General features: G+C 46.2%; 1 long non-coding RNA gene across 1 annotated transcript; it reads right to left on the bottom strand.

Moving 5' to 3' along the window:
• Positions 1-45,577: 45,577 nt before the first annotated feature.
• Positions 45,578-52,103, bottom strand: LOC146072605 (uncharacterized). Its single transcript, XR_014473212.1, has 3 exons — positions 51,984-52,103; positions 51,260-51,369; positions 45,578-45,842 (listed from the first exon to the last, which is right to left on the bottom strand). It is a non-coding gene; the product is annotated as an uncharacterized LOC146072605 (long non-coding RNA).
• Positions 52,104-72,089: the final 19,986 nt, after the last annotated feature.

Here is a 72,089-nt window from a genome sequence, read left to right as displayed (position 1 = left end):
GGAGCAGGAGCCGCACTTTACAAGGGGGAGAGCCGCATGAGGCTCAAGAGCCACAGGTTGGCCACCACTGCCCTATTCAATGACCAGATGGCGAATACATTTCAAGGTTTTTATCGCCATGATTCACTGAGTAGCAATCGCTATATCTTTTTATGGTGAAGTGGAATGTGAACTTTTTTTTACATTTGGTGTAAAAAAATCAGGAATTTTATTCTGAGGAGGGGCATGCTATTTTTATTTATGTGCTTTAAGCACATTAATATATATTTAATTTAAAAAAAATATATTATTATTTTTTTAAACAAGAGCAGCCAGCAGGGGGTCGGGAGCCGAGCCGCTCATTAGATATTCATATATTCACTGCACCCGATCATTACATATGCACGATCGGGTGCAGTGAATAACTGCTCCCCTGCTGGCTATCCCGGGGGGCAGCCTGTGCTGCCTGGCTCCCGGGGAGCCCACCTCCCCCCCACATACGTTCTGGGGCAGGCAGGGAGACTTCCATCTCTCTGCCTGCCACCGTCCTCAGGCTCCCTGCGGCATCGCCGCAGGAGCTCAAATTCGCCAGTCAGGGGCAGTGAGCCCCTGATTCTTTGAATACTGGAGCCAGCGAGGCTCCAGAACGCGGCGGGCAGTGGCGAATGTGCAGCAAATCCTAAACAGGATTCGCTTCACATCGTCAAAAGTCGTCTCCTGTGCTCATCCCAACCTTATCTAAAATCTGTTCTCTCTCTCTCTCTCTCTCTCGTATCTTTCCTTCATTGTTCATGATGCAGTGTGTACGCTCCCAGTCGTTAATAATGCGCACTCCCGCATATCGTTAATGACCCCTATCTGGTCTGGATCAGACATTGGCTAGTGTGTATGTGCCTTTACTGTTTTGACTTTCTGTAAATGCAAGTTTGTTTTATCATTGTTTCTAATTGTTAAAGCATAACAGAATTTGCTGTGCTACATAAGAAACTGTACATAAATACATACAGGGTTTGTATAAAATGTAATGAGACCTATTTTTTTCTGACGTGACTGTACATCGTAGCGCGCATGCTCCAGATGGGTTTGATGGAGGGGGAAGTCAGCTTCAACACACACAGAGTGTCAGTCGTCTACAAGCTTCCGTGTGGTTCGTATTGTGGTTTTAATGGACCCCTGTCCCTAGGCTCAGTTGAAGCTTAAAAATGCAACGTTCTATCAAACAGCGCTACGCCATTAAATTCTGTGTGGGACTCGGAAAATCGGCTATGGAGACATTGGCCATGATCCAGTAAGTGCATTGCCGCCAGGGCTGGCTCTACCATTAGGCAGCTTTAGGCAGCTGCCTAAGGCGCCGGGAACTGGGGGGGCGCCACCAAGTCTGCAAATCAAAAAATCAAGGATGTCTATGAGGATCCTTGTTCTACTTAATGCATACTTTCTCTTGATACATACTTCCCTACATTGCTGCCCCCTACTCCTTGTACTCTGATGTGGGAGGAAATGGAGAGGGTGCACAGGACCTCCAGGGAAAGCAGGGAACCTGCCCACTTTTTTTTTGGGGGGGGGGGGGGGGTAGCTTAAATTTTTGCCTAGGGTGCTGAGAGGCCTTACACAGGCCCTGATTCCCGCCAATTGGAAACTGCATATTGACAATGCACCAAGCTACACCTGCTTCGTAGTCAACGACTACCTGGCCCTGAGCGGCATCGCAACACTTCCTCTGCCCTCCTACAGTCCCGATCTGGCCTGGGCTGGCTTTTTCCTGTTCCCCCGAGTGAAGACAGCCCTCAAAGGACACCGCCATGTGACCGTAGCAGAGGTCAAAGCGGCTTTGACGTGCTGCTTGAAGAATGTTCCGGAAAAGGAGTTCCAGGGTGCCTTCCAAGCGTGGACAACTTATTGGCAGAAGTGTGTTGACGCACAAGGGTCTTCTTTTGAAGAATTTTAATTGTTTGTAGCGATATCTTCAATAAAAAAAAAATCCCGAATTTGGTCTCATTACTTTTTATACGAAACCTGTAAAAAAGTGTCCACTAGTGTTGTGATCCTGATCCCCTGCCTGGGATACGAAGCACTGAATGAAGGAGTGAAGTTGAATTGTCCGATCTGTGTTATTTTTGCTATAGATGTCCCTTTTTTGGTGTTGGGGTTTAGTAGTACCACCAAGGTATTATTCTGTTTAGAACCTTTTGGTTTGTTGCATTTGGGTTTCTTTTGACCCAAAACATAATGTTGTTCTAAACTTTATTTTATTAACTAATTAGAAACAAAATTTTTTAAACTCACCACTGAAGGAGAGGAGGTCCCAGGATTAAAATTTTCCGGGGAGCCCTGAATTCTTGTGGGAGTTTCGCAACAGCTACTACTTTATACTTTAGACACCTGTTTCAGATGGAGCTTTTGCCTCCAGCATAAATGCCAAGTTTTAGAGAAAGGAAAAAAGATGTGAGACAGATTTTCCATTAAGAGTAAATACTGTGGTATCATACCTCCGTACTGTCCCGCTTTTCACAGGAACGTCCTTTTTTGGGGGGATGTTCCCACATCCCGCCCGGGGCCGGCAATCACCCGCGGTGGGGAGGCAGTTGGGTGTCCCGCCTGTCACCCGTGAATAGATGATGTGCGCATTCGTACAGCATCTATTCTACAGCCTGAGGGGCTGAGGACATAGCCAGCAGTTTAGAGAGCAGCTAGCCATGCCCCCACAGCGGCAAAAATGGTTGCTAGGCCATGCCTCAAATATTTGGGCCACTTCAGGCCTGGACGATGTTTGGATGTATTTTGTATACATATCATTTCATCTTTCCTTCCTGTTTTTTTTTTTTTTTTATTCAATAGTTTTTATTGAAATTTTTTTGCAATAAACATACAAAGTAACACCCCAAACAAACATAAGTATAGCCACAGCAGTGACCCATGGAGCTGGACATTTAGGAACATATGTAGCATAAATACGTGGTGCTTTAAAAAACATAGCTAGTGCTTACACAACATGTTGTCGAAGGATATCGCTATAGGGTGGATATGTTTATTTCAGTACCCGAAGGCGCCATTCGAGACCGAACCTGCAGTAACAGTGCAAAAAGTGTAACCAAATAGTAAGTGTGTGTTGCAGAACAAGGTGACAGGTAATACGTGGCGCAATGCAGCCTAAATTCACAGTCCCCAGAAGTTACACCCTAACTTCACAATACATACAGCAAAAAATACAACACGGGGAAATAGAAAAACGGCGCAAAAGATATACTCAATGTCTTTTCTGATGGCTGTAGATTTCTCTTATAGGTGTGACAGCAACATTTCTCACATGGAGGTTGGTAACCAAATCCCAACAGGTGTTCCAAGAAAAAACAAATAAAAATAAATTACTAAATCTGTGAGTGTCAATTTTTTATAAACCACTAATTGTGGTAGTGATAGAAGTGGGTTTAATAGTTTCCAAAGGCGTACCCGAACTCATGTGGTATCGTGAAGATGTTCCTCATATAAAGGTATCTTTTGGGACGTCCTTTGGAGTTTCTTTAGTCCAGTATGGATGAAAGCATGTGCTCGAAGAAAGTGGAAAAAAAGGATCTTAGATTCTATTACATTATACACATTCTTTATTCTCACACTGGTACGTGAATAATATGACTGGACGTGAAAGGTGAGACTGTGGCTGCGTACCTCACTTACGTATTTAAAGTGAGGAGGAACACACGTAAAGGTTTCTTTAATGTTGATAACAAGAGGGCGTACCCCTACTCACGATGTGGTTGGATGGTTTCAAGCATATAAAGGTTTCTTTACGTCAATTCCTCCTTGATGTGATAAATTTTGTGTCTTAATGTGGGTCCTCAAAATAGAAGGTTCCACACGTGTCTCATTTACGTGGTAAATATAGGGGATAAACACACAACGGATTCCTTTCTTATAGAAGATGAAATAAGGTGGGCGTACCCCTACTCACGGTGTGGTGGGGTATTTTAAAGCCTGTAAAGGTTTCTTTTGTGTGGTTTTTCTCCCAGATGTGATAGGTGATGTATCCTGCCTGGATCTGTGGTGTGGTATTTACACCTTTAGCCTCCCCGGGTGTAAATTTTCAAAAAAGACAGAAGATATATTTCAGCATATAGCTCAATATGAGTTTATAATATCAAGCCGGGTTTAAAACCGAAGGCTAGTGGCGTACCTTACTCACCCCTTTTAATGGGGGAAACACGCTCGTAGCGGCTTCTTTTCCAGTGGGTTTGTTTGTGGATATAACCAAAAAATAGAGCCAGGAAACGGATATAAAAAGGGAGGTATCACAAAGTTTTTAATCCCGAATAAATTCTTGTACAAAGTCCCATAAAAAATGGATTTTGGAGGCCCAACCTCACAAATCCAATCCAAAAAAATATTTCCTTTACAAAAACAGTACAAAAGTTAAAAATCGAATAAAATCCATACATACAGAGCATGAGGTGGTGTGGCTGTTCACTCTCATCTGGCAAAGTCAACGCCTTTCGGTCCCTGTGACCTTTCTCAAGACATCTACAAGACTCAGCGGGCCCTTTAATGCCCCGCAGACTGGGACTTGTGGTTCTCCAAGTTCCAGCTTGCAGGGAAGGCTTGCTGGGACTCATAGTTCCACAGTTAAAAACAATAGTTTATTCAATTTTTTTACACAATAAGCTCGATGCCCACCGCCCAGGGTCATCGAGGACAGCACCAGGCTTCAGCCTGGTCAGGTAAGTCCTGGAGGGGGGGACCCCTTTATTGGGGGGGTCCCCACTCCCCCAGGGCCCCTGGCCAGGCTGACTGGACAGAGGGTTAATGCTTTGGCCGGAGGGACTTGTATAAAAAGTCTCTCCCCGGCTGTGGCATTACCCTGATGGCTGGTTGAGCCTGGGGCTGGTTCTTAAAATACGGGGGAACCCTAGTTATTTTGTCCCCCTGTATTTTGGGAACCAGCCCCGGACCTGGAGCCTGGGGCTGGTTGTTGAAAATCGGGGAACCCCTATTTGTCGGGTTCCCTGATTTTTAATTACCGGCCCTGCTCTTTCAGCCTGGTGCTGGTTACAGCTGTGGGGGGGACCCCACGCTGTTTTTTTATTTATTTATTTTACCATTTTTTTATACACTGAAGCCTGCACGGATCTGACTGATCCGTTCAGGCTTAAAGCAAATACGACAGAAAAATAAGGTGTATTTTCCTGCCGTATTTTCGTGGCTGTTTCACGCCAATTAGCAGCCGTATTATCAATACGGCTGCTTAGTAAATCAGGAACCACCATTCTTTTGTCTTTTGTCGTATTCTATCGATAATGTAGACATTCGTATTTGTAAATACAAATATGTATATCCCATCATTAAGAATATGAAAATACGTTTTTTTTTTGGCATAGTAAATGCCAAAAATACGTATATACACCAAAAAAAATTGTATTTTCGTATGAAAATACGTTTTTTTTTCCCACAAATTTTTTTTTTGTAAATTTCCCCCATAATGTTCCATAGTCACTGCAATAACCAGATAGAACTAGAATAATGTATGTATATACCCATCTATCAAATAAAAATAAAATAAACTCTAATGAACCCAAAACAAACCATCCCCAAAAACCCCCCACCCTGTATGACCTACCCCCAACTTAGGTACACCTTGAGCCCTTAACCACTACCCCTATCCCAATAACTAATCTACCTAGTACTAAATCCTACCTATACCCACCCATTAATACCTAACCCCCCCCCCCTCAAATAAAACCACAGGATGTCAGCATCAGGATCTGTCAAGGGCTATGCATATATGACCCTACACCCAGCCAAAGCATACTAGCCATTCCACTAAGTATATCGGTTTGTGGGAGAATAATATTCGTCCAAGTGATATGTGATATATAGAGAACACAGCATACTATTACATTATTGACAGGATAAAAATACAAAAGTGAAATATGGTTCAATAAGGAGAGCAACATACTGTAATATCAACATGATATAGGAAAAGATAGTTTGAATACTGATATAATAACCCACCCCCAAATAGAAGAACAAACGGGTAATAGCTGGGGCAGGATTGTCAGGATAAGTGAGCTAGTTAAAACCCGGCCTACCCCAAACAAATGTAGATAAAGCAGTCATTTCCGCCTAGCTTATGTCAATAACAAGAGAACTGCCGACATAATACTAAAGCCTGGTGGGTTGTAGTAGTCAGAGATATTATAACATTATGAGCAAACATTGCAATACGTAAAAGCAGTATAGTGAATATAAAATGGATTGACAATTTGGCGCAAATAGGCTGCTAATCTGGCCATTTCTCTGTCTCGTAATATAGCAAAATGGGAGTACTGTAGAAAGGATTCGTCTCACGTGTACAGCTAAGGTGAGATCCGAAGCACATGTAGTACCATGAATAGAAAAAAACCATAGACTGCAGGATCTTAACAAAAAACTGGAGGCAAACTGTAGCTTCATCGGTGCAAACAGGAGCAGTAACCCAATCAATCACAGGCATGCACAGGTCTACATAGAAGTGTGAGTCCATTGCAGTAGCCATGCCCGTGGCAGGATATGACAAAGGAATTATAGACCTGTATGCCTCCCTCCCAATTTTTGTCTTGCATCTTCCGTAGTGAATTAAATGGGATAGATCCCCCTTCCGACCTACACACAGGATTTCAGAATCCAGGATTGCAGCAGAAGGAGCCAGAGGTTTATTGGGATATCATCCATATCGACCACTTCACGATTACCAACGGGATACTGGGGAGATGAGACACCACTGGACATCCAGCTGCCGGCATAATCTAGTAGAGGATTCCTGTATCTCTCGCAGGATCTGTAGTAAAAGGAGATCCATGTTTATCCAGGCTGGTAGTTGTTTGAAGTGTGTTACAAAAGGCAGTGGTAGATAGAGACTGATGATGCAGTCACAGGAGGCAAAGCTTTATCGCCAGATCCGCAGTCAGGCTTCCAAACAGAAAACATGGCGTCTGTGGTCGCCGTCACCACTCACCACAGTAGCAGTTCTTGCAGTATAAAAGCTGTACGGAAATGGAGGGATGCGGAGTCACTCTTGCAGTGTCTGGCAAAAGCAGAACTTTTGCTAATTTTCACGCAGCCCTGATGGCTCCGTGAGTCAGGTATATGTAACCATTATCTCTGAACCATTATCTCTGAATTCTATTATCATGTAGTGTTCTAGATTGGTTACTAGCATTGCTCAGTGTGCTGAGGGAAAAAATGTCTTGTTTTACTTACCCAGTATTTAACCCCTCCCTCATGCACCTGGGAAATGCTACTGAACTAATTGAGCATCTACCACTATCTGTATGTATGTTGTTAGAGGCAGAAGGGAGCCCATATTAGGAGGAGATGTGGGTCCTGATATGCCACATGGAGTAGTTTGGGGTTGCTCCAAGGTAGGTAGCTCTTAGTTTGTATATATAAAGTAAGGAGTCATTATCATGTGGCTCCTTGCTGGTTAATCGTAGACCCAATTTAGGGTAACGGTGGTGTGGGGTGCGGTGCTCCTGGACTGGATGGGCTGGGTGGCTTTAGTGCGGCATGCCCTTACATTCTATTAACACTTTTCCCTCACTAACACTATCTCTATCCTATTTTAATTACATTCATTTATCTCTCTCCTTTTATATAGCTTCGGCTTCCTATCACTAATTATTAACACTTAGTATATCACTGGCATGCCGCACTGGGCTTCCCAGCTTATGATGGTTTTTTGGGGTGCCGCACCCTGCACCTAGATATAGCGCTAGGGACCCCCAATATACAGAGAAGCCTTGACGCGGCTTGGGGGCATAGCATACACCTGCGCAGGTATATGTAACCATTATCTCTTAATTCTATTATCATGTAGTGTTCTAGATTGGTTACTAGCATTGCTCAGTGTGCTGAGGGAAAAAATGTCTTGTTTTACTTACCCAGTATTTAACCCCTCCCTCATGCACCTGGGAAATGCTACTGAACTAATTGAACATCTACCACTATCTGTATGTATGTTGTTAGAGGCAGAAGGGAGCCCATATTAGGAGGAGATGTGGGTCCTGATATGCCACATGGAGTAGTTTGGGGTTGCCTCAAGGTAGGTAGCTCTTAGTTTGGATATATCAAGTAAGGAGTCATTATCATGTGGCTCCTTGCTGGTTAATCGTAGACCCAATTTAGGGTAACGGTGGTGTGGGGTGCGGTGCTCCTGGACTGGATGGGCTGGGTGGCTTTAGTGCGGCATGCCCTTACATTCTATTAACACTTTTCCCTCACTAACACTATCTCTATCCTATTTTAATTACATTCATTTATCTCTCTCCTTTTATATAGCTTCGGCTTCCTATCACTAATTATTAACACTTAGTATATCACTGGCATGCCGCACTGGGCTTCCCAGCTTATGATGGTTTTTTGGGGTGCCGCACCCTGCACCTAGATATAGCGCTAGGGACCCCCAATATACAGAGAAGCCTTGACGCGGCTTGGGGGCATAGCATACACCTGCGCAGGTATATGTAACCATTATCTCTGAATTCTATTATCATGTAGTGTTCTAGATTGGTTACTAGCATTGCTCAGTGTGCTGAGGGAAAAAATGTCTTGTTTTACTTACCCAGTATTTAACCCCTCCCTCATGCACCTGGGAAATGCTACTGAACTAATTGAGCATCTACCACTATCTGTATGTATGTTGTTAGAGGCAGAAGGGAGCCCATATTAGGAGGAGATGTGGGTCCTGATATGCCACATGGAGTAGTTTGGGGTTGCCTCAAGGTAGGTAGCTCTTAGTTTGGATATATCAAGTAAGGAGCCATTATCATGTGGCTCCTTGCTGGTTAATCGTAGACCCAATTTAGGGTAACGGTGGTGTGGGGTGCGGTGCTCCTGGACTGGATGGGCTGGGTGGCTTTAGTGCGGCATGCCCTTACATTCTATTAACACTTTTCCCTCACTAACACTATCTCTATCCTATTTTAATTACATTCATTTATCTCTCTCCTTTTATATAGCTTCGGCTTCCTATCACTAATTATTAACACTTAGTATATCACTGGCATGCCGCACTGGGCTTCCCAGCTTATGATGGTTTTTTGGGGTGCCGCACCCTGCACCTAGATATAGTGCTAGGGACCCCCAATATACAGAGAAGCCTTGACGCGGCTTGGGGGCATAGCATACACCTGCGCAGGTATATGTAACCATTATCTCTGAATTCTATTATCATGTAGTGTTCTAGATTGGTTACTAGCATTGCTCAGTGTGCTGAGGGAAAAAATGTCTTGTTTTACTTACCCAGTATTTAACCCCTCCCTCATGCACCTGGGAAATGCTACTGAACTAATTGAGCATCTACCACTATCTGTATGTATGTTGTTAGAGGCAGAAGGGAGCCCATATTAGTAGGAGATGTGGGTCCTGATATGCCACATGGAGTAGTTTGGGGTTGCTCCAAGGTAGGTAGCTCTTAGTTTGGATATATCAAGTAAGGAGCCATTATCATGTGGCTCCTTGCTGGTTAATCGTAGACCCAATTTAGGGTAACGGTGGTGTGGGGTGCGGTGCTCCTGGACTGGATGGACTGGGGGGCTTTAGTGCGGCATGCCCTTACATTCTATTAACACTTTTCCCTCACTAACACTATCTCTATCCTATTTTAATTACATTCATTTATCTCTCTCCTTTTATATAGCTTCGGCTTCCTATCACTAATTATTAACACTTAGTATATCACTGGCATGCCGCACTGGGCTTCCCAGCTTATGATGGTTTTTTGGGGTGCCGCACCCTGCACCTAGATATAGCGCTAGGGACCCCCAATATACAGAGAAGCCTTGACGCGGCTTGGGGGCATAGCATACACCTGCGCAGGTATATGTAACCATTATCTCTGAATTCTATTATCATGTAGTGTTCTAGATTGGTTACTAGCATTGCTCAGTGTGCTGAGGGAAAAAATGTCTTGTTTTACTTACCCAGTATTTAACCCCTCCCTCATGCACCTGGGAAATGCTACTGAACTAATTGAGCATCTACCACTATCTGTATGTATGGGCTCCGTGAGTCAGGCAAGATGGCACCGGCTCTCGCCGTGCGGACCGCGGCAGCAAGTCACCTCAGAGACCGCTAGCCGCTTCTCCGGAAAGGTCGCCATCCCCAGCCCCCCAGTCCACTACGCCACCCGCGGTCAGAGCGTCACAGTTGGCAGCGAGTGACAGAGCCGGAGGAGCAGTAGGCCGCAGCCGATGAAGTCCCCGGAGCGGCAGATAAAGACAGCGGCAGCGATTTAGTAGGGGCACCAGGTGATCAGGTAAGTATTCTCTCAGAAGCGCCAGCTCCAGGGCTGTCTATCAGGTTTAAATAGGATAATATTCAGGATGGGATGCAGGAGCTCCAGGAGACTGCTGCCTGTTCCTAGCTCATCCAAGCCACGCCCCTTTACTTCCAGTTTTTAATGGTGACACAAAGCAAAGGATTATTTACCATTGTTAATTGTGGAATGTAATTAATTTCACACTCATGTAGTAATTCATGTATTTAATTTCACAATCATGTAAGGCGCCTATTGGATTATTGAGATTAACCTTTACTTAAACATAATTCTAATTACCCCTAGAAATAACTCACACTGACACCTTATGCTAAAATAACCACGCGGACAACATCTGCATAAGTTTAAAGGTCAACAGTATTTATTGTTGGATGACCCTATTGAAAGGGATGGGCAGGAGAGCGCTTGGAGACCAGCTAAGTCACCAACGTTAACAATGGCGGCGACTGCAACGCCCCAACTTGTAAAACCAGGGCGACGAGCCGCCCCCATTGCGTTCAAAGCACAGCCCGCACTGTGACGGTCTTACCCCACCTCCTATTGCATGGTGAGGACAGTTCTAGCAAGTGGCCAACGTCCCCCCTCGGGGGCAGGACTCACCAGCCTTCCTGGCAGAGGGTGGCAATACCGCACAGTGACCTCCTGTACCTCAAACTTGACCGCTGGTTGAGAGCGCCCTCCCGCCGATTTTTTTTTTTTTTTTTTTAAACATGTTTTTATTGAAACACCGACAATCATAATGTTACAGAATGAATGTATGAATAGCAATTTCCATACAGGTTACATAGACATACGAAAGAAAAGGTCTTTGAACAGCATTATCTCTTTTGTCAGGCACTGTCCTCCACGATTAAAGGTCTCAGCAAAACACTTCATGTGTCTAAGTCATTCTTTCCTCCCACCTCAGGTGTATTTAACCTGTCAATGAGCCCTTGGTGTCCCAGGGCTGTCAATCTAGTTGGCAAGAGCAACTCACTCTTAGGTATCTATGGTTATGGGGGGGTCCCCTGAGATAAGTCTCATCAGGTACCATTGGGTGTCTTTAAATGAATTGTGAAGTTTTATTCTAATTTCAGGTGAGAGCACAGTTATATAGCTTTCCCAGGTATCAAATATTTTCTTAGTGTGACGTTCTTTATCCAAGAGACCCTCGATCCACTCCATGTTAAATACATGGAACAGTTTTGTCCTGAACAACTGCATAGAGGGGGGAACAGCGTCGATCCATGTCTGCAGAATGGCCTTACGTGCGACCGCGCTGACAATCACCATTAGCCGCCTGCACCCTCTGGTTATTCTCTGGTCCTCGGGCACTATACCAAAGATAGCCCATTGATCATTGAAAGGGACATAGTTCACCAGGTGGTCCTGTGCAAACTTCCTGACCTGAAGCCAAAATAGTTTGATTTTGGGGCAATCCCAGAAATAATGGTATAAGTTTGCCTCGCTAGCCTGGCACCTCGGACACACTGCCGAGGGGGCCATCCCAGCGAGGAATTGTCTTCGAGGGGAAAAATATGCCTTATGGAAAATGTTAAGAAACATTTCTTGATATTGTATGGCGGGCAATAATTTCCTGGAGCGCCACAGTGCTTTGGTTAGCACCGGGCATGTTAGGTCTGGCATCACCTGCGTCCAGGCTTTCATCCCTGTGGTGATAATATCATGATCTATAATTTGTCGGAGAAAGTTATAGTGAATAGATATAGCCCGTCTTTCGGCCACCCCAGTTAGGAGCATCGTGTCTAGAGTGTTTGCCCAATCCGCCTCTGAGAAGTAGCGTATCACTTGCGATGCATAATGCGTAGCTTGCATATATGCCAGAGGGTGTCTTCCAAACGTTGGAAAGATCTCTGACGCTTTGACAAAAGACATAGGTTTTTTTAGGTCGATGTCAATCAGGGCTCTGACGGTGGACAGACCCTCAGACCGCAAACTCCCAAATGGTCGGCCCGCCTGGCCTCCCTGAAATTCTGGGTTATGTATAAAGGGTAAGAATAAGGATTTATGGGCATTAAGATTTAGTCTATGTCTAAGGATGTGCCATACTTTGCGTGTAGACCATAGAAGTGGGTTGAGTTTAATTTGTTCGTCCACCTCCTCGTCTTGCATATGGAGGAAGCCCACCAGATCACAGTTAACCAAAAATTCCCCTTCAACTCTGGTATTAGCGTAAACCTCCCGGCCATGTAGCCAATCCCTTAAAAAGCGGAGTATAGATGAATGATTATAATGTAAGATGTTTGGGAAATTAATTCCTCCATTGAAAACCGGTTGCTGCAGTTTATATAGTCCTATACGGGGACGTTTAGCTCCCCATATAAATTTCCTGAACAATGAGTCTAACAGTCGCAAGTCTCTCTGCGGTAGTAACAATGGAAGGGCTTGAAGCAAGTATAGCAGGCGCGGGAAAGTTACCATCTTAATTAGGTTGGCTTTACCTACATAGGAAAGCTTCAAATGTTTCCACCCCTCTAGTTCTCTAGATGTTGTCTGGATCGCCTCTGTTATATTGATCCTATATAGGTCCGCGCCCCGTTTTGGGAGGTGTATCCCCAGGTAATCTATGTGAGCCCTCTCCCAGTGGATCGGGAAGTCCCTACCCCATGAGGGTATGTGTATTTGAGGATGTAAGAACAGCCCCGAAGACTTGGAGACATTTATTGTATAACCTGAAATTTCTCCATAGTCGTCCAATTTTTTCAGAATCTTCCCTAGTGACTGCCCCGGGTTACCTATATATAGCAGGACATCGTCCGCAAAAGCCGAGAGCTTTAATTCTGAGTTCCCTATCTTAATTCCCTCAAACTCTGGCCAAGATTGCAAAATTCTAAATAGAGGGTCTATGCATAAGTTAAATAGTAAAGGGGAAAGTGGGCAGCCTTGGCGCGTGCCCCTCGACATTTGAATGTTTGTGCCCTTTCGCCCATTTATCAGCAGTGAGGTGGTGGGTAGAGTGTAGAAATATCTTATTAGTTCTATGAAGGAGTTATCAAATTGCCTACGCTCTAGTATCGAGTAGAGGTGTGGCCAAGCTACTGAGTCAAAGGCTTTGTTTGTGTCTAGGCTCAATAACATGCTCTGAGGGGTTTTCTTATGGGATTCCGCCATCACAGCCGAGATGGCCATCCTTATGGCCCTCACCGAGTGGCGGCCACGTATGAAGCCCATCTGGTGGCTGGTAAACAAATCATCGGCTATCAACTGCAATCTATTGGCAATTATCTTCGTCAGAATTTTGAAATCAACGTTTAAGAGGGAAATTGGGCGGTATGAGTCCGCGAGCTGTGGGTCCTTACCCGGCTTGGGAATAAGTGTGGTGTACGCCTCCGCGAATGATGGGAATAGGGGTTTAGATTTAAGGATGTTGTTATATAATTCCAATAATGTGGGGGTTAATTCTGTTTCTAAAAGCTTATAGTAGCTTCCTGAGAAGCCATCTGGGCCCGGTGATTTATGCGATTGAAGACCCGCTATTACTGTATGTAGCTCTTCCGGAGTAATATCTCGCATGAGAGCGTCCCTTTGAGTCTGAGATAAGGGGGGTAGATTGGCCTCAGTCAACAGGGATTCCTGTTTTTCCCCATTAACTGGGAAGTCTTTGTACAGATTTCTGTAATAATCCTCAAAGTGCGTCAATATCTCTTTAGTGGTGAACAAATTTCTATTACTGGCTGGATCTCTTATGGAGGTAATGAAGGACCTCTTTTTGAAGGGTTTTGACATGAGGGATAATAAGCGTCCCGACCTATTGCCCCATTTGTAGTACATTTGTTTTGTGTAATCTATTTTGAGTCTTGCTTGGGCGGTGAGGAAAGATTCAAGTAGTTTCCTATTATTTAGATAGGTCTCCAAGTCAGGGGGGGAGCCAGAGGCCTGGTATACCCTGAATGACTGGGACACCTCCTTGTGTAAGTCCCTGTATTGCTGTGCTGTTTCTTTTTTGCGTTTTGATATGAATTGCATCACCAGTCCCCTCATTACTGCCTTTGACGTTCTCCAGAACAGAACCGAATCCTCCCAATGTTCTATATTGTCATCATGGTAATTATGCCAAGACTGTTTGAGGAAGTTCTTAAATTGTTCTGATTTAGCTAGATAATCTGGAAAACGCCAAAGTCTGTCTGATCCTCCCCCGGCCCCCAGCTGCAGGGTCAAAGATACCGGGGCATGATCCGACACCAGAATTTCATGTATCTCCGCCCTCCGCACCTCTGACATGAGGCTGTTTTGGATCAAGAAATAGTCTATTCTAGACAGTGTTTGATGTGCTCTGGACAAGTGTGTGAATGATTTTTCTGTGTCATGGAGCAAGCGCCAGGGGTCACAAAGTTGGAAGTCAGTTTTTAAGGCCTGGATATAGCTCCATGAGGCCAGGGGGCGGCCCAGGAAGGGTGGGGATTTATCTAAAGTGGGGCTGTCCACCGAGTTAAAATCCCCCCCAATTATTAGTTTATGGACAGTGCGTCCTGCCAGGATCTGGGAGACCTCAGACAGAAATTGCTCGGGGGAGGCGTTTGGGGCGTAAAGGTTCAGTAGGGTGAAATGTACCCCTTCAATCTCCACATCTAAAAGCAAGTATCGCCCCTCCCTGTCGGCTAGGGAATCATGGATTTGGTATCTGAGGTTTCTGTGGAGTAGGATCGCTACCCCTCTGCATTTAGTCCTGTAGGAGGCAGTTATGCAGTCCCCTATCCAGCGTGCCCTTAGTGTGGAATCACTGTCCCCCTTCCAGTGGGTCTCCTGGAGCATTGTGATGTCTGGTTTAAATTTTTTGATGTGGGAGATTACCTTTTTACGTTTAATGGGTGTGTTGAGGCCATTAACATTCCACGATAGCAAGTGTAGTTGAGGAGGGGCTTGCTGCGGTTGCCGACTATCTAGCCCTGCAGACATGGATCGACGCTGTGGGGGGGAGGTGACCACGCACTAGCAGAGAAAAAAGGACATGTTAGCATGCAGCCGAAGACAAAGAGGGCTATGTGGCCGAGGGACAGCCCTGGGACAACACACCAAGACAATGCAGCATCACATATTAACCTGTAGATTGAAAAATATAACAATCTTATACAAAACCATATATTGAAGTGGTGTTTCTTATTTTTTTTTTTGGATAAATTGAACCGAAAAGAGTGGGATCCACTCTTCGAACCAGCTGAGGACCTCATAATTTTTCATATGAGGTGCTCTGATAACCTAAACAGACAAAAAATACAGTAGCAATATATAAACCATCTATAGGGGCAACTGGCCTCCAGGAGTTTAGTAAATAGGGAAAGTGAGTTAGACTATCCATCATTAGTTAATCTGGCTGTCTATCAGGAGAACGGGAGGGGCCTCTTTCCAGAAAGGCCCTGGCGGTATTAGGGTCAGTAAAGAATCTAGGGCGCCCATTCTCCATAATTCTCAATTTAGCCGGGTACATTAAAGCAAACCTCTGATTTCTTTCTATCAGTATTTTGCACACCGGAGAAAATTCTTTTCGTTTCTGTGACACTATGGCCGAGAAATCCTGAAAGATCAGGACTCTCTGGTCGTCTATTGACAGGGTTTGAGCTGCTCTGTAGGCCAGGAGCATTTTTTCCTTCGCTCTAAAGTCTAGAAATTTGGCAATTGTGGGTCTAGGTCTATCTGCCTGATCCTGCCTCTCTGGCCCTATTCGATGCACTCTTTCTATTTGCAGCATTTTAGTGGCATCATAGATCCCTAAAGCTTGGGCTATCTTCACAGTTATGAATTCCTCCAGCTGCTGACCCCTAACCGATTCTGGTATCCCAATGAATCGAAGGTTGCACCTTCTGTCCCTATTTTCCATCTCGTCTACTTTGGCCGCAAGAGTGGTTATGGTCTGTTCCCTCCTGTCTAATAATGCCCGTATACTCTGGGCTGAGTCTTCTACATCGCTGATGCGTTGTTCTGTTGTGGCTATTCTGGCCGTATTGGAGTCAATTTTAGCTAAAGAGGTCTCCAGCCTGGTATGTAGGTCTTCAAATTTCTTATCTAGCAAGGGCATCAGCATTTGTATAGTGACCTTTGCGTTGTCCTCGGGGGAGGGTACGGGCTGTGATTGGGATGAACAGCTGGAGTGGTTCCCCGTCTGGGTACCAGAGGAGAACAGTAGGGGGGAGGGGGGGGAAGCATTTTGTGTTATCTTTTGGCGGTTTTTTTTCATTTCGGAGTCTTGAGGGGAGCTTGAGGGTTGAGTAAGGGAATTCCTCTCAAGGAATTTGTCCATACCCCTCAAGGCAGCGCAATTGTCACTATGTTTTTGTGCCCGGCGATAGACAAAAACCAGTGTACAGGTAAAAAGGGCGAACCTATTGGATAGTCTAGAGAAGTTCTGAGGGCCTAGTTACCCCATGTGGGATCACATTATCCCTTTACATATCTGGTATTGGAGTAGCTTTGCAGCTGTTCACCAAATCTATGCAACTAACGTTGTTATGCTCTTGAATCACCCAGAGAATCGTCTGGGTGTTTAGGGAGTTAGCATTTAAAACCGTCAGGTAGGGTATTATCAGTGTAAGAGTTCAACAAGGTTAAAGTGAAATTTTCGCCTCAATGCAATGCCAATACAGAACCCTAGATGGCGAGCAGATATTAATACACAGAAAATTACAGTTCAGAGCACACTATTAATCAGTTCTTTTCAATAACCAGACTTAACTCTAGGTGGCGCCTCTGGTCCAGGGGGGGGATACCCCCTTTTTCCAATCCAGACCAGAGTGGCACAGGTGGATAAGGCTTACAAACTAAACAATAGCTAGAGCACTGTATTAGTTCTGAAACTCTATTAGGGTTTTCCTAAGCAGGGGTATTCTGCGAACGGGGAAAATCTGTGAATAAACCTTTTCTGCCTTCCAGGGTGGGATGTATTAGTCTCGTTTAGTAGGAGTCCAAGTGCCCTTGATCAGGCTGTAGCAATCGTTGCAATGGCTATACTGGGTGTCTGGCGTGTCCCCCCTGGGCGAACAGGTGGAGGCACAGGCAGGCTTGGTGGAGTTGCACGTGTAATGTGTTTCACTTTCCACAAAAGGCTGTATCACAGGTCTAGGGGGCTTCTCCCAGCCGTTGTTAGTGCAGGATAACGCTGTCTGAGTCTGGGGGGGAGCAGCCTAGGGCAGACCTGAACAGCGAACAGGAGGTAATGGGCAGTCAGCAGGGCCTCTGTCCTGTGTTGTCTGGGGGGGCCTGTGGGAGCCCGGCAAGATGTCACTGGTTCACCACACCTTCTCAGTCCCCACAATGCGACCCGTTGTGTGGCGTGGTAGGGGAAACTGCCGCTCAGGGTATGGGGCCAGGTCTCTGTTGGGAGGGGGGTGATCCTCCAAGGTACAGAGCAGGGTGGTTATCTATCCGGGCGTCTGCCCGAGGGTGAGCCCCAGCAACGGGTGACCCAGGGGTGCCCTCCTTGAGAGAAGTTATGTGGTAACTTACACCACTCGGGTGTCAGGGTTGATGGGTTTGACCTCTGCCTGGGTAGCCCAGTCTCTCCACTGGCGGGGCTGGGAGCGTCGCCACGTGGGTATCACCCCTTGTTTAGGGATCGTGGGGGATTTCAATAAGGGGCACAGGTCACCCCGCAGGGGCCAGGGAGCGGGTGGGCAGTACTCACAGGGCACCAGGGGATCTTCAGAGGGTTCTTGGGGAATTTGCTGTCCCTCACCTCGGCAGGTCCAGCCGTCACCGAGGTCCCGCTCCGTCCAGCGGCGTCGGGGGGATGTGGCTTCCGATCCTCTCGCTCTGCCGCCTGGGGCACAGAGTGGGGCAGTCTTGGGGGATGTCTGCTGCTCTCCGGAGCGTCTGTCCGCACCGGCACGACACGACGGTCACCGGCGCTTCTGATGACGCGGTCGCGCTCGGTCCCGGCGTCTCCTCCGGGATTGTGCCTCGCCTTGCGTCTCCTCCTGGGGCGCTCCCCGGATGGTCTCTCCCTCTGGTCTCAGCGGTCCTCCCCCGGCTGGTAGGTATACCGGTTGGTGCTGCTGGCGTGGCGTCTTGTTTCGCGCCCTACGCTCGGGCGGTCATGCTGGCCGTCTGTGCTGAGGGCCGGACCCCGGTGGACATAGTAATTTCGGCTCCAATAAAGATATCCTCGTGTTCCTCTCTGCTTGTAGCACACGATGGGGATATTTTTGTGTGGATTTGCAGTGGTTAGGAGGACGATGGCTGAGGATTTTCTTTAGTGAGGAGGGAGCCTCTCTAAAATGCGGCCGCTCTAGGCGCCCCGCCCACCGGAAGTCCCCTCCCGCCGATTTTAATGAATTTATGTGAAGCCAAATTGAGTGGCGGCCGAAAGGCCATGTGGTAAGCGCAGCAGGAAAGGGAGGGAGGGTGGGAATCCAGACTCAAAGAGGAAGTGGAAGACCCTGACCACCCCTTATATCACCTGCCTAAGCTACCACCCATTCTGCCCCTGATTGGCTACACCTGACCACAGTGCATTCTGGGGTAAGAGACCTTGTCAACTAACTTTATCAAACAATCCCAAAATCCCCAGGCTCTTAAATGCCCTCATGCCTAGGCAGCCCTCGCTTAATCTAATAATTCATGTAATTAATTTCACAATCATGTAGTACCCATGAATAGTTTTATTACATAGAGCTCTTTGATGGAGGTTTCTCAGACTCCACATGTGCATGTAATATGCTGATAGACTGAAACCTGCCAGATACACGACAACCCTGGGATGTTTTTTCTCCAGAAATACCTGTAGCAAGAACATACTGAAAGTTAATGCACTGATACATCTGTTACTGACTGCCAACTGCTGTAGGGCTCAAACACTGCTATTATCAGACTTATGTGCACTTCTGTGTCTGACTTGTACACATCTCAGTATGAGATAAATTGCTGCTGGTTGGCTGAGTATTAAATCAAATGGTGGAAGATACACACTGTTTTTCTAGATTGGATGAAAGAGGATTTATAGGGTCATTTAGGTCAAAGGGTATTTTTCATGCATTTTTCCCAGCCACATACAATGAAATCCAATTTCACAATTGAGGTGTGTGTGTGTGTGTGTGTGCAATAGTATAGTAGGGTGTTTTTGGGTCAGCGGCTTCCCACTGGCGGTGGTCACGACACAGGAAAACAGGAGGCTGGGTTGTGATAGGGGTGTGTGGGCATAAGGGGGACTAAAGAGGAGGGTGGGGGACACTGTGCAGAGATGCCAGTGGGTGAGGGTCCAGCGTGGCAGCACAGAAGTACAGGACGGTGGCCCTGAGTCAGTGTCTCCTCCTACTGGGTGGGAGTTAGGGTGCATGAGAGCAGGAGGCTGGGCTATGAGGCATGATAGGGGTATGTGGGCAACACAGCATCAGCAACTCACCAGTGGTGGAAGTTACGGTTCAGGAGAGCAGGAAGCTGGGTAGTGATAGGGGTGTGTGGGCATATGGGGGACTAAATAGGAGGGTGGGGGACACTGTGCATCTTCTGCCAGTGGGTGAGGGTCCAGCGTGGCAGCACAGGAGTACAGGATGATGCCCCTGAGTCAGTGTCTCCTCCTACTGGGTGGGAGTTAGGGTGCATGAGAGCAGGAGGCTGGGCTATGAGGCATGATAGGGGTATGTGGGCAACACAGCGTCAGCGACTCCCCAGTGGTGGAAGTTACGGTTCAGGAGAGCAGGAAGCTGGGTAGTGATAGGGGTGTGTGTGGCATACGGGGGACTAAAGAGGAGGGTGGGGGACACTGTGCAGCTTCTGCCAGTGGGTGAGGGTCCAGCATGGCAGCACAGGAGTACAGGACGGTGCCCCTGAGTCAGTGTCTCCTCCTACTGGGTGGGAGTTAGGGTGCATGAGAGCAGGAGGCTGGGCTATGAGGCATGATAGGGGTTTGTTGGGAAACACAGCGTCAGCGACTCCCCAGTGGTGGAAGCTACAGGAGGCTGGGTGGTAAAGCATGCTAGGGGAACGTGGGCAACACAGGGTGAGCGGGTCCCCACTGGCGGAAGTTACGGGGCAGGAGAACAGGAGGCAGGGCAGTGATAGAGGTGTGTGGGCATGAGGGGAAGTAAAGGTTTTTGGCTGTTACTGAGTAGGGATAGGCATTGGTGCAGACGCCATCGATGGTTGGCATTGATGGCGATTTTGCACCCTGCCATCGATAGTAGTAACATATTACTTGGATAACCATCAATTGTTGTAGCTATCGATGGTCATCCATTATATCTGACTGAATAGGCCGTGGGTCAATCAGAACTTGGTGGCGGGACTTCCGGGTGTGGGGGGCGGAGCTATGCTCCGTGTCCTGGCACCTTAAAAAAAATTTGAAACTTGATCGGTTCTCCTTTGCCATCGATGTAGGGAAACCATCTGGTCCCCCCACATCGATGGCAAAAGTATTCAACATCGGCCATAAACCATCGATTTTTTTAAATCATTGATGGTCGATGGGCATCCCTAGAATTGGAGGAAGGTGGGGGACAGTATGCAGCTCCTGGCAGTGGGTGAGCGTCTCCTCCCACCGGGAGGGAGTGAGGGTGCATGAGAGCAGGAGGCTGTATAATAGTGTTATGTGGGCAAGACATTGATAAAAGTTGTGGCGCCGGTGCAGAGGACCGTGGGGACACTTCTGGCAGTGGGGGAACCTGCAGCGAGGCTGCCAGCGCCAGATATCCCACCTAGAGGCGGCACCTGCTTGTGGCGGTACAGGATCCCCCATTGTCACAGGGGTACGTGAAATGCGGGAGCTGGGTCGCGGGGGTCCTCTGGGGGGTGGAATTGCCGGAAGGGGGTCAGGGGGGTCTGTAAATTGCGGGAGGGGGGGTGCGGGGATCCGTGATTAGCGGGAGGGGGCGGGGGTCCGCAAATCGTGGGAGCGGGGGGGCTTGAATTGCGGGAAGGGGGGTCCGCAAATTGAGGGAGGGGGGTTGTCGGGGTCAGTGAATTGCGGAAGGGGGGTTGTGGAGGTCCGTGAATCGCGGGAGGGGTGCGTGGGGTGCCGTGAATCAAGGTAGCAGGGGGGGTGGCTCGGGGTCCGTGAATTGCGGGAGTGAGCATGAATCGCGGGAGGGCCGCAGGGGGGTGCTGGCAGAGGGGGGGTGCGGGAGAAATGGTGGATGGTGGCTGTGGAGTAATGGTGTATGGTGGGCGTGTACTGTAGACCTGGCTGGACGGGGGGAGGTGATGTCAAGGGGGTGGAACGTATACACATGAAAACGTTCCACACATAGAACACTGGTCTTTTCCATAGGGGGGCGGGTTTGTGTATCCCGCTGGGCGAGATATATAAGTGGACCTGTTTTACTGGACTGTGGTAACTCTGTACTTGGACTGTAATCATGCATTTGAACTATACCTTTCATGGTGTGTCCCCACGTTTTTCACTTTGCCTTATATAAAAACTTTTTTTCTTTGGACTGGATGTGCTGGCTTTCTTGTTTTTCCTAACTTATCCTTATGTGGCCCTGGCACTCTGACGATGACTTACAGTATTAAGTGTGCGAATTGCCTGGATTCTATGAAAACTTTTTATGCAAGCTCTGCACGTATATTTAAAGATACAGGACTGTTGTCTTTGGATTTTTTCACGATTTTTCTCTTTTTCTTTATTTTTTATTGCTTTTCTTATTTTTTTTGAGTTGGAGATTATATATATTTTTTCACAATGACTGACAGCATTGATAAAGCTTTGTCGGAAGCTCTAATTGGGATAAAGCGTTTTGATAGTAAAGATGAAGCTCGCATATTGTTTTCCAACACTGAGGCTTTGGCCTTTGACGTAGATACCCCTGCTGAAATTTATTCTGATTTATTGAAGCTGAGAAAAAGACAAGTGGAATTAACATTGCATGGATTGACTTTATCACAGTATTACAAAGAAAAGATGATTCCACGCGGCTTTAGGATCCACAATCAGCCCACTATTGGCAGAACCAATATGGTTTTCTGCCAACAATGGTGTCAAATACTCAATGACTGTTCATTACAATTGATTTTGTTGGTTATAGAACGTGTTAACCTTGATTTAGAGCTTTTGCAACAAGAAATTTCTACATGTGAAAATGCTGGTACTGATTTATTAAGGAATGATCCATCGGGATTTACTAGTGAAGCTTGGTGATTCTATTGATGCTTTCAGGTTGGAATTGTTAGCTTTTAAAAAGAGCAAATATAAAACAGTCAAAGAAGATTACAGGGATTTACGTGTATATGGCTGGCTACAGGGTAATGAGCCCAAGACAAATTGGAGAGAGAATTTTAGAACACGTAGGAGACGGGCAGGACGGACAGATAAGGGCTTCTCTGACATAGAAACTCACACCTCGGCTAGTGACTCTGAACAACCATCACAGCGGGTTTTTCCCAAAGGCAGTCTGACACGATCAAAGTACAAAACACAGGGAGGAGACCTTGCAGAAGGGGTGGATCTAGGAGGAGGAAGAGACAGGAGGCCACAAGGACGCAGAAACAAAATGAAGCCGTAATATTCAATTTGTCTGACTACACACCTGACAAACATGAATTGGAGGTATTTGGTAAGGGCCTTAGTTATGTAAAAACTTTTAAGCAACGCCCCTTCGACTTTGAAGTCGAATTATACAGATTCCATCGCTCCTTGAGACTAAAGGATTTCTTTGCCAAAAATCCTGTACCTTCCAAAAAATCCCACCCCTTTAAAACCAAAAGTACTTTTGATCCCCCCTGTCAGAATCTCTCCATTGAGACTTTTATCAATTTAGTCAAACGTGACACTCTAGACTTCATGGGTAAACAAAAGTTATCTTATTCTAATCTTTCTAGAGAGCAAAATATGGCTCTTAGAGGTCTTGGAGCTAACACCAGTATCACCATTCGCCCCGCCGATAAGGGGGGCGGGGTGGTGATATTGAATAGATCAGACTACATTGCTGAAGTACTTCGACAACTTTCAGGTAAGGTTTGCTATAAGAGGTTGACATACGATCCCACGTATGCTTACAAAAAAGAAATTGACTCTGTTATACAGATGGGGTTTGTCAATGAGTGGTTAGATGAGCCCACTGTCTATTTTCTAACACAAACTCACCCCTACCCCTATTCTTTATGTGTTGCCCAAGTTACACAAAACCTTGGTCAACCCACCAGGTCGTCCTATTGTTTCCACCTGTGGATCCTTATGCCAGCCCATTTCCCAGTACATTGAATTTTGGCTCCAACCCGTGGTGCAAAATACCACTTATTATTTACGTGACACCACCGACTTTATACAGAAGCTAAAACGATTGGGCAATTTACCAGATAATTCCTTGTTAGTGACTCTAGATGTTTCTAGTTTATACACTAACATAATACACAAGGACGGACTCGATGCAGTCAGGAGCTTGGTGTCTGTCAGTCCACATTATGAGGGTCCCAATGTGAATTTTTTATTATTGCTTATGGTGATTGTACTTAACAAAAATTATTTTCTTTTTGAATTTTTTTTTATTTACAGCGGCAGGGCACGGCCATGGGGTCAAACATGGCCCCGGCCTATGCCAACCTGTTCATGCACATGTATGAGAATCAACATATCATGTCACATAATATTTACTCTTCATTTGTATTTTTTTTTACATTCGATACATTGATGACCTATTCATGGTGTGGACTGGTGGACCCAAGCTTCTGACTGAGTTTGTTGACTTTTTGAATGATTTGCCCACTTCCATCCGCTTCACATTAGCATTTAGTGAGGTTTACATCAGTTTTCTTGATGTTGGGGTAACCCTTCGTGATGGCTCCATTACCACTTGCATGTATCGGAAACCCACTGATAAAAATACACTACTGATGAAGCCATTAGTCATTGTAAGGAGATTACACAAGAACAGGCACTTGCTTCCAAAATCAGATTGAACCAACCAGACAGGCTGACTTTCATAAGTACATATTCTATAGCATCAAAGAGAATACGAGATGTGGTATTAAATCATTGGCACTTTTTACAGGCGGACACTGTGATGGGGCAATTTTGTGTTAATTATCCAATGTTTTGCTACAAAAAAAGTAGAAATGTCAAAGATCTGGTTGCTAAATCTGACCTTATACCTGTTAAAACCACTAAATGGCTTGCACCCAAAAATGGGAGTTTCAAATGTGGCAAATGTGTCAACTGCCAGTTTTTACTAATCTCTGATGTTTTTGTTGATCCTAGAACCTCAACCCCATACCTCATTCGTTTTCATCTCACCTGCGACAGCCGTTTTGTGGTATATGCGATCACTTGCACATGCAAATTGGTATACATCGGTAAGACTATAAGGACTTTGAAGGAACGTATTGCGATGCATCGCTCTTCCTTGAAAAAAGCCCTGACCACCATTGATGCTACAACTCCACCTGTTGCAAAGCATTTCCATCTCATGCCTGTGGATCATGTTCCCCCACTGAGGAGAAGGGGGGGACCGTGGGAACTTATTGCTAAGAAGAGAAAGCTTCTGGATACGCCAACTTGGCTGCATTTCCCCTGATGGACTCAATGAGGAATATTCCCTTAATTGCTTTCTCTAAAAATCCCTCTCGTTTTTCACGTTTTTTCTTATTTTTCTTTTTTCTTATTACCTAAGCTTGATGTATTGCTGCTATTGTTGGTGATTACATATATATTACATATATTATGTGGTTAATACATTGTATGGTTGATGCACCTGCTATATGGCCCTCCCACATTTTCATATTTGTGTACCGCTGCCAATATAGGCTATTTGCCTGCATACTCCCTCCTTTGTCGGCGTACCCCGGCAGTTTGCTGGGATCGCTGCCATGAAGTAGAGGTTTTGATGTGTGCAAATTAGTGAGACCTCGCCATGGCAACGGACGCCAGCGCTGGGTTTGTACCCAGTCTGACGCCGTAGATCCAGGCTGAAGGTTCTCTGCAGTATGTGCGCCTGGTTGCCGTGGAGACGGACACAGGGAAGGACTTCTAGTCTGTACCCGTGTGACGTCACTTCCGGCTACGGACGCCGTCTAGACTGTTCATTGGTATGGCCAGCGGAGCTAGAAAATAGACACACACAGGTGAGGTGTGTGCTGGAAACTAACAGGTGTATTTTTTTTTCTCTGATTGACCATGCTATTTATATGTGATCTAACTGATAGCCATTCATGCTCCTGATGACGGTGACCACACCGAAATGGCCGTCGGGCATCAGTGGCTTGAAAGTGGACCACCATGCTTGTTTTACTGGACTGTGGTAACTCTGTACTTGGACTGTAATCATGCATTTGAACTATACCTTTCATGGTGTCCCCACGTTTTTCACTTTGCCTTATATAAAAACTTTTTTTCTTTGGACTGGATGTGCTGGCTTCCTTGTTTTTCCTAACTTATCCTTATGTGGCCCTGGCACTCTGACGATGACTTATTAAGTGTGCGAATTGCCTGGATTCTATATATATATATATATATATATATATATATATATATATATATATATATATATATACGTGTGTGTGTGTGTGTATAATTATATATATATGTGTATGTTATATTATTATTGTTATTTATATACATTTGGTCTATCTATAATACTTTAACTGACCCGGCATATACTGGGTCACCTAAGTGTCCATCTCCATGCTTTGGTCCGCCCCGCCCTGGAAACCCCCTTCTGAAAATCCTGCGTTTGCCCCTGATGCTGTGCACAGCGAGTGAGAGAATGGCTTTCAACTGCCCCTCACTACCCCCCACCGCCGGACATTGCTGCCCACGGGTGGGACAGCAGGACAGTACCAAAACAGTTGGACTGTCACACCAAAATCTGGACAGTTGGGAGGTATGTAAAAGTCCAACTGTATATGAGAACAGCAGTCAGGTAGGCAGGGGACTGTAGCATACCTTCCAACTTTCCATGTCCGGAAAGGGGGACCTGCCGCTCCCAAAAAAAGGGTTGGGCCTCAGATGAAGGAAAAGGCCTCAGGTGGAAGGCAGGAGCTTGTGCGGAGGAGGCAGAGCCGAGAGCCATGTTTTGCCATTTTGGGGGCGTACCCAGTGATCCCCGAGCAGCTGGACAACCCCCAGCTCATCTCCTTCATAGACGCTGAGCCAAAATGGATCTTTTTCTGAGTTCAAGGTAAATCTTTATTCAAATGTAAGAAATTTGCACCATACCCAGACCAGCAGAAAATATGGACAATGTAATGCCAATATTGACAATCAATAGAAAAAACTGTAACAATGCACAGAATATAAAATACAAGCTGTGCAGTGATGAGGTCCCATGTGGTAAAAAGCGGAGATCATGTGTACTTGGCCAGAGACTGTTGCCCATTGTGTTGTCCATAGTAGATTTCTGCTATTTGCCTGTTAAAGGAGAAAACATTGTTAGTATTTTTTTTGTGTGTGTGTGTGTTAACAATAGAACATTACATATCAATGGTAAAGGACTACAAAAAGTAAATTAATATATTTTTTTTAATTCTAAACTTTATTTAATAATAGGTTACTGTGTTATTAAAAAAATACCTGTCATTGTCTTTTATATGATGGAATAAGCTACAAAGGCGACAAAGGTGATTATATTCCTGACCCCATCCTATTTACTATTATCAACATCACTATTCAAAAATGAGACTGCAACTTAATGACGCACTAAAAGCAATGAGCTTACATATTATAATAGAGCGGTGCCCAGGACCATGCAATAGGCCAGCAAAGACACCATGTACACATACTTGCCTACTTTTGAAAAATAGTTTCAGGGAGATTATAGTTGGTAGTAGAATTTTGCACAGCGCCCCATTGAAGGGGCGTGTCATGCTCCTCCCAAAGGGAGTGTCTAGTTTTATATATGGAGAGATTGTGAAAAGAGATTGTGAACATGGCACCTAGAAGCATGGGTGTGTACTGCTACATCTGAGCGGAATCTTTCAATATGACTTATAGCCAAATGTAGATGAGCCCCAAAGCAGTTAGTAAGAGCTACTATACTTGGTAAAGTGCTGGGAAAGGGATGCGGTCAATTTACCGGCGGTCGAAATCCCGAAACGTTCTCCCTCCGTGGGTGTCCACGACACCCATAGAGGGAATATTAAATTAACTTACTGAGTGTAGCGAGGTGCCGGGCCCGCAGCGTGGCGAGCGCAGCGAGAGAGGACCGAGAGAAGGTTTCTCCAAGAGTGACATTATTCACTCGAAGTGCCATGGCCATCCACATATTAGGGCCACACCTGCAGCCCGTTTCCTGCATGTAACACAGGGGGTTGCCCTAAGAGTGGGAACCTGCTTGTCCCTCTTTGAATGAGGACCGTTAACCATTAATATTTGCTGGCCGACATAAATAATGTCCTAATAAATAATGTCCTAATAATAGGCCCTAATTCACTAGTGAGGACTTGTTCTTCGTGGGACCTTTATTCACCCTCAGGTGAGAACTACAGTTTAGCATGCATATGTATAAGGTGTAGCGCCACCTGGCAGACATTTTGTGGTAAAGCAGCTTAGTGACAGTAGAGTGTTTAAGTGACCGTCTTATCTTCATTGATATCATTTTTTCTCAGATCGTCTAATTTAACTTCGTTCTATTGCAATATATTTCTGAATGTCATTATGTGATGTCATTTTATGTGCAACAGGTGTATGTTGTTGTCTTTTGGTAAGAGATGGTAAATGACCACAGCAGCCTGGCCATTGACTATTACTGATGTGGTCATTGGCTATTCAATTCTGACAGGAATATTTATATGCCTTTTTCTTGTTTTACGTTTGCACAAATGCTTGAATAGTATCGCAGCAATTGCACTATGTCTCCTATTAATAAATATTCATTGCTGTTAACTGTGGTAGAGTTGTCTTTTGTGGGTCTTCTTGGAATGTGCTATTCCCTGCCACAGGTTCTTCCAGAGAAGAGGTCCGAAGCTGCCGAAGCTGTCATCTGCTCCAGATTAAGGTACCATCTTGCACCACACCGTTACAGGGGCACTTGTCACACTAGCACCCTGCATCTTCCAAAACAAGTTTGTCTTCTTTTCCTGGGGAGTTTCTCTCTGCTGTGGTGCATTTGTAATGTGGTCTGTATTTCAGCACTGATATGCAGACCAGACATGTGCTAGAAGAAACGCAGAAGTGAACAACATCCCATGCAAGGAAGAGGAACTGCACGGGTTTTGTAAGATGCAGGATGCTAGAATGAACACTGCTACATCCCTAATTTCCCTTCAGTAAACATTGCCTGTTGCTTGTGAAGCATTCCTCCACTTTCTGCATGCAGAGATCTTTTGTGGTAAGAGCTGTCCTTTGTGATGGTAAAACTGGGTTGAGAACCTGGAGTTTTGAAAGGGCAATGCTGATATGAAGATGGAGCATGAAGGACAGATTTGAGTGTTGGGAGATGTGAGAGGGGGGGGGGGGGGCCTAATAAGAGGAGATTACAGTAGCCCAAACTGGATGTAACCAGACAGTGGATGAGAGTCTGTGAGGTGGAGCATGCAGCCAAATAACTGAGGCATTGAAGGTGCTAGGTTTAGTGATGAGTGGATATTGAAGGTGGATGATGAGTTCTCTGAGTAAAACTACATATATGGGTCACCGGAAAAGAATGCTGTGAGATGAAGATTGAAAATGCTGGGAAAGAAATAATGTGGGGATGGTGTAGCATGGACATTATAAGGGCTGGGGTGAATGAGGTAATAATTAAAGTTGGGTAGCACTTTGAGGTGGACATCGAAGGGACCGTGACGTAACTATAGAGGGTGCAGGGGATGCAATTGCTATGGGGCCCGGCAGCCCAGCAGGCTATCCCCTGCACCCTCAACCCTTTAGTTATGCCACTGCTGCCTGCCCCGCATATGGTATCCCGTGTGTACCTGGCTCCGGAGCTGTCTATTATTGTGAGAGAGACGCGAGATGATGATGATGATGATGATAATGATGTCATCATCTCAAGCAGGAGACCGGAGGTAGCTCCGCAGCGGTGCGACTGCTGGCGGGTGCAGTGTCTCTCAACTGTCTCTGTGATTCCCCACGTTCTCCTCCTAGTGAGATCTGCAGCGGCAGTCCCGGTGAGTTAGCGGCACAGACCACAGTCAGCAGACCTTCTACACTGCTCTTTTCGCACATCAGGTTTTGAGGGGAGACGGCCAGTGGAGGCCGTCTTTTGTGGTTTAAATCTTACAGCAGCAGGGGCATAGTCTACTTTATTTAATTAACCCAAACGCACAGCTCGCCTCACTGCCATTTCCCCTTCACAATGTTGGCTCCTCCTAAAGGTGCAGCAGAAGCATGCTGCGAGTCCCTCTACTCCTCCGAGGCCTCCCAGCTCCTGATGATTCGGTCCCCCCCCCCATGCTTGTCTCCATACCCCCCTCTGCCTGTCTCCATACCCCCCTATGCCTGTCTCCATACCCCCCAATGCCTGTCTCCATAACCCCTATGCCTGTCTCCATACCCCCCTATGCCTGTCTCCATACCCCCTATGCCTGTCTCCATACCCCCTATGCCTGTCTCCATACCCCCCTATGCCTGTCTCCATACCCCCCTATGCCTGTCTCCATACCCCCTTATGCCTGTTTCCATACCCACCTATGCCTGTCTCCATGCCATCTCTGCGCCTGTCTCCATGTAATCTCTGCATCTATCTCCATGCCCCCTCTGCCTGTTTCCATAGCCCATTTTGCACCCATCTCCATGCCCCCTCTGAGCCCATCTCCATGCCCCCGTCTCCGTCTCTATGTGTTGATCTGAGTTTATGTGTTTATCGGAGTTTGTGTTTTTTTTTATGTATTTATCAGGCTGTAACCATTGGCATAGTTTGTAATGGGCCTTGCAGTGTCTTGCATAATGTGTAAGGGTATTACAGTGTGTCACATATTGTGTAAGAGGCATTGCGGTGTTTTGTATATTGTGTAATGGCCATTGCATAATGTCTAAGGGTGTTGGGGTGTGTCGCGTACGGTTTAAGGGTATTGCGGTGTGTCACATTTTGTGTAAGGGGCATTACGTTGTGTTGCATAATGTGTAAGGGGCATTGCGGTGTGTCGCATAATGTGTAAGGGTATTATGGTGTGTAGCATAGTCTGTAAGGGGCATTACAGTGTGTCATATAATGCGTAATTGGCATTGCCGGGGGGGCCACATTATAAATTTTGCTATGGGGCCCACAAAGTTCTAGTTACGCCTCTGGTTAGAGAGAACTATGGATGGAGTAATGAGTGGAGGTTACGCAGTTGGGATCCACATGGTCAGTACTGGGGTTAGATGTGTAGGGTTGCCACTGTTGGTAATACAATACCGTCCTGAGGGACAGCTGCAGAGTAGGCAATCAGGTATATATGCAGGAAGGACTCAATGAGACCACAGGTAGATATGCAGGGGGGCTGGTATAAAAACCAGGGTCACTTGATTGCATTTGGCCCCCCAGGCAAAAAGTTGCCAGCCAGCCCCTGCATGTGGATATGCTAATTTAAAGAACTGACCTTTCATGATAATTTTGCTTTAATCCCTGTCACGTTCAGCAAGTCTCTGTTGATGAAGTCCAAGCATTTACAGGCGTGGCAATATCTTCTAATTCGGAGATTTCATGGACATTATTCTTGTGTGTCAGTTTTCTCCACATATTTGTTACTGGAGGAAGGGAGAAAAGAGGAAGAAATGTCATTATCTGTCTGAGCAGCAATGGTTGGGACTCAGATGACACAGGAATCTACAGGTAACCAGCAGGGGCGTAACTAGATATTCATAGGCCCCATAGCATAAGTTTGTAAGGGCCCCATATTCAGCAACTGATGGTGATATATATATGTAAAACATATTACTTAAACAGCAAATATGGGCCCCCTGCAGCTCTGGGCCCTATAGCAGCTGCGCCCCTTGCACCTATGGTAGTTACGCCCTTGGTAATCAGCATGTAGAATATGAATACAATACTGATTGGATGTGTGTACTAGGAATGGGGGAAGAAACCTGTACTGGGTACACACTAGGCAAAATGTTGTCCAATCTGGCGGACTAACCGACATATTGAGCACATTTGGGCAGATGTAATATTGTTGGTTTTACGTTTTAAAAATAATGGGTCCCCACTTCTCCTGCCTAATGAGGAGAAGCGGGCACCTGTAACAGACAAGTGTATTAACCCCCAGGAGCCAATAAGGAGAGCCATTATGTCCAGTGTCCATGGCTCTCCTTATTGGTGCCCCCGCAGTGCTGCGCATGTGCATTTAAACAACCCCCCCCCCCCCCCAGCCACCTCACTGGGCATGCGCATGATCTCGCTATTATCACAAGATCTCATGTGCAGCCCGGACCCAGCAATAGCGTTGTCCCTGCATTACTCGGCGGGCTGTCCCTAGTGCTGTTCATACATAAAAAAAAACCATAATGCCCCCCAGTTAACCAGCGTTAACTGCAACAGTTAAGCATAACGCTGGTTAATGCATCTGCCCCAGAGTCTGGGGTCTACCCCAGGGGTGGATTTAGGGTTCAGGCCACCCCTAGGCAGATTATTTTTTGGCCTGGGGTGACAGGATGCGACTTACATTGACACACTTTTTCAAACTTACTATTTTTGTGTGCCACCACAGCTGCCGGTACCTCAGAGTGTTGAACTCAGGCCTGGCAATCTCCCCCAGCATGTGGCTGCTGCTTGTCTGAGAGCAGAGGTGGATGGAGGGAGCCGTCACTCAGGCTCCGCAAAGGCCCATGGGAGGAGCTGCGTGCAGCTGTGCATGCGCAGCAGCCCTATCATAGCCATTTTGTTTTGGGGAAATACACAGTGACTGGTTCAGTCCACAACGCTGCAAAGTGCAGCAAAGTGGGGTAATCGACAGGTGCAGCTGTATTATCAATCCTGGGGTGGTTGAGTGCATCCCCAGACCACCTCTTAGATTTGCTTATGTCCGTTACCAAGACTGACAGCTGCATTCTCCGTCTGCCTTGCATGTAGTTACTGAGGGCCATGCTGCCAAATGCAGAATCACCTCCACAGTTGCTCCATTGCTGCCCGCCAGAGGCACTTTAAGACAGGAGGAGGCCCTTGTGCAGCCTCCTCCGGTCAGGTTCCCTCCTCTCTCCTGGCCAGCTCCGCTCTAGTGCACGGTGCAGAGGGCTCAGACTCTACTGCGCATGCGCAGAACTCCAAAAACATAGCCATTTTTTCATTGATTCCGGCACTGCTGCCTTCCTCGAGGGACTCCGGAGGGGTAAGTATTAAAAATGGGTACAATGTGCGTGGTGTGGGCCCCCCAGGTACTCAGGGGCCCATGTGCACTGCGCACATTGCACCCATTATAAATATGCCATATGCCATTGACAGAATAACGGCCCTGACAATCATCTGTCCTTACATGTCGACCATATGAAACCAAGAATCATTTTAGACACAAAAAGTGAAAATCTAAGCGCCAATAGGGTTTAAATGGTTAAAAGCAGAACATGGATTTTATTAAACATAAGCTGCTTCTTATTTTGCCAATGTTGGCAACAGTTCACTAGTACAAGTAAATAGGATAGCTGCCAGTCATGCCAATAGGATAGCAGCAGGAACCAAGCCTGATCTATCCGGTACATATAGGGGGAAATTTACTAAGATGAATTTGTAGAAAAAAATTGTTTTTGGTGTATTCGTATTTTTGGCATTTACTATGCCAAAAATACAAATATTCGTATTCATTTATGGCACATTCGTATTTGTATTTACAAATACGAATGTCTACACCATCGATAGAATACAACAGGAATCACCATTCGGTACTTGTTTCCTAGCACGGCCACACCGATATGAATCTTGTCAGTCTTGACCATCGCGTCGCATCGGTGTCTTTTTTGTAAGGTCACGATGCTCCCGACTCTTAAGATACCCCCGATGTAGTTTTGTACTCCCGATTTATTTTTTTGGCGTCGGTATTCACATCGGCATCTTGTTCATTGCGTCAGGGCCCTTTTAAGTATGTACCCCCGACCGACGCGATACTACCGATGTACTTCTTTCCTCCCGATCTTTGCCTTAAATCGCGTCGGTCGCGTCGCATGTTTAAGCAAAACCCCCCGATGCTCATGATGTACACGATGTTAATCTGGCCCATTGGTCCTACGATTTTCCCGCTTTTTAGGCCCTTTTTTAATAGGCCCAATTAATCTTTTCTAGTCCAACCCCCTATAAAATCTCCCTAGTACCATATGTTTTTATGTGTTCTAATGTGTGTTTCTATGTCAATATGAAATCTGCCCTCTGTAATCTGCTCAGTTACAGCATCAATGTCAATATTTATTGTGATAGTCCGGCCCCTTACTTTGACAGCCCCTTCTGTTTTATTTTCCCCTACTGCCTTTGTGGGTTTGTCTCGGTAGGAGTGAGACGTGTATTCAGCTGCTGGTGATTTTTTGGCTGATTGATCCTTTGCTGGTGATATCTCCCTGATTGATCCTGTGCTTTGAATACTATTTGCTGTTGATCCTGAGCCTTGTGCTGCGGATTGCTGCTGATCCAGTGGATTATTGCTGATCCTGATTATTCTGCGATTGATTTCTGCTGATCCTGACCCTGAGCCGTGCTGATCCTTAGTCCTGAGCTGTGGATTGGTCTGCTGTGGAGTGCTCTGTGGGTGATTCCGTGACCTCTGAGATGGCTGAAGTGAATATGTTCTCACTGCCTACAAGTGAGGAGGAGGCAGTGGCGTTTCTGCAGCGCCATCATCTGCTGCCATCAGAGGCTACGTGCGCCAATGGTCATCCGATGGGGCTGAATCTGAAGGAGACCATGTGGCGCTGTAATGTGAGGGACTGCCGTTTGAAGAGGAGTCTGAGAGCAGGACTGTTCTTCCCTGGCTACCGTTTGCCATTCCTAACGCTGGTCCGCTTTATATTTTCCTGGGTACAGGAATTTACCAGCGTGGAGTACTGCGAGAAGAATTTGTCCCTCTCCAAGAAGACGGCTGTCCTGTACAATAAGTACATGAGGGAGGCCTGCCTGCTGGACCTCATGGCGCAGCCGCAGCGCCGGATTGGAGGTCCCGGCAAGATCGTTGAGGTGGATGAGACCCTCTTCGTGAAAAGGCAGGCAAATGTTGGCCGAGTTTTGCCTCAGCAATGGGTCTTTGGTGGCATATGCAGAGAAACAGGGCAGTGTTTCGCCACCAAAGTTGCCACTCGGGACGCCAACACCCTCATGGAAGCTATCCTGCAGTTTGTGGAGCCTGGGTCTACGGTCTACACCGATTGTTGGAGAGCGTACAGTACGGCCCAGCTGAATGCTGCAGGATATGAGCATGCCCAGGTGAACCACCGATATAACTTTGTCGACCCTACAACAGGGGTTCACACCCAAAATGTGGAACGGATGTGGGGGCATGCAAGTGGCGTAATAAACGTCACAGGGGCACCGCCAGGCATATGCTCCAAAGCTATCTAGAAGAGTTCATGTGGCGGAAGAGCCTTGGACATGATAACCCTTTTGCCCGCATATTATATGCCTTAACTTTATTGCCCAAGGACTCTTGATATTTACCCCCATTCCTTTTTCCCCCATTACTGTTCATGTTATATGTTTTGTTTTCAATGACTTCTATACAGTTTTTCCATTTTCATTTCAAAAGTAAAATTTGAAAAATGGTTTTAAAAAACTTGTGTTTCTTGTCTCAGCTGAATGATTTGTGATGGATGAATGCTATGGAGTCACACCACCACTATCCAAATAATTTTTGGAGCGCAATGAGTGCAGTGGACCACTGAGTCCAAAGCGTGGTGAGCGCAGCAAGCCCCAAGAAGCGTGCGTGGGTTACTAACATAATAATTTGCATAGGCTTCTGGGGCTTGTGGGCCTCACTATGGTTTGGACACAGAGACCCGCTGTTATCAGCATACTAAACATGATCAACTTGAAGTTGACATGTTTAGTCGACATGTCGACATGATACACATGTTGACATGTTTAAAAGCATATCGCGTCGGACGCAATGTACTGTGAGCTTAACAGCTCAATGCTGCCGACCGACGTGACATGTAATTGTATATGCACTATACAGTGTTCATACTGTTCTTAACATGTCCGTCGCGTTGTGAGCATTGTACAACGGCTGCGACCGACGCGATTGATCAGTATAAGCACTATACAGTGTTAATACTGTTCTTAACATGTCCGTCGCGTCGGGAGCATTTTACAACGGCTGCGACCGACGTGACCGATCAATTTCCAAGTACCTCGCCGCATTACGAGGTACGCCGTACATCTACAAAGAAATATCGCGTCGGTCTTATGCATTGGCGTGAGCGTAACATCACCGCCCGACCGACGCGATTTTTCTGCCTGCCGGGAGAAACGCGCCAAAAGCACTCTGGGGAAGGACAACAGCAGCCATTTTGATGGTAATTATCTCTAACACGCAGCAGCTGTGTCTGGCTCCCTGCCCCTGCACAAAAAAGTAAGTTGATTTTGAGGATTACTGAGCATAGGTGGGCCTTGGGGTTTGTGAGGAACATATGCAGGCTTGGGGGGGATGTGGGGATTTGGGGGGGAGGGGGTGAGGGGGTTTGGGGGGGTGGGGGGTGGGGGCGCTTACTGTGGTTCCTGATATATATACATGTGTGCTTCATATATCATTTTTTTGTGGATTAGGGGGTTACCATTGGGTGTATAGAGTGGATAATGTTTATGTTCAAGGGGTACTGTTTATCTAAATAGCTAGAAAGTGTTTATGTGCAGGAGTTTATGAAGTGTATGGCTTTAGGGTCATGCTAATAATGAAAATCTGGATAAAACAGGTTTATGTGCAGAGGGTATCATGTGCCTGGAAATGATGTACTGTGTGTTGTAATACATGCAGAATACTCTGCTGTTTGTCATAGTAATGCAGGGTGACATAGCCTGTAATGATTTCTTGGTACACATATGTAAAATATAGCTGTTTCAGGTGTCATGTGCTTGTTATTGAAATGGTGCAGCAGGCACTATGCTGTGTCCACTTTATAGTAATGTGCATGTAAAATGTTTGGTACTCTTTACCTAGAACGGCGACCATCGAATGCACTAAAAATCGGGTGCGATGCGATGCCCGCGATGGCCGTGATTTCCCATAGGGACCAATGTTAAAAATGAGATTGGACCCGATGTTAGTGTTCAATGCCTCAATGCCTGCGATGTTTACATAGGAAACAATTTTTAATGGGCCACAGAGCCTAAATAGTCACCGTGAAGTCTAAAATGGCCCCCACAATTGTTAACGCCACCCCACGATCAATGTCAACCCGAAGCGTGGCGAGCGCAGCGAGCCCACGAGGGGCGGCGGTACGCGTCCTCCGACCTTTTCATGCCCCACTATCCACGTCGGCGTGGAGTTGAGAATAGAATAGTGTGGCGAGCGCAGCGAGCCACCGAGGCCCGAAGCGTGGCGAGCGCAGCGAGCCCCGCGCGGGGACGCGGATACCTTCACAGTTATACGCGTCACCTCGCGGGCTTCACAGGTGTCCGTGGCGACGCGGACACCTGTGAAGCCCGCGAAGGGACGCGTTTACCTGTGAAGGTATCCGCGTCCCCTCGCGGGGCTCGCTGTGCTCGCCACGCTTCGGGATGGTGTGGATAGTGGAGGGACACAAATATATCAGTACTTTTGTTGTCAAATGTGGTGTAAATTGCATTTATTATATCATATGCTATGAGTATCTCGGATTAAAGCCTTGTTTTTTTTCTCGGATTCTATTTCAGTTTGATTGTGATTTTTGAGGCCTGAAAGGCAAATAACAATATTACATTACCTGCTACCGACTGAGGTAAATATTAGTTGCTTTTTTGTAGTGTGTTAATGAATAACAGTGGAGTGCGTAGTGTTTTCAATGCAAAATTTGCATTTTTCTAAATTTTGTTGTTCTAAATGTGTATTATGATGTATCATTTTAGTATTAAAGTGCGAGGAGGTTTTTTTTCACATTTTTTTTTTAATGACTTGTTGGAGTAGACTTTGGGTAACTTGTGTCCCATCGCAGCGGCCATGTCACACCATCCTGAAGTGTGGCGAGGGGTGGCGGTACGCGTCCTCCGACCTTTTCATACCCCCACTATCCACGTCGGCGTGGAGTTGAGAATAAATTAGTGTGGCGAGCGCAGCGAGCCACCGAGCCCGAAGCGTGGCGAGCGGCCGCTGATACCTGTGAAGCCCACGAGTGGGCGTGGACACCTGTGAGGCCCGCGAGGGTACGCAGAGATCTGTGAAGGTATCAGTGTCCCCTCGCGGGGCTCGCTGCGCTCGCCACGCTTCGGGCCTCGGTGGCTCGCTGCACTCGCCACACTAATTTATTCTCAACTCCACGCCGACGTGGATAGTGGGGCATGAAAAGGTCGGAGGACGCGTACCGCCGCCCCTCGCGGGGCTCGCTGCGCTCGCCACGCTTCGGGATGGTGTGGATAGTGGAGGGACACAAATATATCATTAGTTCTGTTGTCAAATGTGGTGTAAATTGCATTTATTATATCATATGCTATGAGTATCTCAGATTAAAGCCTTGGTTTTTTTCTCGGATTCTATTTCAGTTTGATTGTGATTTTTTTGCCCCTGAAAGGGAATTGTTTATTTGAATTGTCAATTTTTGAAACCTGCTACCGACTGAGGTAAATATTAGTTGCTTTTTTTGTAGTGTGTTAATGAATAACAGTGGAGTGCGTAGTGTTTTCAATGCAAAATTTGCATTTTTCTAAATTTTGTTGTTCTAAATGTGTATTATGATGTATCATTTTAGTATTAAAGTGCGAGGAGGTTTTTTTTCACATTTTTTTTTGAATGACCTGTTGGAGTAGACTTTGGGTAACTTGTGTCCCATCACAGCGGCCATGTCACACCATCCTGAAGTGTGGCGAGGGGTGGCGGTACGCATCCTCCGACCTTTTCATACCCCCACTATCCACGTCGGCGTGGAGTTGAGAATAAATTAGTGCGCGAGCCACCGAGCCCGAAGCGTGGCGAGCGCAGCGAGCCCCGCGAGGTGGGTGTGGACACCTGTGAGGCCCGCGAGGGTACGCAGAGATCTGTGAAGGTATCAGCGTCCACTCGTGGGGCTCGCTGCGCTCGCCACGCTTCGGGCCTCGGTGGCTCGCTGCGCTCGCCACACTAATTTATTCTCAACTCCACGCCGACGTGGATAGTGGGGCATGAAAAGGTCGGAGGACGCGTACCGCCGCCGCTCGCCACGCTTCGGGATGGTGTGGATAGTGGAGGGACACAAATATATCAGTACTTCTGTTGTCAAATGTGGTGTAAATTGCATTTATTATATCATATGCTATGAGTATCTCAGATTAAAGCCTTGTTTTTTTTCTCGGATTCTATTTCAGTTTGATTGTGATTTTTTTGCCCCTGAAAGGGAATTGTTTATTTGAATTGTCAATTTTTGAAACCTGCTACCGACTGAGGTAAATATTAGTTGCTTTTTTTGTAGTGTGTTAATGAATAACAGTGTAGTGCGTAGTGTTTTCAATGCAAAATTTGCATTTTCTAAATTTTGTTGTTCTAAATGTGTATTATGATGTATCATTTTAGTATTAAAGTGCGAGGAGGTTTTTTTTCACATTTTTTTTTGAATGACCTGTTGGAGTAGACTTTGGGTAACTTGTGTCCCATCGCAGCGGCCATGTCACACCATCCTGAAGTGTGGCGAGGGGTGGCGGTACGCATCCTCCGACCTTTTCATACCCCCCACTATCCACGTCGGCGTGGAGTTGAGAATAAATTAGTGTGGCGAGCGCAGCGAGCCACCGCACCCGAAGCGTGGCGAGCGGACGCTGATACCTGTGAAGCCAACGAGTGGGCGTGGACACCTGTGAGGCCCGCGAGGGTACGCAGAGATCTGTGAAGGTATCAGCGGCCCCTCGCGGGGCTCGCTGCGCTCGCCACGCTTCGGGCCTCGGTGGCTCGCTGCGCTCGCCACACTAATTTATTCTCAACTCCACGCCGACGTGGATAGTGGGGCATGAAAAGGTCGGAGGACGCGTACCGCCGCCCCTCGCGGGGCTCGCTGCGCTCGCCACGCTTCGGGATGGTGTGGATAGTGGAGGGACACAAATATATCAGTACTTCTGTTGTCAAATGTGGTGTAAATTGCATTTATTATATCATATGCTATGAGTATCTCAGATTAAAGCCTTGTTTTTTTTCTCGGATTCTATTTCAGTTTGATTGTGATTTTTTTGCCCCTGAAAGGGAATTGTTTATTTGAATTGTCAATTTTTGAAACCTGCTACCGACTGAGGTAAATATTAGTTGCTTTTTTTGTAGTGTGTTAATGAATAACAGTGGAGTGCATAGTGTTTTCAATGCAAAATTTGCATTTTTCTAAATTTTGTTGTTCTAAATGTGTATTATGATGTATCATTTTAGTATTAAAGTGCGAGGAGGTTTTTTTGCACATTTTTTTTTGAATGACCTGTTGGAGTAGACTTTGGGTAACTTGTGTCCCATCGCAGCGGCCATGTCACACCATCCTGAAGTGTGGCGAGGGGTGGCGGTACGCATCCTCCGACCTTTTCATACCCCCACTATCCACGTCGGTGTGGAGTTGAGAATAAATTAGTGTGGCGAGCGCAGCGAGCCACCGAGCCCGAAGCGTGGCGAGCGCAGCGAGTTGGGATAGAGGTAGTGGGTTGGAGTGGGAATTGGAAAGGGTTGGGGGTGGGTGGTGGGGAGTTGTAGGGGGGTTGGAAATGGGGTGGGGTGTGGGTGGGGGTAGGGAAGCGGCTGGTGGAAGGGGACGTTGATATGGGGTGGGCACCAGCAGGCCCCAATGTCTCCTCCTCCTCCTCTTCCTCCTCCTGGCCCGCCTCCTCCTCCTCTTCCTCCTCCTGGCCCGCCTCCTCTTCCTTCTCCTGGGCGGCCTCCTCCTCCTCTTCCTCCTCCTGGGCGGCCTCCTCTTCCTCCTCCTGGGTGGCCTCCTCCTCCTCTTCCTCCTCCTGGGCGGCCTCCTCCTCCTCTTCCTCCTCCTGGGAGGCCTCCTCTTCCTCCTCCCGGGCTGCCTCCTCCCGGGCTGCCTCCTCCCGGGCTTCCATGCGTGCCCTGGCGCGTGCTGAAATGTTCATGTTGATGGTATAGAAATCGAAGGTTGGGTTTCATGAAAATGGGGGAAAGAAAAAGTCACACTATTCATGCTCATAACATTACAATTGATCATTTCAGTTATATTTAATACATTTATCATGCTAACAAATTGATATGCTACACACAAAATCAGAGGGTATACATATACCCACCATATACCCACCATATACCCCCCATATACACCCCCTATACACACCCTCACCCCCTATACACCCACATACTCATGCACATGTTTTAAAACTATAGAACTCAATGCTACAAAACGCATACAGATTTGAAATTTATATACTTACATCGGGCAATATGGCGCCGACTGGCGCATAGCAGATGTGTCTGCCTCCGCTGCAGGTCAGACCAGCGCCGCTGAACCTGCCCCAGGTTTTGACGGACGCCGGTCCTGCGGTATATTAAGCAGCGGGCAGCGTTATACGCCCGCCGCTTAGCTGCATTAGAAAGATATGGGCCCCTGGGCCCCAGGCGCTGGTCCATTACTTCGACCAACGCCAGCAGCTCCATGTTGCTGAAGGGGGTAGCCCTTGGGGAAAACATATTGGCAATGGCGCAGTTATTAATTGCAGGTACATATATAACTTTGGGTGGTTGCTGATTGGTCTAAAAGCAAGTTTTTTTATTAATAACTTTATCAATCCATCTTGCATTAACAATATGTATGCGAATAAAAAATTTCGCCGACCGTTCCGATATGCACACCATAACATACATTATGCTTTCAATGTAGAGAGACGTACTGTATATACAGTGTGCGAAAAATAATACACGCAACCATCTACTAATACATACACTGATAACAAGGCACATACAACATGTTGGTGTATGACACATTTATCCTCATAACAAATATAGGGAAACGATTGTAATGTTGGTATGTTTATACGTTGTGTTAAAAAGCATACATGTACTCCCAACAGAGACCACCTGAAAACACTCATCATTGGAATAACATCTGCACACATTTCACCATGTAGCACACAATGGTCAACAACCTGTGCATGTGCATGTACAGGTGAATGCTCAGGTGCGTTGAGACCAGCGTAATTTCCGCGGTCATAAACGTGGAAATTATCGGCGGGAAATATCGGCGAAAATTAGCTACTACATTGCGGTAAAAAATATACGCCCCCTTGATCCAGGCGGGAAATTACCATATAAATATCCAGTCAGATGCTGGCCATAATTGCTGCAAACATGTGTGAGTCAGATGATTCGGCAGCTGAGGACACCCTACGAAGAGCACAAGCAGAATCCATGCTTGAAAGTTTAAGGCAGAGGGAGCAGGAGCGGAGAAGGAGGGCCCAAGACCAAGGGGGCCCCTCACTAACAACGCCACCAGCTCCACAAGGGCCAAGCAACCAGCCACAACAACAGGTAGCATCTCTCCAAACATGTGAGACCCAGCAGGTGCATGGTGAGAGAACTGGGGCCACCAGAAAACGACCTGCACCATCTAGGCCGAGTACTGAGCAGGATACCACCACCAAAAAAAGAAACCCTGCATTTCTAGAGGCAGAATTGAGCATTTTAGTTCCCAGGGCACGAGAATGGATAGAATTGCCAACCAGGAAGCCGGGTGCCAGTGCAAGAAAAAACCTTTGGGAGAAGATCACAGAGGAAGTGAACCAGGTGTCAAAAGTGGAAAGAGATATGGCATCAGTGAAGAAAAGGCAAGTGTGTTGCTCCACCTGATAATGTCATATGTGTGTACATATGTTACATGTATGTTTTGATAGTAATAGGAAGGTGTGTTTGTAGATATTGCTACACTTCAATGTCACATGTGAACACAACAATGTCTAATAACCCACATTTATATATGAAACATGCACCATTGGTGTGATGTGAGGTCATGGGCACACTTCTGCTCATGTGAAGTATGTGATGGGACAACAGAAAGTGTGTAGTTGTTAAAGAGTCGTAGTAACAAGTTCCAGATGATGCTACTGAAACAAGGATGTGAAAACTGTGCACATGTAGCTGGTGTGAAACTACACATCCCAGCATGTCTTCCCATAGTTAAATAACTCCATATTATCAACACTGTCAAGCTATGGTGGGATGTGTAGTTTCACTACAGGTGGAGGTGCATAAATTGTCCAGGGATGATGTCATTTCTGCATAGTGATATATGTATGTGCATTTAGTGGGCTAATGAATTAGATGAGACACTGAAATGCCTCATAATGGAGACATTAATGTGTGTGGGAAACATAAGCACCAAAAACATAAGGTCACACACACTAGGAAATGTAACGTAGTCATGATGTTCACTAGCACAGTGGTGCACATATCTCATGGTGATATTTGTATGTTTTAACTTGTAGGTGGTCAGACTTTAAAACTACACTGAAGAGGAAGATGACTGACCGGTACAACCACAGCATGTCCACCGGGAGGGGGCCTATCCCAGAGAACTTGGAATATACCCCCCTGGAGGAGGAGGCCTTTGATGTAATTAATGTTGCCGAGGTCAGGGGGATATCCAATATGGATAGTGAGCTCCCGGTGGAGGTTTTTGCTGCTGCTTTTGATGGTAAGTCACAGTAATGCATTTTATTTGGGTAGAGAGATTTTTTGTGTATGTGATGGTGACATTGTTTAAAATTATTATCCTAGAAGAAGCAGGACCAGCTGATCAACCGGCAGCATCTTCCTCTTCAGAGCCACAGGTGGAGCAAGTGGTCCAGCCTCCACCAACACGCCACCTCCCGCCACAGGCCACATCTGATGCCAGGTGGATCGAGATGCTGGACAAGATCCGGCAGCAAGGGTTGGAGGCTGCAGGCCGTCAGCAGCAGTTTGTGCAATTCATGGGGGATTGGAAGGAGAGCAACACCCAGCAGTTTGAGGCCACGCAACGCCAGAATGTCATTCTGGCGGCTGGCAAGCAAAGCATTGCCCAACAACTCAGCAACCAGAATGACATTGTGGCGGAGCTGCTGACCACTGCCAGGTCCCTAAGGGACAATCCCCCATCTGCTGGGCCACCCAAAGCTTCTCCCCAATCTTCCACCTCTGCTGACCCTCCTGTGTCCACTAGGGGAAGAGGGCGCAAGCCTTCAGTGCCAAAGGCCCCTGTCCCCAAGGCCCCATCCAAAAAGGGGAAAAAAGGGCCAAAAGAATGACACCTGGTTCACTTCCTTTGTGTTTGGACCCCAAATTTTTAAATTGCACTGGACATCCACTTCCTGAGTTGGCCATCTATCCATTTTCATGCCATGGGCATTAAAGTCCTTATTTTGACCTCTAGAAATGCAGGTTTTATTTTTGGTGGTGTGTATCATGCTTAGTATTCTCCCTGGTTGTTGCAGGTCGTATTCTGGTGTCCACATTTCTCTCACCATTGCATTTGCAGGGTAACACATGTTTGGAGATATGCAACCTGTTGTTGTTGTTGATTGTTATTTTTGACAATATGTTATATTTAATTTTTCTTTCTGAAATTAAATTGTGAACTAAGCTGTGATGCTGAACAGCAAATACATTTATTTTAAGAATTAAAACACAATTGTTGTATGTGTAATTTCTTGTGTGAAACAAATAATACATTTATGTGTACTTACTGACCAGGGTATTTTTGTGCATTTATTGAAGTGTTGTAGAAGTTTCCTATGTGTAACCCTCTCCATGGCCATTCACATGTTCATATCCAACTTTTCCCAGCTAATTAGTTTGTGTCAGCACATGTGCAGAGCAACTTAATAGGTGAGAAAGCAGTTTCTGTGCAGGTGAGGGAACTCCAACATTAGTAGGTAAAAGCAGGTCCAGAACAATGCTCTCGTCATGGAGTGGGTGAGGTAGGCAAACAGGGATCAAAATGTACATTTGTGTAGGAATGCAGATGTGTCCTCCCTAAAAAAACAGTAATGTCTTGGTACAGGTATGTTAAAGATGTGTGAGTCGAACAAACATGATGAAATTGCTTGTAAACAAACATGTTAACACATTTTCATAAAAATGATTTCTCAGTGTCATAAGCAGATGTAGGAATCGTTTGTTAAAGAGATGTGATTACAATAATGTGATTGGTGACATTTTACATCCAGAGTGTAGTAAAATTAAATTCATAGCAGAGCAGAAAGTGGTACAGTAATGTATTTTGGGTGCTATACAAAGATTGTGTGCAAAATAGTGGGCATGGGCTGAAAACATTGCAGAAACATCCTTTGTAGGTGTTAGATGTGGTTTATGTATTTGTATCATAAATACAAAACATATGTTTGTTTTAAAGTGAAAACGTTGACATATGTCGACGTGTGTAGATTGAGTTTGCTGCTGTGTAAAGCATAGGAAAACACGTAGTGATTGTGTACAAATGTTTTAGAAATACCTACCTTAGCATATATAAGCTGATCTTAAAAAGATTCTTACCTTAAATAAAACCAACCTTTACATGTAGAGAAGTGTAGAAAGATATGCTTCCAATGTGTTTGAGTGCTGTGTGTGGCTTGCAGGTAGTGAAATAATGGTTTGGACTTAATAGACTGCAGCATTGCTTATTACATTCAGGTGCATGTGTTTGAGTAGTAATCAGCGTTAATTAGCAGACCCAGGCGTCCGCTCTCATGCGGTATCTGTAGGGGTGGTCTGAGGTGGCGGTTGGCATCCGCCTGTTTTGTGTCCGAAATGAAGGGTGCTTTCGCCGATCGAGCGGTAGTAGCAGCGTACATTTTTTGTGCACACCCCCGTGTACGCCAATGTTTACGCCCAGTTTCCCTCATTATTTCGGCCGCTCCCCTCAACACGCCCCTATGCCGCCCACAATGACCGTACTCTTGCGGACAGGTTTTTTCGCACGGAAAGACCCGTCCGTGAGCGTTGTGGAGTCGTTGCGCCTGCGCATTGCGGAAGGTACGCATGCGCAGATAAAAAAAAAACCCGGAACGTATGCTTACGGCCCAGCCGCCCAAACCAGAATAACCTCCCTGGTCCTGTGGTGAAGATGTCTTCTCTTGGTCCACCGTAGTCCAGGTAATCTTCTGCATGTTGGCGCTCCGGGCACTCTCCGCATCTGACTGTCAGAGGTGCAGAGATGTTTCATCCTCTGCGCCTCTACTCAGAATGATTTCTATTGGCCGCCTAGTGGCCAATCAGGAGCCAAGAAAGTCGGCTCCTGATTGGCCAGAAATCATTCTAGTAGAGGCGCAGAGGATGAAACATCTCTGCGCCTCTGACAGTCAGATCCGGAGAGTGATTTTATCATATCCAACCCAGCATTGCCACAACAATAAGGAAAGCTAATCAGTATAACTAATATGCATTTGGAATAATGACATAATTTACACACTGCCAACTTACTGTTTGCTTTTTGGGCCACAGTCAGAGTCAATTGTACCCTGGACCTGGTCTGGAAATCAATCGGGAGATCAAATTTAAAGTCCATAATGTATGTTTGCTCCTCTGTTTTGGGCTGTATGATTACAGGACCCTCCTTTTCTGCTTTAGTGCTAAGGAACCAGTTTGGGTTTGTAGAAGACTCAAATGATAGGCCCTTGCCAGTTTTCTTAATGAAGAAAAAGAAGTGTCTTGTTTCAGGGTCATTGAAGTCAGGAATCTTCTTTCCAGGGGACTAAGTAAGAATAACAAAGAATGTGTAATTATTTCCTACATTCACTGAATAGAAGTAAAAATGAAAAGTAATAAGAAATCCTATGCTGTACATCAAAGCACTAGAACAAGTTCCCACTTTTTATTGGGGTGCCAGGTGATTCGCCGACAGTCGGGATCACAATGGTCAGTGTACCGGGGCCAAATCCTGACTGTTCAACTGCTCGACAGTCGGGATCCCAACCAACAGGAGCTATTCTCCCTTGTGAGGGTCCACTGAGCTCATAAGGGGCTTTTATGTGCCACCACCCCTGTCGGAGTAAAGGCGGCCGGGATTCTGATGTCAGTATACTGGCCATCGGGATCCCGACCATTGGCCAGTCATGCCACACCCTTTTTCACCTGGAAATACCTTTTAAGAGGTCATTACAATTTGTTATAATTCAGGAGATCCTTTATACAATACATTTACCGCTAAGGTTCTCAGCTCCTCCAGATAGCACCAAGATGGCTCTGGATCAGTATTGCTCTTACTTTTTTATTGACTCAGGCTCAGCCTATTTATTAAGCCAAAATGATGTGGACATGGACAGTGCTTCATGATTCTGACCATGGACCCTCATTGCCTGCCTAACAGTGACACTATTTCCTGGAACAGACTGCATGACATCTACATTGCCGGTACGTTTCCCACTTGTAGCAGTTTACCTTGGGACATATATCCGCGCTATTTTACTTCTGTGTATTGTATGTGCAACCCATATTAAATCCTTTTGTAAAGGTTGATTTGCACTGTCTCTGTTTTACTTAGGTCTCCCTAACCATTGCATCTTATGGTCATTTCAGATGGAAGACTTTATTTACAGATCTGCATAATAGAGATCCAATTGGAATTCATCTGCTCAGAAAACAACAGTCCAATTCCATCATTGGTTATTCAATAACTGCAATATACATGTTTATATAATTTCTTAATGTGCGATTCACACATGGGGCCAAATATAGTAAAATGCTACTTTTGGTAAAGTGCAAAAAAACGGTCAAAATCACATATTTTGAATGTCGAAAAAATCCCTCCTGCTTAATCACATCCAGATGTTTTCTCATATGTAATAGGATTTTTCAAATCCCATCCTAAACATCACCAAAAATTGCAAAATAAGTAGACTGGGTCCAGCCTGGTGAGTTTGACAGAACCAAACACAAAATTAAATGAAACCCTCCCCCCCCTTCCCCGGGCTCATTGACCCGGTCCTGGTTCCCCAAATATGGGGGAAGGGGGATCCCACGTATATAAAAATCCAGCACCAGGCTCTTGGACCAGTCCTGGTTCCAAAAATTCAGGGGGACAAAAAAGACTGGGGGTGCCCTGTATTTTGGAACAAGCACCGCACTCAGCTCAGGCCTAATTGGCTGTAGGCATCTCCATGGAAGCTCTGAGCGGAGTCCCCATGACGAAGGTCAGTAGGAATAACTCCCTTCCGGGAGAGGAGCCGCTCCATCGGATAAAAGTGGATAGGGTAAGTATGTGTGTGCTGTATGCAGGGCTTAAAGTGGTCATGCAGAGGTTACCCCCCTCCCCCCCATTAGGCAGAGACAGGGCCAGTGGTAGAGTCAGGGGCGGAAGTACTGCCAGTGCCCAAGGGAGGTAATGGGGCCCGCTGCCGTCCGCACACATGCCGCAAATTAAAAAAAAAAATGTTTTGTGCGGCGGCCATGGGACGCCATCAGGTAGCTCCTGCTTATATGTTGTGTTGCACAAATTGGATAAACTGCCTTTCACTATGCTTTATTAAAGTAATTAAAAGAGTGAAGCTAAAATCCTTTAACCATACATGTTGAAAGGACCATTATATGACTCTCCTGCATAAGATATATGTGAATTGATAATCCTTAGACATAGGGGTACTAATAATATATTTGCAGGCTACAATACACGCCTATGCCGATAAATCGTGTATTAACACACATGTGACAAACATGGGTCCAAAACAACATGTTAATGGTGTCTAAAAGGACACAGAGGTGATGATAAAACCTACTTTCTGTCTACTGCTGTAAAATATATTTTCCTGTGGATCTCGCATACATAAATAGTTACCAGTGAAATCAGTTTCCCCCATGCAACATTTGTTGCTTATGCAGTGCATACAAAACCAATAATATCTTTTATTCGACACAGTAAATGGCAACGATATAAGTAACAATATAAGACGTATCTACACAAATTAATTTTCCTATCTTATTGCTGGAAAGCAACTATATGGATTCTTTGAAACCCACTTGTTATAGTATTACAAGTGAGATAATAGGAGTTATTTAATTAAAGCGTAATTAACAGGCACACATAGAATACGCCCACACCTGCTATTTTTTAAAACCACATCCCTACTGTGTTTGTCCCACTTATTTGTTGTTTGTGTGTTTTTACATACTTCACAATTTTATTTATTATTAAATAAAGGTTAAATTTTATGTGTACTATTTAGGGGGTCATTCTAATTTAATTAAAATATTCTGCTGACATTCTGATCTTGTGCGATTAACTTTCTTGCAACTAGCTCCTGCTTATAGCCAGCAGTTCCGTCCCTGCCTCTGCCCGGCTCCAAGTCCCGACTCCCATCATCAAGACCACCACCCCCCCTTATGCCCAGCAGTGGGAGCTCCGCTCAGCAGCGGGATCTCCGACCACCGCTCCGTCCTCCATCCACCCCGCAGCTGGAGCTCCATCCCCCCGCCGCCCGGTGCCTCCGTTTCCCCTCTGCCCGGCAGTGGCAGCTTTGTCCCCATGGCAGAGGCAGCTAAGCCCCCCTCACTCTGCCAGCTCCAGCTCTTTGCTACTTCCTCTGACCCAGCTGTGCAAGATCTGGTACTTGTGGAGTATCACGGCTCCCATCGCATGCCATCGCATGCCATATGTAGTGGCATGAGATGGCATGCGATGAGATGCGATTTTTACCAGTTTTTAGCTATTTTTTGAAAAATGCATGCGTTTTTGCACTGAAATGCATCCAAATGCATTGAAATGTGTAGCAAACATGTTAAATGCCCCCAAATGTCATTTTTCAGAGTGTACCACCCCCACTATCAACGCCAACCGGAAGCGTGGCGAGCGTAGCGAGCCCGCGAGGGGCGTCAGTACACGTCCTACGACCTTTTCATACCCCCACTCTCCACGTCGGCGTGGAGTTGAGAATGGAAAGTGTGGCGAGCGGAACGCGGACACTTGTGAAGGTATCCGCATCCCCTCGTGGGGCTCGCTGCGCTCTCCACACTTTCTATTCTCAACTCCATGCCGACGTGGATAGTGGGGGTATGAAAAGGTCATAGGACGCGTACCGCCGCCCCTCGCGGGCTCGCTGCGCTCGCCACGCTTCGGGTTGGCGTTGATAGTGGGGGTGGTACACTCTGAAAAATGACATTTAACATGTTTGCTACACATTTCAATGCATTTGGATGCATTTCAGTGCAAAATCGCATGCGATCGCATCGCATGCGATTTTATTGCATGCGATGCGATGAGATTTTTTAGCATGCGATGGACATCGTGGGAGCCGTGATACTCCACAAGTACCCAAGATCTTATACAGTATAGGCAGCAGCACTGCTGACTTCCACTGTCTATAAAGCACTATGGGGGGGGTGCATAATGTGTGTGGCATTGTGGGGGGCAAGTATGTATGTGGTACTATGGGGGGGCATTATGTGTGTGGTGCTACGGGGCATTATGTTTGTGGCACTATGGGGGGTATTATGTATGTGGTGCTATGGGGAGCATTATGTATGTGGCACTATGGGGCATTATGCATGTGGCACTAACGTGGGCATTCTGTGTGTAAATGGCACTAGGGGGGGGGATAATGCGTGTGGCCCTATGGGGGGGGGCATTATGTGTGTGGCACTATGGGGGCATTATGTGTGTGGTGCTATGGGGAGCATTATGTAAGTGGCACTTCAGGTGGCATTATGCATGTGGCACTACTGTGGGCATTCTGTGTGTAAATGGCACTACTGGGGGCATTCTGTGGGGCATTATACATGGAAACAGCGCTGCTACTGCAGGCATTATGTGTACCTGGAAGTGCATATTCTGGAAGTGCTGGGACGACGTGCGCCTGCATCCTGGGCAATGAGCATGTTATCCCACCTGGCAATCAGCATGTTATCCCACCTGGGCAATGATCATGTAATGCCCCCAGGGCAAGGAGCATGTAATCGCCACGGGCAGCAAGCATGTAATCCCCCCCCCATGTCAATGAGCATGTAATCCCCACTGCCAACAAGCATGTAACTACTCTTGGCAATGAGCATGTAAACGCACCTGTAAAATTAGCATATAATCCCCCCAGGCAAAAAGCCTGTAACTACCCCTGGCAAGGAGCATTTAAACCTTGGCATTGAACATTTAACTCCTGGCAAGGAGCATGTAACACCTGGCAACAAGCATGTAGGTAAGAACACTTATGTGGCATAATATGTTATGGGCATTATGTTGTGTGGCATAATGTGTAAACAGCATTACGGTGTGTGGCATAATGTGTAAGTGGCAATTCGGTGTGGCATAATGTGTAATTGGCTTTAAATTTGAAGTAAACAAAAAGACTCTGTGTTTTTTGTGTGCGTGTTGGGAAGGCCCAAACCATATTTTTGCACCTGGGTCCACAACAGGTTATGTTATAAAGCATCTACAGTGTTTAGGTCTACAATCATATGGTCGACCACTAATGGTCGGCAGTCACAAGGTCGACAGGGTCAAAAGGTCAACAGGGTCCAAAGGTCGACATCAAAAAGGTTGACATGGTCAAAAGGTCGACATCAAAAAGGTTGGCATGGGAATAGGTTGACACGTGTTTTTAGATTGTCTATGTCGACATAGGTCGACATGGACACTGTCTACGTGTACTGCATCCCCTCGCATGGCTCGCTGTGCTCGGCACACTATTTTATTCTCCCTCCATGCCCTAGTGGATGGTAGGGCATGAAATATCGCCTGTCAGCACTTGTCGGCTGAAAATTTAGTCAAAAATATACATGTCAAACTTTTGACCCTGTCGACCTTTTATCTGTCGACCAATAGTGGTCGACCTTATGACTCTCAACCTAGAGTCATTCAATGATCAGTCCAGTCTAAGAGCCCGGTGCTGGTTACTTAAAAAACAGGGGATCCCCACTATTTTCCCCCATATTTCCCCCATATTTGAGGTCCTGATTTTCACCCCTCCACTGTTTTATTTTAAGTCGAATATTTTTATGTCTCTGGTTACACGGGTAATTGGATTTATGTGAATAAATCTTTTTTATCCTGTCACGTGGGGTAATTGCTTTTACTATATCCTGTTGTGCGCCCTCCTTATCATATAACTTTTTTTCTAATTCTGACAAATCATTAATAAATAAGAAATACGCGTTATTGACTTTTGAGCAATTTAGAGCACTCACCATCACGTTCACAATTCTGGATTCATCTGTTGTGCATGATACATACTTGTCCTGTACTTCCAAAGTGACAGCATTCTTTGGATCCCTGAGTAGATTAATAGCAAATCTGTCTGTTGGGTGAAACATACCGTGTACTAGAGAATTAATATTGGTGTTTAGCTGAAATGGGATTAAAAACACATTCTATACCTGCTATGGCATTCGGCAGGGCGGCGCTTACCTGTTCTCTAGGCTACAAGTAGACACAACCTAGTGTACAGGTCCAAATCAGGCCCATGGCCACCTCTGAATCGGGTTGTGGCCTGCAGTTAAATGCACCTAAGGCTCTACTCTTCCATAACTTTCTAGGACTCAGTAGAGATCTCCCTTCTATTCATCCGTCCAACTATGCCCCCATATGTTGCTCTGTCTGTCCATATGTCCGTCCATGCCGCCAACATCTGTCTATGGCCTCATGTGGTGTTCTGTCCATCCATCTTTCTACCCATTCCCTCATCCGTCCATCCACACATCCGTCTATCTGTCTATACCGGCTCCACCCAGTCCTGTTCTATAATCAATTAGTGTCTATTCTGCTCACTCCTACTGTCTCTCTGTCCCTACCAGTCTATCCCTCTTGCTCCCTTCTCTCACTCCCTGAGGCTAGTTGGTGGCTTTCGAGATTTTGATATGGGGCCCACAAAGTTCTAGTAATGCCCCCAGCTCTGTTTCTAGGTGTACTGACCTTTTCCATCACCGTTTATTAGGGGTTTTGCCCAAAGGGTGTCATCACGTTTTAAAATAACTGTTCTTCCATTCAAATCTCGGATAAAAGTTCTCTTAGGCAAAAGACTCTCCACGTGAACTTCAGTAGTGTGTAAGAAATCTGAAATATATAAAAGCACATTTATACATTTATTATTATTTTTATTATTATTATTATTATTATTATTATTATTATTATTATTATTATTATTATTATCATTATAGACACAAAGGGGGACATTTACCAAAATGGATTCGTAGAAAAAAGGTGTATTCGTAGGCAGAAATACACCTTTTTTTTACGAATTTGTATTTTCGGGATTTACAATCCCAAAAATACAACAATTCGTAGTCCTAAAGATGGAACATTCGTATTTGTATTTACAAATACGAATGTCTACACCATCGATAGGATACGACAGAAATCACCATTCAAAAGAATGGTGGTTTCTGATTTACTAAGCAGCCGTATGGATAATACGGCTGCTTAGTGGTGTAAAACACCCACGCAAATACGACAGGAAAATAGAACACCATTTTCCTGTCGTATTTGCTTTAAGTCTGCACGGATCAGTCAGATCCGTGCAGGCTTCAGTGTAAAAAAATAGAAAAAAAATTAAATATAAAAAAAACAAACGGCGTGGGGTCCCCCCCACAGCCGAAACCAGCACCAGGCTGAAGGAGCCTGGAGCCGGTAATTAAAAATCAGGGAACCCGACAAATAGGGGTTCCCCGATTTTTAACAACCAGCCCCAGGCTCCTGCTCTGGGGCTGGTTCCCAAAATACGGGGGACAAAATGAGTAGGGGTCCCCCGTATTTTAAGAACCAGCCCCAGGCAAAACCAGCCAGCAGGGTAATGCCACAGCCGGGGGGAGACTTTTTATGCAAGTCCCCCCGGCCAAAGCATTAACCCTACCGACCAGTCAGCCTGGCCAGGGGCCCTGGGGGAGTGGGGACCCCCCCAATAAAGGGGTCCCCCCCCCTCCAGGACTTACCTGACCAGGCTGAAGCCTGGTGCTGTCCTCGATGCCCCTGGGCGGTGGGCATCGAGCTGATTATGGTGTCAAAAAAAAGATGAAACTATTGTTTTTTACTGTGGCACTACAAGTGCCAGCAAGCTGGGACTTGGAGAACCACAAGTCCCAGCCTGCTGGGCATTAAAGGGCCCGCTGGCACTTGTAGTTCCACAGTTAAAAAAATAGTACAATAAACACACTGAAACAATGAAAATAAAAGTTTAATACACACATTACATACATACTGATACTTACCTTTCTTGATCCCGTAGGTAGCCCTGGTCCTGATGTCCTCTGTCGTCCTCCAGGTCCATGTCGGCTGTCTGCGTCGTCCTCCAGGTCCATGTCGACGGTCCGTGTCGTCCTCCAGGTCCATGGCGGTGTCTGGGTCCGAAGAAATCCATGTTGGAGCTGTGGAAGGAAATCCTACTCACCTGGTCCTGCGCTGAAGAAGTCTTCTCTTGATCCGACGTAATCCAGGTAATGTTGAAGCTGTCGCCGGTCCCCGCTGTCTCCGCTGTCTCTGCATCGCGCTGAGGAGAGATGCTGAGATGTTTCATATTCGGCGCCTCTCCTCAGACTGAATTCTATTGGACGCCTAGTGGCCAATCAGGAGCCGAGAAACTTTAGTTTACATTTTATATAACACTTTTAAATAACAATTAGGGTCCACAGTCATAACTATGAAGGATATCTTTTAAGAACCTTTGGTTTATTAATAGTTATAACTTTAGGTTAATATTTAATTCAAGCCGCTGTTAGACACCGTCGCCCGGATGCCAGGGATTCCGGGCGAACGGTGGTGCGGGGGCAGCGCAGCAGCGCCAGGCTCACCGCCCAGCGAGGCTCTAACAGCCGCCGTCCGAATACTGGGGATTCCGGACGGTCGGCGGGGGGCGTGTTCAACAGCAGGCCGGGGGACGTCACTAGGCGACGTCCCAGCCTGCAATCTGACGCCGGGCTTCGGGGCGTTGCTAGGCAACGCACCCGGACTTCCGCCCGGCGCCAGGTGACGTCAGACGCCAGCCTCAATGAAGGGGCGCCTGTTTCAAATAAAAGACCGGCGTCTGCTGCATACAGACGCCGGTTATAGCTCTGGGTAGCTGTTCCTGGTCCCCCAGCGTTACTCCAGCTTCCTGGTTCTCCTGGCAGAGGCTCCCCTTTGTGCCTGCTGCCTCCCTGGTTTCCAGTCTGCTGTTAACCTGGAAGTCTCGTCTGCTGACCCAATTCCTGGTTGTTGCAAGGTGCAGTCCTGTCCAGGCGCTTTCTCCACCCTTCGCCTGTGGATCCTCTTCCACCTTCCCTATTTACGTAAGTGCTCCAGTGGAGCCTGGTTATATTCTTTACTCCGTCTGCTATTCTTTGCATACTTGTCTGACCTGCCTGTGGGGTTACTTTGTGGGTTCAGGCCTCATCCCCGCCGTGGGTCTGGCCTGTCACCCCTCCTGGTGGTTACCAGGTTCCACTTCTTTTGTCATTCATTCATTCTCTTTTTAGTCTTTCTGTAGGCAGGGCGTTTCTTTGTATTCCTGTTTTGGGAATTCGCTCCCCCTCCTGTGGTTTTACCGTGGAGATTCCCTTTACTCTCTCTGGTGTTTGCGACTGGGTCGCAATCCCGTTCTTGGCCAGGTGCCGGCAGATAGGGGTTATTATCAGCTTAGGCCTGGTAGTTAGTCTCTTTCCTTTTGTGTCTACCTCTGGCGATTGCAAGCCCTTTGTCCGTACATAGACCTAGCTGCATCGGGGTTGGAGCGGGCATAACTCGCTCCTTCGGACGCGGCGGCAACAGGTGAAGGCTAGCTTTTGCAGGGGTTTGCCATCTGTCTGAGGAGCTCAACAGAGTGAGTGTAGGGTTCGCCGTGGCCGTCCTAAACAGCGGTCACAGCTACGGGCTCTCGCCTGACCTCCCACTCCCTTCTCCCTGGTGCACTAGTGCACAAACCTCAGTCAATCCTAACATTATAACCGGCCTAAAAGACAGGTTGTATTATAGGCCTTGTACAGCCATTTATTTTGTTTGTGTGGTTGGATTTCACTTATTATGAACCCTAACACTCAGACGTTTGCTGACCAGCTCCAAGGGGTAACGCAAATGGTTAGAGAGCTGTCCTTAAAGGTTGCCTCTCAGGAACAACGGTTATGCCCGATAGAACCTGAGGTTCCTGAACCCCGGGTCAATTTACCCGATCGTTTCTCGGGTGATAGAAAAGCCTTTTTTAATTTTCGTGAAAGTTGTAAGTTATATTTTCGGTTGCGACCTCTGTCTTCAGGGTCCGAATCCCAGCGTGTGGGCCTTGTGGTGTCCTTACTACAGGGGGACCCCCAAACTTGGGCCTTTGGGCTTCCTGCCGATAGTCCTGCCTTATCCTCAGTGGATAATTTTTTTTCATCTTTAGGGTTATTATATGATGACCCTGACAGGGAGGCTTCTGCAGAGACTCACCTCCGGGCCCTTAGACAGGGGAAAGACCCAGCGGAGGTTTATTGTACGGAGTTTCGCCGTTGGGCAAACGACTGCGGTTGGAATGACCCTGCCTTACGGAGTCAGTTTCGCTGCGGGTTGTCGGAGGCAATAAAAGACAGCCTCATTCAGTATCCAACACCCAAGTCTTTGGACAAATTGATGGAACTGTCTATCAGAATCGATCGCCGCCTCCGTGAAAGGAGATCTGAGCGGGGTGTTTCTACTCGGCCAATTCCATTTGTCCCTCTTGTTTCAGAGGATGGCGAGGAGCCTATGCAGCTTGGGGCTACTCGCATCTCACCTGAAGAAAGAGCCCGTCGGTTCAGTTCCGGTCTCTGTCTGTACTGTGGTAACAAGGGACACGTTCTCAAGAATTGCCCTAATAGGCCAGTAAAAGCCTTGGCCAAGTGAACAAAGAGAGGGTTCACTTTGGCCTACAGCTCTTTTCCTCTCACGATTCACTACTAGTTCCTTGTTGTATTGCTTTCGGTGATAATAAGTTTTCCGGAACCGCATTTATTGATAGTGGAGCGACTGGAAACTTTCTGGATATCTCCCTTGCTAAAAGATTGGGGATTCCCCATCTCACCCATGGGTTGGTGACCTTACGTGGGTTAGACGGGAGTGTCTTGCCCAACGGGGCAATTTCATTTCAGACCCCCTTAATTTCATTGACCATGGGTTTGTTCCATAAAGAAAAAATTTGTTTTCTTCTCATATCTTGTCCAGTCGTTCCCATTGTGTTAGGGTACCCCGGGCTGGTAAGACACAATCCCACCATTGATTGGTCCGTGGGTGAAATTGCTCGTTGGAGTCACAGTTGTTCCCAGCAATGTATTAACACTCCAGTCTTAGTGGCGTCTCTTTCCCTCTCTGGGGTTCCACCCCCTTATCAAGACTTTGCGGATGTGTTCTCAAAGGGAAAGGCTGACTGTCTTCCCCCACATCGCCCCTACGATTGCACTATTAATTTGATTTCCAATGCTCCCTTGCCCAAGGGTAGATTATATGCCTTATCCATCCCTGAGACTAAGGCGATGGATGAATATGTTCAGGAGAGCCTGAAGAAAGGGTTCATTCGCCCATCCAAGTCTCCACTCAGCGCGGGTTTTTTTTTTTGTTGCGAAAAAGGATGGCACCCTAAGGCCCTGTATTGATTTTCGTGCCCTCAACAAAATCACTATAAAAAATACTTATCCGCTTCCCTTGATTTCTGTACTTTTTGACCAGTTACGGTCAGCGACCATCTTTTCCAAGATTGATCTCCGGGGCGCTTATAATCTTGTGAGAATTAGGGAAGGCGATGAGTGGAAGACGGCATTCAGTACACAGACCGGGCATTACGAGTATTTGGTAATGCCCTTTGGTCTCTCCAACGCTCCTGCCGTCTTTCAGGATTTCATAAATGATGTTCTTCGTGAATTTTTGGGCAAGTTTGTGGTCGTTTATTTAGACGACATTTTGATTTTTTCCCAAGATTTGGATTCTCATAGAAACGAGGTTCGGCTGGTCCTACAGAAATTACGGGAGAATCGGTTATTTGCAAAACCGGAGAAATGCGAGTTTGAGGTTACACAGGTTTCTTTTCTTGGATACATTATCTCGTCTCAGGGCTTCCAAATGGATCCTAAGAAGCTTCAGGCAATTGTGGACTGGGCTCGTCCTACCAATTTGAAGGCGATCCAACGTTTTCTTGGTTTTGCTAACTATTATAGGCGATTCATTTGTTCTTTTTCTACCATTGTGGCACCCTTGGTGGCATTAACCAGGAAAGGGGCCGACCCTTCCCAGTGGTCTCAGCAGGTAGAACAAGCCTTCGAAACACTAAAAAAAGCCTTTATGTCAGCTCCTGTGTTAAAACATCCAGATCCGAGACTCCCTTTCATTGTAGAAGTGGATGCCTCTGAAGTTGGGGCAGGAGCGGTCCTTTCCCAACAAGGTTCCAATTCACTTGAGCCACATCCATGCGCATATATGTCCAGGAAGTTCTCCGTGGCTGAGGCTAATTATGATGTCGGTAACCGGGAGTTGCTCGCCATCAAGTGGGCCTTTGATGAGTGGCGACACTGGTTGGAAGGGGCAGTTCATCAGATTCTGGTCCTTACTGACCATAAGAACCTTCAGTATATCGAATCTGCTAAAAGACTCAATGCCCGGCAAGCCCGTTGGGCTCTCTGTTTTACACGCTTTAATTTCATCATTTTTTATAGATCGGGCTCAAAGAATATCAGAGCTGACGCCCTGTCACAGTCCTTTTTGCCCCAACACGAGACCAAGATTGACAAAGGACCCATTCTGCCTGCTTCTTGTATTCATGCAGGAGTCAATCAGACCCTGGAGAGTCTCAAACGCCAGGCACAAGGGCAAGCCCCGGCTCAAACACCAGTGGATAAATTATATGTTCCTCCGTCTCTTCGTCGCAGGGTTCTGTCTGAATACCATGATACCAAGATCGCTGGTCATCCAGGGGTCCTCAAGACGATGACTCTTCTGTCCCGGGTACTCTGGTGGCCAGGCATGTCACGAGATACCCGGGAATTTGTGCTGTCTTGTCCAGATTGTGCCCGGCACAAGGTTCCCTGATCTAGGCTGATGGGAGAACTGATTCCATTGTCCATTCCTGTCAGACCTTGGTCTCATCTGGCCATGGATTTTATTGTTGGGTTACCTGTTTCTTCTCAGTGTCAGGTGATATGGGTCATCATTGACAGATTTTCGAAAATGGCACATTTTGTGTCCTTGAGGCAACTACCTTCGGCCAAGGAGTTAGTCACGTTGTTCCTGCAACATATTTTTCGATTACACGGTTTGCCCACCGATATCGTGTCTGATCGTGGCCCGCAATTTGTGGCACAGTTCTGGAGGCTGTTCTGTTCCGCTTTAAAAGTCAAAACCAGCTTGACTTCTGCCTTTCATCCCCAGTCCAACGGGCAGACCGAGCGATTAAATCAGTCCCTCAAACAGTATTTGAGGTGTTTCGTGTCTAAATTGCAGGATAATTGGGTGAGCTTTCTCCCTCTAGCCGAATTTGCCTATAATAATGCACATCATTCGGCTTCTAAGACCTCCCCCTTTTTTGCAGTATATGGCTTCCATCCGCGGGTTAATTCCTTAGGACCTGATGCCCCCAGGTCGGTTTGTTCTTCGTCGGCCTCTCAACTCAGAGTCATATGGAGAAAGGTTCATGCAGCTCTTAAGGAGGCCTCTTTGAGAGAAAAGGTACTAGCAGACAGATCCAGACGTCCTTGTCGTTTGAAGGTCGGTGATTGGGTGTGGCTTTCCACCCGTAATATCAGGCTTCACCAACCATCCGCAAGGTTAGGGCCACGTTACATTGGCCCCTTTCGGATCGTCAAGAGGGTTAATCCGGTAGCGTTCCGTCTTTCAGTACCTAAGTCCCTCAGGATCGCTAACACCTTCCATGCCTCCCTGCTCAAACCCGCATTCTTTTCTCGAAAGTTTCCTCGCAGAATCAACACTGGGTCATCTCCAGTAATGGTGCAAGGACAGCGAGAATTTCGAGTGGAAAAGATACTTAACTCCAAATTCGTGAGAGGTTCTTTACAATTTCTGGTGCACTGGAGGGGGTTTGGTCCCGAGGAGAGATCCTGGATCCCGGATAAAGATCTGCATGCACCCAGTCTTAAAAAAATCTTCTTCCGAGAGTTTCCGGATAAACCAGGTGGTAGGGGTTTGTTAACCCCTCCTCAAGGGGGGGGTACTGTTAGACACCGTCGCCCGGATGCCAGGGATTCCGGGCAAACGGTGGTGCGGGGGCAGCGCAGCAGCGCCAGGCTTACCGCCCAGCGAGGCTCTAACAGCCGCCGTCCGGATACTGGGGATTCCGGACGGTCGGCGGGGGGCGTGTTCAACAGCAGGCCGGGGGACGTCACTAGGCGACGTCCCAGCCTGCAATCTGACGCCGGGCGTCGGGGCGTTGCTAGGCAACGCACCCGGACTTCTGCCCGGCGCCAGGTGACGTCAGACGCCAGCCTCAATGAAGGGGCGCCTGTTTCAAATAAAAGACCGGCGTCTGCTGCATACAGACGCCGGTTATAGCTCTGGGTAGCTGTTCCTGGTCCCCCAGCGTTACTCCAGCTTCCTGGTTCTCCTGGCAGAGGCTCCCCATTGTGCCTGCTGCCTCCCTGGTTTCCAGTCTGATGTTAACCTGGAAGTCTCGTCTGCTGACCCGATTCCTGGTTGTTGCAAAGTGCAGTCCTGTCCAGGCACTTTCTCCACCCTTCGCCTGTGGATCCTCTTCCACCTTCCCTATTTACGTAAGTGCTCCAGTGGAGCCTGGTTATATTCTTTACTCCGTCTGCTATTCTTTGCATACTTGTCTGACCTGCCTGTGGGGTTACTTTGTGGGTTCAGGCCTCATCCCCGCCGTGGGTCTGGCCTGTCACCCCTCCTGGTGGTTACCAGGTTCCACTTCTTTTGTCATTCATTCATTCTCTTTTTAGTCTTTCTGTAGGCAGGGCGTTTCTTTGTATTCCTGTTTTGGGAATTCGCTCCCTCTCCTGTGGTTTTACCGTGGAGATTCCCTTTACTCTCTCTGGTGTTTGCGACTGGGTCGCAATCCCGTTCTTGGCCAGGTGCCGGCAGATAGGGGTTATTATCAGCTTAGGCCCGGTAGTTAGTCTCTTTCCTTTTGTGTCTACCTCTGGCGATTGCAAGCCCTTTGTCCGTACATAGACCTAGCTGCATCGGGGTTGGAGCGGGCATAACTCGCTCCTTCGGACGCGGCGGCAACAGGTGGAGGCTAGCTTTTGCAGGGGTTTGCCATCTGTCCGAGGAGCTCAACAGAGTGAGTGTAGGGTTCGCCGTGGCCGTCCTAAACAGCGGTCACGGCTACAGGCTCTCGCCTGACCTCACACTCCCTTCTCCCTGGTGCACTAGTGCACAAACCTCAGTCAATCCTAACGGCCGCTTGTTCACCAGCCTGACCGTGAGTTCAAGTAAGACAATGCATCAGACGGGAGACATGGTTTTCCTGGGTCCTCTACACCTCATGCCCAGAGCCAGATTAGGTGGGGGGTCCCGGGGTACTTACCATGGGCCCCCTGTCTCTTACGGGCCCCAATCAAACAGGGCCCTTAAGAGACACTTATTCAGGTCTGATTCAGGTTGGCTCGGTAAGCTGTGAACATCACAGCTTACTGAGTGCCTGAGACGCCGCACGGCTGAGTCTGCTGTGTGTGTTTATTTAGTCTTTATGGGCCCCCCTTTGTCTTATTTTGTCTTAAGTACCCCAGGTCCCCTGAAACCTTAATCTAGATCTGGGCCTGCCCAGGTCAGCTTTGCAGCTCTGCTGAGGGGGACAAATGTTCTCCTGTGTGGCTTTCGGTTGAGGGTCTTGGCCTCCCCTGATGGCTTCACAGACCCAGTAGACCAACCGGCCCCCAAACTCTGCATGTGTTTTTTAATACATCTTTGCAAACCTTAAATTCTTGTATGTTACTTATTGTCATATCATTATATTTCTTACCATTAAGATCAAATTCCTTTAACTTGTCCAGTAAATTCTGTTTCACCACATCGATTCTGGAAATGTCCAAATAGTCCAAAATGGACATGGACGGTGTGGTCTCCTCTATAGGAAACAGACTACTGCTCTCTTCTGGCGAAGTGTCCATATTATCCTGTTTTCATGAAAAAAAAGTGTACAAACTGTAAGCAGTTCAATAATATTTAGTAGCAATGAGCTTTAACAACTTTTGCAATAAAATGGCTGCCATCCGGTTCCTATGTTTATCATTGTGTTCATCATGTGACAATGTGAACGGAGTAATTAATATTAAATTAAATTAAAAACAATGTTAAAATTGTGTACATACACATCAAAAGAATATATTTAAAATATAAACATTATTCCTGGATTGTGGTAGGTGAACAAATGCACTTCTGATGAATTTATAGAAACTGGTGCATATATTGTTACTATAGCAATTAGTTGAGTTGTTCTATATAATACTGGCAGGACGCTTGATTGCAGTCTCATCCTTATTCTTTTAGTGGTAGAACAAACTACCAAAGAGTTAAATTCGACCAAAGAAGCAATCAGCACATTTGAATTCTCTTACTAGAGAATTATTACTTCCAGTGGAGGCCGGGGTGGTCACATGCACGTGGAGCTCCCATCCACGGAGCTCCACCACCCCCGGCCTCTGGAGCATTGTGGCGGCGTGGCAGAGAAGGAAGGAGAAGGCAGAGGAGGCTGGCGGAGGAAGGAGACCGGAAGGATACAGGAAGAAGACAGGAAGGAGACAGGCAAAGTGAGTGCCGAAGCGCCGATCGGCAAGAGGAAGCTGAGAGGAGTGCCCAGCGCAGGACGCAGCATCACCATTTCGGTGGCGGGCAGCGCTGCAGCCCCTGGCAGTAGATCAACTCAGCACCATCCAGCAACCATAGGCAGTGCTGCAGATTCCCGCAGTAGATCAACTCAGCACCATCCAGCACCCCCGGCACAAACATCCACCATCCCGGCAGCACCATCGATCACCTCCAGTGGAGGGCCCGGCACAGGTTAGGTCAGGACACAGTGAGAGGACCAGCTCACTCGGCAACCCCCTCCCCCCCAGCCAGGACAGGAGGCACATTGGCCATGGGGGCCCCGGCACTGACTCCCCCCACGCTACCCACGCTGGCCCTCCCTAGAGGAAGATGGCACCACAAATGGCTGCCTAGGAACTGTGCACTCAGCTTTATGTAACCCTGTGTCTCCAGAGTGATAACTGTACTGTCTCTCTGTCTCTGCTATAACTGTGCTGTCCTTGCTCATACTGTTACCTACCTGGCAGCTGCAACGACTAGTGGCGCCGCTGATGGCTGCCTAGGCACTGTGCAGCAGGCGTTTCTATGCCTGCCACCATCCTCCGGCCGCAGGGGTTCACACTCGCCATCAGGGGCAGCGAGCCCCAGCCTCATTGAATAGGGGGATAGCAGGGGGACAGCGAGGCTCCGGAACACGGCGACTGTGCAGCGAATCCTAAACAGGATTCGCTGCACGCCGTGAATATTTTCATTGAATACTGCCCAATAAGGTCATTTTCCATAGTGGTTAAGGACACATTTTTGACGGAGTCCCAAATCAAAACCGTGTCACACACACACACATTGTGTCACACACAATTTAACCATGGAGGAAACGCAAGCCGATGTCCAGAATTATAAGGACATAATAACTCATCCTTCTGACAAAGGAGAAGAGCTCTACTCTCAATTGTTGGGTACAACCACTTATTTAAAACTTTGAAAGGATCCAACACAGCCGTATGAAAAATAGAACTGGATATCCTACTACATCAAGCCGTGGACGATACCCTCATCAGCACAGAGATCAAAGAGGCATTTACAGTGTGTAAACAGACTGTTCCACTGCTATACATGGTTCGGTTCCAAAGGTTCCCAAGAGCTTTAGCTCCCCCCCCCCCCCAAATACTTTGGTCTCTTTGCCACCCTTGCCAGATAATGTAGGGTTAAGTTGATGTCAGGAGCCTTTATACCTATATTCCCCACAATGCAGGACTCCTGGCACTCCAGGAGCTTATACCAACAACACCGTGTGCTGTACAAGGGCCCTGATATCAACCTGTTTATTAATTTATTGGATCTTATGCTGATGCATAGCTATTTTCTGTTTAATGCAGAACTTTTTCTCCAGCCAACTGGTTGTGCTATGGGATCAACGGTCGCACAGTCCGTGGCCAACAGCTTCATATTCTCTGTGGAACAAGATCTATTTATCGACCCATTTTGGAACATTTGTTTCTGTACCTTTAGTACATAGATGTCCTCCTAATTATGTGGTCTGGTGACAAAGAGGTTCTAATAGAATTGCTTGATAGAAACAATTTAGTCTGTCATCAGGTAAAATTTACCAAAATTGATAACAAACAGGTCCACTATTGAGATGTGCTCATTAGCAAATCAGGTCCAAAAATAAAGCAAAAATAAAGTCTTACCGCTTCCCAGCGATTCATTGTTAGTCAGCAAACAACAACCTGAGAAACAGAGCCTGTGCATAACAAACTGTGGCCCGCAAAGCAGCGGTAGTTTGCTGCTTTGCGAGCCATGTAACACCACCCACTGGGCGGTGAATGCCCCCCCGCCCACTAAATGCTGATTATCCCCGCAGCACTGCGAATGGATGTTTTGTATAAACATCCATTCGCAGACTTGCGTGTGGGCCCGAAATCATTAGATGGTCAGCAACCATCGAATGATTTCTGTAGCGCTCGCTAATCTAAGGTGGCCGCCCCGTTCGCAAGTGGACACCCAGCCTTTTCCTGGGCACTCCCAGTGTTTTCGTGAGTATGCCCAGGAAATGCAGGGCGTTCTCATGTGAACGCCCCCTGCCCGCCTCATGCAAGTATCCAAAGGTGCCCGCAGAGAAGACCTGCACATGCACATATTCGCTTATGTGCCTGCACAGATCTTCAATATCGAACGCCCCATATGAACATAGGAGGGAGTTCTCAAATTAGAATCACCCCCTATAACACAAGTAGTGGTACAATAAAAACCAGGTTAAAAAATATTTTCTCATTATAGTTATTGACACTAGGCAACCCTCTGTCACCCATCAATCAATCTTACATTGCCATATCAGAGGCAAGAAGTTCCTCATTAAACACCAGGTCACCTGTACCTAAAAAAATGTTATTTATGTGATCATTTTCCCTTGTAACAAATGCTACGTAGGCAAAACACAAAGGATGTTCCAAGAAAGAATAGCACTTTACAGGGGAACGGTAGAAAATCCCAGCGGGCGGAATCCCGGCGGTCAAAATCCTGACGCCGGAATCCCGACTGCCAAAATCCCGACAAGGGGGGGACGCGGATTGCCCCCCCCCTTGCGGGCTCGCTACGCTCGGCACACTCATTTATTCTCCTTCTATGGGTGTTGTGGACAATATATAGATATATATGGCTGCAACACACAGCCTTTATACAGAACAAAATACTGGCACAAGTTCCAAATATATATAATATATATATATATATATATATATTACACAAGTATGACAGGTCTGCCATATACTCAGTCAGTAACCTCAGTCTCCAGCCATTTCTGGACCCTCCCCTTCATGCACATTATGCTACTGCGGATCCTCTCTTTCCCCATGTCTCCCTCTTTTTTCCATGTCTCACCCACTTCCCAAAGCCTCTCTCTTGCTCCCCAAACTTGCCGGTTTGAGGAATAGAAGAGTCAAGGCAGCAGTGGTGCAAGTATGGTGGTACGGTATACCATTAAGAAATATGTTGCTGGTACCCTGTACTACCATCAGAGGCGCAGAGATTCTGCCTTCAGGAATAGTGACTCTGTGCCCCCCCAAAATTGGCCACCGTCTTGGAAGAGACAGATGCTACAGATCCTATCAGGGGAGAGCAGCGTGCCCAGCACTCCCCTGAAATGCTGTATACCAGGAGCACTGGCACTCAGTATGCGGTTACCCCCAAGGCAATGAGCATGTAACCTCTGGCAATGAGCATGTAGCCCCTGGGCAACAAGCATGCAACCCCTTGCAAAGAGCATGTAACCACTTGCAAAGAGTATTTGCGCACATACTTACATATACACACATGCATACATATATTTATATAAGGTGGTGTGTGTGTGTCACCAAAATTTGTCTTGCCTCTGGGCATGCCATTGCGAGGAGCATGTAGGGTGGTAAGTCCTACTAGGGACATTATGTTTAAGTGCCACTGGTGAGGGCATTTTATATGTAAGCTGCACTACAGGGAGCATTATGCATGTAAGAGGCACTAATGTCAGGGAGTAGCTGCACAATTCATAATTACAGGTATGTCACTGTGGTAACCAGGAGAAGATGCAGAAATCTGACAATGAGTAATAAGAAGCATTACCGAGGGGCATCATTTGTAATGGATACTTTTGTGAATGGGACATAACATGGTGGCATAACTGTGTGTGGCATAATATGAAATAGGCATTACGGTGTGTGGCATAATGTTTAATAAACATTACAGTGTGTGGCATAATGTGTAACAGGCATTACAGTGTGTGGCATAAAGTGAATTAAGCATTATGGTGTGTGGCATAATGTGTAAGAGTCATTACATTGTGTGACATAATAAGTAATAGGCATTATAGTGTGTGACAAAGCTAATTAAGCAATACAGTGCATGGCATAATGTGTAACAAGCATTATAATGTGTGGCATAATGTGTAATGGGCATTACGGTGTGTGGCATAATGTGGAATGGGCAATATGGTGTGTAGCATAAAGAGAATTAAGCAGTAAGTTATGTGACATTATGTGTAATGGGCATAATGGTGTGTGGCATACTGTAGAATGGGCATTATGGTGTGTTGCATAATGTGTAATGGACATAATGATGTGTGGCATAATGTGTAAAGGGCATTATAGTGTGTGGCCAAATTTGGCCTCACACTACTGTCATGTAGCTACTCCCCTAGTATCATGACACGTAACCATGACCATTTTTGGTGCACACTACTTACACCATTGTTGGGCAGTTGGTGACTGCTGTGCGGGAAAACCTGTACCTACAGTATATAACTTGCACTCTTTGAACAGATTCTGTGATTAATGGAGGGACGTATTCATTTTTTATAATTTATTTCACATGGCTCAGTGGCCATTTTCCCAGATATTTTGGGGGAAATTTACTAAAGGAAATTTGTAAAAAAAAATAGGTGTATTTGTATCCAGAAATACACTTATTTTTAACATTTACTATCCCGAAAATACGGCAATTCGTATTCGTATTGATGTGCTATCAATACGAATACGAATTGCCGTATTTTCGGGAAAGTAAATGTCAAAAAGAAGTGTATTTATGGATACAAATACACCTATTTTTTACAAATTTCCTTTAGTAAATTTCCCCCTTTATACTGCAAATGTGCAGATCACCAGGAAAATGGCGGTTGCACCAAATTTTCCGTGATTTGTGTAATTCCATTGTGGGACTTTGGAGACATAAGTATTGAAAAGAAAAACAGTGGTGCAGGGTGTGTGTTCTTGGCCATGTGTGTACTACAAACCCTTCACCTAGTATAGATACACAACTGGAGAGATGTAGCAAACCTTCAAAAGAGATAAAGTGGGGACATTGCCCACAGCAATCAATCAGCTACTACCGTAACTATCATTTATTTAGAATAGTCTATAAAATTACGGAAGCAGATTGGATTCTCCGCTTTATCTGTTTTGAAGGTTTGATACAGCCCGCACTCTTCTCAAACAAACACTACACTTCCTAGGTCTCAATATCTGATCGCTCTTTCAGTGTTCGCTTCTCTGACACTTCCTCCTCTTCGCTACCTCTATCAGGTGGAGTACCACAAGGCTCAGTTTTAGGTCCTCTGCTTTCTCAATCAATACCTCATCTCTTGACAAACTAATCAGCTCTTTTGGATTTCAGTATCACTTGTATGCAGACAATACTCAAATCTATCTATAAACCCCAAAGCTGTCACCAGTGGTTTTGGGCAGAGTCTCTGAATGCCTCTCTGCCATCTCATCCTGGATGTCTGCTTGCCACCTCAAACTCAACATTTACAAAACAGAATTAATTATATTCCCACCAGCCAAGAGCAGTTACTGTACCATCCTGATATCTCCATAACTGTTGACAACTTGACAATCTACCCTACCCAAGAAGCTCACTGCCTTGGGGTGTTCATCGACTCTGAACTATCCGTTGTTCCCCACATTCAATCCATTTCTAAATCATGTTACATGCATCTAAAGAACATATCCAAAATACGATCCTATCTCACACAAGACACTGAAAAATCTCAAATCCATGCACTCATTACATCCCAATTATTGCAATATTCTCCTCACTGGTCTTTCCAAAAACAGACTCTCGCCACTGCAATCCATTTTGAATACTGCTGCTAGACTTCCTAGCAAGACATTCGTCGTCTGCTGATCCGCTCTGCCAGTCCCTCCATTGGTTGCCTGTATTCTACCATATTCAATATAAAATACTTCTACTTGCATATAAAGCTATTAACCATACTGCACCAGCTTATATGTCTTTACTTATCACAAAATATCTCCCATCTCTACCACGCCGCTCTGCACAAGATCTGCGTCTCTCTTCTGCACGGATCACTAGCTCCCATTCACTATTACAGGACTTTCATCGGGCTGCTCCCATCCTATGGAATGCCCTTCCACGCACAATAAGACTCTCCACTAGTCTCCAAACTTTCAAGTGTTCCCTGAAAACTCACCTCTTCAGGCAAGCCTATCATATTTATGTACCATATGCATAACCCTCTGAGGCACTTATGTATTATATAGCTTCCCTTCTGGAGCAGCAACTTGGTGGGACTGCTATGCTATTACTGGTGCCTTGTGTTCCCTCCTATATCCCTATAGATTGTAAGCTTGCAGCAGGGCCCTCTTACTTCCAAGTCTGTCTATTACCCAGTTTGTTTTATCACTGTGTATAATTGTAAAGCGCAACGGAATCTGCTGCGCTATATAAGAAACTGTATATAAACAAAATAAATGCCACCTGTTGTGTGAGAGCTGTCCCAAGTGACAAACTAGGAATCACATACAGTTACTATTTGGTAATGAGTGAAGCAATCCCAGCACTAACCTGTTTGAGTCCTTTCTCTGGTCTCCCGTGTTCCGTGTCCCGTGAGCACAGTATACAGTATTTATAATGTACAACATGGGTGTGCCACAATTTACTGGAAAGCATCTTACACGTCATGGTATTTCTGTCTTACCTGAATCAACATATTTCTTACTCAATAAGGAAGATAATTGAGGACACTTTGATTATTTTTATTTATATATTGGTTCTTTGAGTTAATTATATTTGAATGAGATTATAATAATAATATTATAAAATCCTATAATATTATACATTACAGTTATTCTAATTAGGATCAAATATACCTTACTGTAAATATACAGACTTAGAATTTAGTACAATGGCCACAGTTTACACCCAATGGGGGTTATTCTAATTCATTCGGAAAGGCACAATAATTCTCTGATGGACAAAACCATGTGCACTGCAGGTGGAGCTGATGTAACATGTGCGGAGAGAGTTAGATTTGGGTGGGTGTATATTTCAAACTGATATCTATATTGCAGTGTAAAAATAAAGCAACCAGTATTTACCCTGCACAGAAACAATAAAACACCCAAATCTAACTCTCTCTGTACATGTTACATCAGCCCCAGCTGCAGTGCACATGGTTTTGTCCATTAGATAGTGATTGTGCCTTTCCGAGTGAATCAGAATAACCCCCAATGGGTTTTTCTAGTTTCTGTATGGGGATTTCCTTCCTTACAAGTATTAGATTGTGTATTCCTAATGATAAAATCAGAATTTATTGATTATAATCCATGACATTTGAACCAAGTTTATAGATATTATATACATACATTTATCCATTTACCGTATTAGCCTTGTCTGGTAAATAAAAACCAGGTAAAAGCCTTTTTGTGGGATTACCGATATCACCTATTTTGAATTCCTAATTTAATCACTGCTGCGATCAGACCTTTATCAGACCTTACCAAAGGCAGACAAAGCATTTCAGGCATTAAGCCCCTCAGTGGTGGGTTTTTATTGGCCATGGCACTCCTCCCCACCAGTCCACTGCTGCCCCTGGTGTGCTGCTGCCCCTACTGCTGCTGCCACCGCCGGCTCCGTCTCTGAGGGGAGGAGAAAGGAGATTGCCCTTCTCCATCCCCTTCTGTATCCAGCGGCCATTTCAAGTGCCCCTTTGCACATTATATCTTAATACATTTTTAATTTTCCAAACCAACAGTCTATGATCTGTAATGTAAATCTGATGTCTTATGGTTAATGTACTTTAAGTTGTTATTTGGGACAATGCAAGTGATACTTTTCTCATTAGAGTCTTTATCGTAAAGTTTTCATTTGAGTGGATTCATTTTTACTATTTTTGTTTCATGACAATATTATTACAAATATTATATAAAATGACCTTCAGGGTATGGGGTCAATGCTATTAACTGCAATGGCAATAAGGCTAAAATGATGCAAATCATCATTTAGTACCACCCCCTACCGAAGAGCCACAAATCACAGCATTTACAGGAATTGGGGCGGGGCTACTCCCACAGAGGAGACAATTAAGGTCGTCAATCAAGTATGTGCTACTGCAATACTGGTGGCCACATACAGTTACTATCCACGCCACCGTCTAATGCCTTTAGCAACCACGTTGTGAATGAAATGAGCCACCAAGACTGAAGCGCTGCGAGTGTCTATTTGAGCTACCATGATTGGTTTGTAGTTTGTCTTTTTCTACTTTATCACTCTCCAGGGCTTAGTGAATAGATCCCTATGTGTCCCATAATGTCCCCAAAGTTATTGATTTTTTTTAAGGCCATGGTGATTGATGCTCTCAGGTGTTTCCCACAGCTGTCTAGGATGTGTGAATAATGGGATGATGCAAACATTGCATTACAGCATAAGGCTGGTTTCACACACTCCAGCTCCTGCCGGACGGCAAAAACCCATACGGCCAGGAAGCTGTGCAGCACACACTAGTTTATCATGGAAGGGATGGCCACAGCCCGGCAGCCGTCCCTTCCAGGGGCGGGATCCGACTGCAACCGTGCGGCCGGGTCGTGGCCGTCCCGTGTGAATGGACACAATAGTGTCCATTCACAACTAATGTGTGCGGCACAGCTCCCTGGCCGTGCGGGATTTCACCGTCTGGCAGGAGCCGGAGTGTGTGAAACCAGCCTAAGACGATGCACACACTTTTCTTGTACCTGCTAGAACATTCGATGTTAGACAAAACAGAAAGTATTACTCAAACGTTCACTCCTTCACTCAAGTATTACACATTCTCAGACAGAATCCTGGTATGTTAATTACACATTTTTCCAATATATTATTTTATTTCATCTTCTTTTGTTTAATCTCTATGGGCCTTATTCTGATCTGAGCTCAGTACAAATTTGTTCTTAAAATGGGCAAAACCATGTGCACTACAGGTGGGGCAGATGTAACATGTATAGAGAGAGAGTTAGGTTTGTGTGAGTTATTTTGTTTCTGTGCATTATTTTTACACTGCAATTTAGATTTCAGTTTCAACACACCCCACCCAAATTTAATTCTCTTTGCAAAGGTTACATTTGCTCCACCTGCAGTGCACATGGTTTTGCCCATTTTAAGAACAAATTTGTACTGAGCTCAGATCAGAATAAGACCCTATATGACAAGTCGCACTTGAAGCTTCTAATTTCATTTAGTAGACTGTTCAGTTCTTCTGAGTTCTTGGAAAGGAATGGGATCATTGGATAGACACACATTCGGTCTCCAAGCATGAGGTCGACCATTGAAGGTCGACATGCATGAAGGTCGCCATGTCTGCAGGTCAACATGGGTTAGGTCGACAGGCCATTATGACAACACAGGCATTAGGTCGACATGGGGAATGTGGACAGTCAAAAGGTCGACATGGGGTTTTCACTTTTTTTTGTCCCGAATGTCGACACAGTCGACATGGACACTAACAAAGTGCACCGTATCCCCTCCCATGGCTCGCTGCGCTCGGCACACTAATTTATTCTCCCACCACACCCTAGTGCAGGCATTCCCAACCACGGTCCTCAAGGCACACCAACAGTGCAAGTTTTGTAGATATCCAGGCTTGAGCACAGGTGACTTAATTAGTATCTGAGGGATTCTGATTAAACCATCTGTGCTGAAGCCTGGATATCACTAAAACCTGTACTGTTGGTGTGCCTAGAGGACCGTGGTTGGGAATGCCTGCCCTAGTGGATGGTAGGGCATGAAATACCACCTGTCGGCACATGTCGGCTCAAAAAAGTGAAGAAATCCATGTCGACTTTTTGACTGTCAACCTTCCCCATGTCAACCAAATGCTTGTGTCGACCTAATGAACTTTTGTCGATCTTCATTCATGTCGACCTACATGCATGTTGACCTACAGTCATGTCGAATTTCATGCATGACGACCTTCAGTGGTCGGCCTAATGCTTATCATCCTAATGCTTGGTGACCTAGTGACCGTCTCCCCTTGGAAACCCCACATGTTGATCACAATAGACCTGGTATTATGCAACTTCCACGGCCAGATTAAAGATATCCATACACAGTGCGATATGTGCTAGGTGCGTTCTGTTTTTTTAAATTTCATGCAATGTGATTTGAACTAGGGGAACTCGTAGTGATCCGAATTCAGTCCCTACCCCGATAGTTGGGGTTTGCGCATGGCCACAGCGATCCGATGGCTGCCAGGGGCGGCCTGCTGACATCACACATCACATCATATTCTCCTTGCTATGCTATGTGCTTTGTCTGTCAGTTACTGTGTAAGATAGCAGTATAATATGAAATCCTTTCAGTGGAATGTATTAAAGTGCACACAGATGCACAGGGCCATTTAAATTAATCTGTCCTTGTGTGTCTGTATACTTAATACATACCTACCATAGGATACCATATGACATTGTCTTGTGCTTCTGAATATTGTTGCCAGGTGGCATTCTGTTTTTCTACCTTTATTTTTTTACATTAACCACCCACTATGACCTTATTTGGCCACATCACATACTATGATACTAATGTAAT

This window comes from Crinia signifera, chromosome 4 (genome assembly GCF_055691185.1).
Source record: "Crinia signifera chromosome 4, ASM5569118v1, whole genome shotgun sequence".
NCBI lineage: Eukaryota > Metazoa > Chordata > Amphibia > Anura > Myobatrachidae > Crinia > Crinia signifera.
The sequence above is the reverse complement of the archived record's forward strand: the minus strand, read 5'-3'. Positions and strand labels throughout refer to the sequence as shown.